Source organism: Lithobates pipiens, unplaced genomic scaffold (assembly GCF_037356315.1).
Source record: "Lithobates pipiens isolate NorthernLeopardFrog02 unplaced genomic scaffold, aLitPip1_a1.2 Scaffold_30, whole genome shotgun sequence".
Lineage (NCBI taxonomy): Eukaryota > Metazoa > Chordata > Amphibia > Anura > Ranidae > Lithobates > Lithobates pipiens.
The window spans coordinates 175,992,399-176,064,487 of NW_027507791.1; the positions used below are offsets into that span (position 1 = coordinate 175,992,399).

A 72,089-nucleotide genomic window follows, 5' to 3' on the forward strand; every position below is an offset into this window, starting at 1 on the left:
TTTTACAGTGCTGGCTGGACAGAGACTCCTGCAGCTCACTAGCTGATTTTATCATTCTCATCCAGCCTCTCTACTTAGTCAGAACTTCTGTGGCTCAGCTTTACATATTGTACTGTACATTGCCGCTCTGATCTAAGAGGTGGCAGGCACGATCGGGAGGAAGCAGCATGTTGGGGTCATGATCTACCTGTCAGATGGTTGCTATCGACAGGTAGATCATTATATACAGGTTGCCGACCCCTGCTCTAAACAAATGATTAAATACAAAATTCTGTCTACTGTACAAAAATATTTTCTAAAGGGTCACTCCACCCTTGTATACCTATTTGGTTAAGTCAATATTTAAATTTTTTACTCTGTGTTATGCTTCTACAATGCACTATAGAATGCTGTACCTTTACATCTATGCAACACTTGATCAAAAGATCTGTAAAGTAAACTTTCCATGATATAAATATGGGTACTCAATTGCTGACTTCCTTTGAAAAATGATAGTTACTACAAAAATGCTAGTGACTTGTCAGCCATCTTGATCCACTAGTTTCAAAACTTTATAAATGCAGTTAGGCCAGTCAGACATGTACGCAGCTGAATTGAAAGGGAAGTGCAGGACATACATGACAAGGTGTAAGTAGCTTACAGAAAGGAATAGGTTAAAGAAAAGGGGGTGTTTAAGGAAATAACTTGTCTTATCGAATTGGAGGGCAGCATAAGACAGGGAGGAGTTGTACGTGTAGTTCAGGATAGGGGTGGAGCAGAGGTCAGCAGTCTGGGAAAGAATCGTGGTGGAACGTTCCCTCCCTCCCACCCTAATGGAGGTGTTTTCTGTTTTTTGGAGTGGACTGTTGAAGAGGGTCATTGCGGTTGGGTCCGTAACGATGGGTATAGAAACATGAGGTATGTGAGAAAACGGTGGGACCCATCTTTTCAGTCTAGACTACGGGGTAATAAGTTGATAGGGTCTGTGGTCAGTTAGTGAGTCCTCAAGATGATTTTGAAAGGTATCACAGACTCAAAAGTTGAAGATGTGGTCGTCAAGGACTGTCAACCAAGTATTTGGATTGGAGTTGGTAATAAATAAATAATGGTTATAGTTTATTTGGTTTTGTTAATAAAAGGCCGAACAGGCCATTTAAATCCAATAAGGTGTCAGTGTCATTATTCAATAGTCATGGTAAGGTTACATGCATGTGTGGTTTGGGGTAGTAAGTTATCTGACTGCCTTAGTCAAGCTGTAGCCTCCATGTTTCTTCCAAAGATGAACAAGAAGACAAACTTTCTGTTACTTTTATTCCATGTCCAAATGCTGACTGACACTGTGTAAGCCAGAGCAGTTAAAGCTGAATTCCAGGCAGGTATAAAAAATTCTATTGCAGGGCTATATTCATTAATTTCCTAAGTATAAAGTATGTGGTAGATCTTAAGGGTTGTGTACTGTGGCAGTTTTTGGGGAAGCAACGCGATGCAGTTAATAAGTGCAATTGCTAAACACCAAGTTGCATGCTTGAATAAGGGTATAGTATAGATTTTTTGGGGGACCCCAGTTTTTTTTGGGGTTTTTGCATGCATGTTGACTTGGCATTTGTTGACGCATGTTTTTGAAAGACTCCTTTTTATTAAACTGAATGGCAAACTGCAGGTTGAGGCACACAAAGACAGCATTCAAAGCTTTCTGTAGTGAATTTGTGGGAAGTAATCGCACACTGGCTACATGGCTATTTCAGAGCTCTTTTGAACTATTTGGCTTCTCTGTCCAAATCTATGTCATATTGGGACACCTTTTTATAAACAGAGGTCATCTGTGACACCACTGATCACCAGTTTAAAGGACAACTTACCCCCACCACCCTAAGTGCAGTGATGTTAGCTTTGACGTTCTGTCTAGCTCGACACAGCCTACAAAAAGAAAACCTTTGGCAAGCAACTCTTCACACTGTTCATGTGGGCCATGGCATCATTTATCCCTATGAGATAGTCATACTAAAGGTAGGTTCTAGCAGTCCCGAGGCATACAGACATGTAAGTTTGACTCAAACATCAGGCGTGCGCCTGATAGCCAACAATATGCCATGTTCGCGGCAAATTCGAAAGCCTCCGCAACACCGTTAAAGTCTATGGGACACTAACATGAAAAATCAAAAGTGCTAATTTTAAAGGCTTATATGCAAGTTATTGTCATAAAAAGTGTTTGGGGACCTAGGTCCTGCCCCAGGGAACATGTATGATTGCAATTTTTTTTCAAATGGCTATTTTTTCAGGAGCAGTGATTTTTTTAATGCTTAAAGTGAAACAATAAAAATTAAATATTCCTTTAAATATCATGCCTGGGGCTTGTCTATAGTATGCCTGCAAAGTGGCACATTTTTCCCGTGTTTAGAACAGTACCACAGCAAAATGACATTTCTAAAGAAAAAATTGTCATTTAAAACTGATTGCGGCTGTAATGAATTGTCGGGTCTCAGCAATATAGATAAAACTCCTTGAAAAAAAAGAGCATGGGTTCCCTCCCCAGTCCATTACCAGGCCCTTTGGGTCTGGTATGAATATTAAGGGGAACCCCAAACCAAAATTGCATGGGGGTCCCCCTAAAATCCATACCAGGCCCCGTACTCTTTTTTCAATGAGTTTTATCCATATTGCCGAGACCCGACAATTTATTACAGCCACAATTTTAAATGGCAATTTTTCCTTGGGAAATTTAATTTTGCTGTGGTACTGTTCTAAACACGGGGAAGATTATCCACTTTGCAGGCATACTATAGACACCCCCCAGGCATGATATTTAAAGGAATGTTTCATTTTTATTGCTTCACTTTAAGCATTAAAAAAATCACTGCTCCTGAAAAAATGGCCATTTTATGAAATGGAATTAACTAGTCAAAGCATAATTCCACCAAACATGATATATCAGGTGTAGGAAAATTCTGGCGGGTTAAAAAATCCAGGAGCTTGAATGTAGTTTCTTGGTAATGGCCATAAAGGATGGGAAAAGCTTGGACTTCAGGTATAAAATATTTTCATAAACTTACTAGTATGAGTGTATATACTGTATATTTTAGAAGCTGACAGATAACCAATCTTACCATATTAGACAAACAATGTAATTTCAGTTTTGGGTGAAGTGATTTAAAACACTTGTTCTTGTTTTTAATAAAATAACAATGTTAATATGTAAGCTATAACTGAAATTACACTTTTTTACAGGGCTTCATATCAGTACCTAAAACATGTACTGGCTTTTATTTATGCTATTGAGGAAATAAACAACAGCACTGACATCCTTCCCAACATTACTTTAGGATTTCAGATCTATGATGTTTGTAGTAGTGATAACTTGGCAATACAGAGTGTTCTAAAAATAATTTCTGAGACTGAGGAACCATCTCCAAACTACATCTGCCGGAAGACTCGTAAGACAATCGCTATAGTTGGACATTTATTATCCTCTGTCACGTATTCTATAGCAGGTTTAGCTCAACTCTTTGGTCACTCTCAGGTAAAAATATGGATTTATTATGATTAGTGATATGTGGGTTGAATTACTAATGACAAATAAGCTGTTGACTTTGCAAGGGAAGTTTATAAATATAGAAAAAACAATCTCTTTGCTTGCGCACGATTACATGATGGAAGTCACCAGAGCTTCACCTCATTCAAGTTCTATGAAAAATTCCCTTGCAATGTGTAACTTCCCTAGCAAAATAAACATCCAGTTTCAGTAAATCAATCCCACTATGGAATGTAAAATCTGGGTGATTTTAGCTACATTTTGACACTAATTGGAGTCAAGGGGGGAAAGACAAAACTAAGGTTGTTGCTAATGGTTTGTTTCCCACCCACAAAATCTTTTTGAATTAAGCCTATAGTCGATAAACCAGCAACCTTCTTATATACTGTAGCGCTACTCCTGTAGGAGCCGCTGATTGCCCTGGATGTTAACCCCTTCCCAGCCACTGTCATTAGTACAGTGACAGTGTAAGTCATTAGCGCTGATCACTGTGTTAGTGTCACTGGTGATGTCAGTGGCAGTTCCCTCCAGCATCCATTAGTGGCAGATTGCCTGCCGTAATCGCAGTCAGATTATATGTCGCTGATCCCCGTCATTACGTGTATAATAAAAATTCCAATATTTATATATACCATGCTATAACTTTTTTATAGTTACATAGTTAGTCAGGTTCAAAAAAGACACAAGTCCACCTAGTTCACTGATTCAGGGGAAGGCAAAAAACCCTAGCAAAGCATGCTCCAATTTGCTACAGCAGGGGAAAAAATTTCTTCCTGATCCCCCCAAGAGGCAATCGGATCTTCCCTGGATCAACTTTACCTATAAATGTTAGTACCCAGTTATATTCTGTACATTTAGGAAAGAATCTAGGCCTTTTTTAAAGCAATCTACTGAGCTTGCCAGAACCACCTCTGGAGCTGTCAATTTTCTGCCCACCTCCTTTAATTTATTAATCAAAGAATCACATTTAGGAGGTGGCCTTCAGGTCCACCCCATGAGTGAAATTCATACAGTGTATGGCTAACTTTACTGAGGAGACACACTGGCAGCCTTATATAGCGTGGGGCATGTACTAAACCCCCTGAGCTATAATTGGCCACAGGCATCTTGCCCGTGGCCAATTATGATTCTCCTCGCTGCCGGCGCTGTGATTAGCCAAGCATGGGGTCACCGTGCATGCTTGGCCAATCATGAGCCAGCAATACACTGCGATGGCATAGTGCATTGTGGGCCGTTTGTGCCACGCAAATTTGGTGAGAACGGTCCATAAAGTTCTGAATTTGCCGAACAGACGAACACCGAGCCCATCCCTAGCATCCATGGACGTCCTCCCAGAATCTTGCTCTCATGCGCCCCCCTGGGTTGTGCTCCCGGAAATATCCGCATAACGGATCACGGTAAATGGCCATCAAATGACAGAGTGATCACTTGTAAACAAACCGGCGTCATTTTATGATACTGGTTCCTCCCTCCCCTCTCTGTACCGATCTGTATAGTGCGAGGGGAGAAGGCAAGAGATCGTTTGCAGCAGTGCTGTGGGCTGGAACTGTAGTGCCCACAGCACTGCTCAGTGCCCATACTCTGCAATACTCTGCAGTATTCTGCCCATACTCTGCAATACTCTGCCAATACTCTGCAATACTCTGGAATACATTTTAACAGAAACAAAGATTTTTTTTTTTTAAGTGGTTAAATACTAATTCCAAATTGGACACAAAGAACCCCAAAGTTCTCCGCCATTTCTTCAATCCAGTGGTGGGCCATCCTTAGGGTTCATGTACACACAGACTAGGTTGACCGCCGACCACGGGAAAACGCAAAAACAGTCAAAACGTTCCTATCCCGAACACGATTCTTCTGCATTATGAAATAATATTTTATATGAGGAACTGGGTAAGCTGAAAGAATTTGGCTTCTGGCGTCTGATGGGGAATCAGCTTGTACATCAGTAACACTCTGAAGGTATTCTGTTATTTAAAGGATAACTATAATATACCTAATCAAAGATTCTTTCAGTACCATCAGGTCTGCCAATGCACTTACATTGTAAGCCAAAATTAATGAAATGTCCCTGACCAAAACTTCACTCATAGATACTTTTTCAGTAACGGTCGTTAAAAGAGGCCATATTTCAAAGATGTGTTAAGCACTTATGAGAAGTCATCAAGCCTTAACCATCTCTAGTAGAAAAGCATGAGGAAAGCAACCTGGGAGCGCTGCCGGAACAGTCTTGGCAGCGTATCCTGGAACAGGTTGAAAATATATCTTTATTATCCACATAGAGACTAACCCAGCTGGTTTTTATTATCTATGGAATATAGTATACACTTGAAACTATTTAAATAGATACACATAAAATAACTGGATACTAATATTTATTGGTAAAGTTGATCAGGAAGGATTTTTTACCCTTGCTAGAGAAAATTGGCTCACACTTTATTGTTGTTTTTTTTTGCCTTCCTCTGGATCAACTGTGGGTTTTTTGAACTAAATGGACTTGTGTCTTTTTTTTTCAACCACACTATGTACCTATGTAAATGGGGTCGGAGGGAAAGCCCTGCTTGCATGAGATGTCTAAGGGACCCGGCAGATTTTAGACACAAACATTTATATTGGATATTGTTAATAGTAGTTATCAAATGTAAGTTTTTCTACACCCTAGGTGTGTATCCTAGGGAATGTAGATGAGGAGTGCCAAATTCCAGGCTTTTATTTCTTGGTGCTTGCTTGCTGCTTCTTTACTGGTGACCCCATGTCAATTTAACTCTTCTTAACTAGATGCTGACCGCCGGCCATCAAATGACGGCCAGGCGGCGCACCTATTGTGGCAGGAGGCCATCATATGACGGCCTCCCGTTTAAACAGGGAATGTGCGCGATCGTGCGCGCGCATCCCTGTTTCTTCGGTGGTGGCGTGTCACGGAGACACCGCTCGCCACCGAAGGGGGTGAACAGCCATTGGTTATGGCTGTTTACCATGTGATCGGCCGTGATGAAGTCACGGCCGATCACAGATGGTCACACCCCGACTGTGCACAGCGCATGCGCGCGATCGTGAGCGCGCTGCGCGTGCACGCCGGTGGCGGCATGTTCCCCGGGAACACTGCTCGTCACCGACGCTGGTAAACAGTCATTGGCCGGCTGTTTACCCACGTGATCGGCTGTGATCCTTTCACAGCCGATCACTAAAATGTAAACAAACCGTGGTAACGAGATGTTACCGGGTTGTTCTCCTCCTCACACACCGATCGTGTGTGAGGAGGAGATTGCGGTAACATCTCGTTACCGCCTAGTGTACACCAATCACACTGATTGCCTGCCTGCCCCCCCAATAAAGAGGACCTGTCACCACCCCTCAGAGTACCTGTCACAGTCCATCAGAGTATTTGAGTACCTGTCACAGTCCATCAGAGTATTTGAGTACCTGTCCCAGCCCATCAGAGTACCCAAGTACCTGTCCCAGCCCATCAGAGTACCCAAGTACCTGTCACAGCCCATCAGAGTACCGGAGTACCTGTCACAGCCCATCAGAGTTCCCGAGTACCTGTCACAGCCCATCAGAGTACCCGAGCACCTGTCCCAGCCCATCTGAGTACCCGAGTACCTGTTACAGTTCATCTGAGTACCCGTGTACCTGTCCCAGCCCATCAGAGTACCCGAGTACCTGTCACGGCACATCAGAGTACCCGAGTACCTTTCACGGCACATCAGAGTATCCGAGTACCTGTCACGGCCCATCAGAGTACCCGAGTACCTGTCACGGCACATCAGAGTACCTGAGTACCTGTCACGGCCCATCAGAGTACCCGAGTACCTGTCACGGCCCATCAGGGTACCCGAGTACCTGTCACGGTCCATCAGGGTACCCGAGTACCTGTCACGGTCCATCAGGGTACCCAAGTACCTGTCACAGTCCATCAGGGTACCCGAGTACCTGTCACAGTCCATTAGAGTACCGAGTACCTGTCACAGTCCATCAGGGTACCCGAGTATCTGTCACAGCCCATCTGAGTACCTTAGTACCTGTCACAGTCCATCAGGGTACCCGAGTACCTGTCACAGTCCATTAGAGTACCGAGTACCTGTCACAGTCCATTAAGAGTACCGAGTACCTGTCACAGTCCATCAGGGTACCCGAGTACCTGTCACAGCCCATCTCCCATCTGAGTACCCGAGTACCTGTTCCAGTCCATCTGAGTACCCGAGTACCTGTCACAGTCCATCTGTGTACCAGAGTACCTGTCACAGTCCATCTGAGTACCCGAGTACCTGTCACAGTTCATCTGAGTACCCGAGTACCTGTCACAGTCCATATGAGTACCTGTCACCGCCCTTCAGAGTACCCAAATACCAGTCACCAAACCATCAGAGTACCTGTCACCAGGTCATCAGAGTACCTGAGTACCTGTCACCAGGCCATCAGAGTACCCGAGTACCTGTCACCCGGCCATCAGAGTACCCGAGTACCTGTCACCAGGCCATCAGAGTACCCGAGTAGCTGTCACTAGGCCATCAGAGTACCCGATTACCTGTCACCAGGCCATCAGAGTACCCGAGTAGCTGTCACCAGGCCATCAGAGTACCAGAGTACCTATCTCCAGCCCATCAGAGTACCCGAGTACCTATTTGCAGCCCATGTCTCATAGAATATACGTTTGGGTGTTTGCTTTCCAAAATGGGGTCATTTTGGGGGTAATTTCACTGTCCTGGTGGTCCAGGACCTTCAAAAGTGTGATGGGTAGGAATGAAATGAGATGTGTCATTTATGCTCCTAGAACGCCTGAACGTACTACTTCAATGTTCGGCCTCTCTATGTGGCCAGGCTGTGTAAAAGTCCTACGCATGTAGTATCGCCATACTCGGGAGGAGTAGCAGAATGTGTTTTGGGGTGTAATTTTTTGCTATATACATGCTATGTGTTAGAAATATCTTATAAATTGACAATTTTGTGTAAAAAAAAAAGCGTTTTAATTTTTTTCCACATATTCTAAAAACTTCTGGAAAAAAATTAACCATTCAAAAGACTTATTATGCCTCACAGATTATACATTGGGGTGTTTGCTTTCCAAAATGGGGTCATTTTATGGGAAATTCCATTGTCCTGGTGCTCCAGGGCCTTCAAAAGTGTAATAGGTGGTTGAGAAATGAGATGCGTCATTTTTGCTCGTAGAACGTCTGAAGGTACTACATCAATGTTAGTGCTCTGTATGTGGCCAGGCTGTGTAAAAGTCTCACACATGTGGTATCGCCGTACTCGGGAAGAATAAACAGAATGTATTTTGGGGTGTAATTTGTTGTATGCATATGCTGTGTGTGTGAGAAATAACCTGATAATATGACAATTTAGTAAAAAAAAAAAAAAAAATCTCCATTTTGCAAAGAATTGTGGGAAAAAATGACAACTTAAAAAAACTCACCATGCTACTTACTTAATACCTTGGAATGTCTACTTTGTAAAAAGGGGTCATTTGGGGGGTATTTGTACTTTCCTGACTTGTTAGTGTCTCAAGAAATGAGGTACACCTGATGTACTGAAGGCCTGATCAGATGTGATCAATTTTCAGTGATTGGCACCATAGTTTGTAGACTCTATAACTTTCACAAAGACCAAATAATATATACTAATGTGGGTTATTTTTACCAAAGATAGGTAACAGTATAAATTTTGGCCAAAATTTATGAAGAAAAATTACTAATTAGCAAAAATGTATGACAGAAACAAAGAAAAAGGCATTTTTTTCACAAAATTTACGTTTTATTTTATTTATAGCACAAACAAATAAAAAACCCACTAGTGATTAAATACCACTAAAAGAAAGCTCTATTTGTGTGGAAAAAAGGACACAAGTTTCATATGGATACAGTGTTGGATGACTGAGTAATTGTCATTCAAACTGTGAGAGCGCTGAAAGCTGAAAATTGGTCTGGTCAGGAACGGGGTGTAACTGCACTGTATTGAGGTGGTTAAGGAGCGTTTGATATATCAAAACAGGGATATTCCAGATACATTTAATGAGCTATGGAAACTTTGGCTCTCTGTACCTAGTCTGGAGCCTACTTCTTTGATAATGCAAAGTATGATGAGGCGTTAAGGTCTCCTTGACTATTGTTAACTATGTTGATGAGTAGTAGCAAGAATTGCTAAGTTGCACTGAATGTCTTATAGACTATCACACTGAGGTACAAGAAGATAAGAAAAAGAGGAGGTTTTATTGTCGTTCTTGTAGTGGGCAATACGTAAATAGAGGTTATACTGAGGAATACGGAAAGTCCATCGATTTCGGATGATGGATTGAAGAGTGCTTTGTGAGATGTTCAAACCTTGGGATTTTTTTTTATAATCTAATACTACTTTAAACTTCTACATAACTTTATCCCTGACCTGTCTGGTGTGTTCCTTGGCCTTGATGATTCTGTTTATTCACTAATGTTCTCTGACAAACCTCTAAGGGCTTCAAAGAACAGATGTATTTATACTGAGATTAAATGACACACAGGTGGTCACTATAATTAGGTGACTTCTGAAAGTAATTGGTTCCACTAGATTTTAGTTAGGGGTATCAGAGTAAGGGGGCTGAATACAAATGCACAACGCATTTTCCTTCCACTTAACAATTATGTGTCACTTGGTGTTGGTCAATCACATAAAATCCCAATAAAATATATTTACATTTTTGGTTGTAACATGAAAAAATATGAAATAATTTATCAAGGCACTGTATAAGAAAAAAGCAAAGTGGTCCATTTGCCATTGATTGCCTTTTCTGCTTTTTTAATTGCGGGTATGCACATGGAAATTGAGTCCGCAGGACCCGTGATCATGGTCACGGAGCTCCCGGCGGGTGTGTGTGCCTGCAAGCCGCCTCTTAAAGGGCCACGTACAGGTATGTTAATCTGCCTATAGTGCCCTTCTGCCGCAGTATGTCTGCGTGAGGCGATCGGGAAACGGTTACGTTTACTGATGGCTGACTCACTACCTCTGCTGGATTTCTGCCTCCATATTTTCTGTAAAATATTATTTTCTGATGTTGAACTAGAAATATTGCAGTTACACCACAAGAGGACTTGTGGGCTTTACTCGAGTAAAGTGGTGTTGTGGGATCATGTTACTTTTCTAGCTCCACCTTTACTCCAGTTTGAGAGGCATTCAGTGATTAAGGTCTTGAGTCCCACATTGAGATAGTTTGACCAGACCAAACTCATTCTCTTTTTTTAAGGGATGGTATGCTTATGTATTGCATTCTTTAGAGATGTGAGCAAAGCAAAAATATTAAAGAAATATCTATTTATTTCAGATTAGTTATGGAGCACTTGACTCTGTATTGAATAATTGGGACAGGTTTAAATTACTTTACCATACAGTTCCCAATGAAATTTCTAAATTTTTTGCCATCATTCAGCTGCTAACCCATTTTGGATGGACTTGGGTAGGAATCATAACATCAGACGACAATATCAATCAACAAGCAAGCTTAGAATTGAAAAAGGAGATGGAGAAACATGGAATATGTGTAGATTTCATAAAATACCTTTTACTAAATCCGCAATCTTTCCAAGAAAATGCTTCAAAAGTTCAAAAAAAAATAGCAAACTCTTCTGTCAAAGTTATTATATCATACTGTTCACTTATTTTACTGCTTGGCTTTTTGGAAAAATTTTCTTCTAATATAACAGAAAAAGTGTGGATATCTGCAGAAGGAATGAATAGTTTTCCAGATTACTTTTATCCTAAATTCCTTGACAAATATAATGGCTCCCTAGAAGTAACAGTCCACAGTAAAGAACTTCCTGGGTTTAAGAACTTCCTGTACAGAGCTTCTTGGATTAACATGCCAGACAATACCTTTCTAAAACATTTTTGGATATTTGGCCTTGGCTGTTATGATCCACAGGAAGAATTTAACTCTTCAAATATGATTTGTGCAAATAATACACGGTGGGAAAAAATTGTTTCTCAAGACACTATGAGCACGTACAGATTCCCCTACACAATTTATAATGCTGTTCATTTAATTTCAAAAGCATTACATCAGCTGCTCTATATACTACCATTTTCAGCAATGACAGATGAAGTGAAATTTAAAGTTAGTTTGTATTTTCCCATATGAATTTAATAAAAAATAGCATACCAGTTAGAAAAGCTAACAAGCAAGACAAAAAAGGTTTACTGCATATAACCAGTTAAGTTGATCATATGTAATATTTTTTTTTCTTTTAACCTGCAGGCTAAAAGAAAAAAAACAAAACTCCTCCTTCATCCTTGCTATATAGTGCTGATGGCCAAATCGACTGCTATGCCTTTTGCCAGCTGTTGAAATATCCAAACGTCAGCTTCATCTCATTGAATGTAGCTGACAATTTTCTGCATACCTCCTTTAACTTATTATATCAAGGAATGACATTTAGGAGGCGGCCTACAGGTCCACCCTGTGAGTGAAATTCATTCAGTGTATGGCCAACTTTACCGAGGAGCCAGCAAAATCCAATTTCCATGTTGAAACCAATGACTCTGAGCCATGGCATTTGTGCACACATTCTTGTTCTTCCAGATCTTGTTAAACTCCTATGCGAACATCCCATGTGCACAAAAATGAGAACTTGCTACAGCAACTCATTCTCTTCTGTGATGGATGGTTCTTAAATGTTATATTAGAATTTCCCTATTCCCCAATGACAGACCACCTTAAAGAATGTAATAACACATCTCCTAAATGAATGTACTCCGTCTGCTCTTGTCTGTAAGCTCTTGTCTGCTCACTGTGTTGTAGATAAGACCCTCTATTTCATTCCACTGCACTCTGCAAACTGTACTGTACATCATACACTGTGGATATAAAAAGTCTACACACCCCTGTTAAAATGTCAGGTTTTTGTGATGTAAAAAAATGAGACAAAGAGATTAATTTGGGACGTTTTCCACCTTTAATGTGACCTATTAACCTATTAATGTGACCTATTAACTGTACTCAGTTGAAAAACAAACTGAAATATTTTAGGTGGAGGGAGGTAAAACTAAAAAAATTAAATAATGTGGTTGCATAAGTGTGCACACCCTCTTATAACTGGGGATATACAGTAACTGTGTTCAGAATTAAGCAATCATATTCAAACTCATGTTAAATAGTAGTCAGAACACAACTGCCATCATTTAAAGTGCCTCTGATTAACCCCAAATAAAGTTCAGCTGTTCTAGAAGCTCTTTGCTGACATAGATACATAGTTGGGTTGAAAGAAAGACACAAGGCCATCTAGTTCAACCAAAAAATAAAATAAATAAATAATAATAAAACCTATACCCATAATTGATCCAGAGGAATGCAAAAAATCCCAGCAAAGCATGATCCAATTTATTACTGCAGGGGAAAAAATCTCTTCCCGATCCCCCGAGAGGCAATCAAATTTTCCCTAGATCAACTTTACCTATAAATGTTAGCACCCAGTTATAATCTGTACATTTAGAAAATAATCCAGTCCTTTTTTATAGCAATCTACTGAGCTTGCCAGAACCACCTCTGGAGGGAGTCTATTCCACATTTTCACAGCTCTTACTGTGAAGAAACCTTTCAGTATTTGGAGATTAAATCTTTTTTCCTCTGGATGTAAAGAGTGCCCCCTTAAAGTGAATAACTCAACACCAAGTTCACTATATGGACCACATATGTATTTGTGCATGTTGATCATATCCCTTCTTGGTCTCCTCTGCTCAAGAGGGAATAGATTCAGTTGCTCTAATCTTTTCTCATAGCTGAGCTTCTCCATGCCTCTTATTAGTTTGGTTGCCCTTCTCTGCACTTTCTCCAGTTTCCTGATATCCTTTTTGAGAACCGGTGCCCAAAACTGAAATGCATATTCCAGATGAGGTCTTACTAATGATTTGTTCAGGGGCAAAATTATATCGCTCTCTCTAGAGTTTATAACTCTCTTAATACAAGAACGGACTTTGCTCGCTTTGGAAACCACAGCTTGGCATTGCATGCTATTATTGAGCTTATGATCTACCAACACCCCCAGATCCTTCTCCACCAATTTTTCCCCCAGTTGTACTCCCCTAAAATGTATGATGCATGCATATTCTTAGTCCTCAAGTGCAAAATTTTACATTTATCAACATTAAACCTCATTTGCCACTTTGTTGCTCAATTAGACAGTGCATTGAGGTTGGCTTGTAAATTGAAGACATCCTGTAAGGACGTTATTCCACTGCATAGCTTAGTGTTATCTGCAAAGACAGAATTGTTACTTTTAATCCCAGACACTATATCATTTATAAAGATGTTAAAACGTAATGGTCCCAGCACTTAACCTTGGGGTACATCACCGATAACCTCAGACCAGGGATATGCAATTAGCGGACCTCCAGCTGTTGCAAAACTACAAGTCCCATCATGTCTCTGCCTCTGCGTGTCATGCTTGTGGCTGTCAGAATCTTGCTATGCCTCATGGGCCTTGAAGTTCTGCAACAGCTGGAGGTCCGCTAATTGCATATCCCTGCCTTAGATCATTCAGAGTAAGACTCATTAAACTCTGCTCTCTCTACTCTCTGAATTCAGTCTTTTAGCCAGTTTTCATGCTCTTAGTCACATCCTACAACAAAGCCTTGGTCCGAAAAGAGCTTCCAAAATATCAGAGGGATCTCATTGTTAAAAGGTAATAGTCAGAAGAAAAGTAGAAAATAATTTGCAAGGCATTAGATATACCATGGAACACAGTGAAGACAGTCATCATCAAGTGGAGAAAATATGGCACAACAGTGACATTACCAAGAACTGGATGTCCCTTCAAAATTGATGAAAAAACAAGAAGAAATCTGGTCAGGGAGGCTGCCAAGAGGCCTACAGAAATATTAAAGGTGCACCAGGAATATCTGGCATGTACTGGCTGTGTGGTACATGTGACAACAATGTCCGGTATTCTTCATATGTCCGGGCTATGGGGTAGAGTGGAGGGTGAAAGCCTATTCTTACCAAGAAAAATATCCAAGCCTGGCTAAATTTTGCAAAAACACATATGAAGTCTCCCAAAAGCATGTGGGAAAATTTGTTGTGGTCTGATGAAAGCAAGATTTTACTTTTTGGCCATAATTCCAAAAGCTATGTTTGGTGCAAAACAACAATGCTCATCACCAAAAGAACACCATACCCACAGTGAAGCATGGTGGTGGCAGCATCATGCTTTGGGGCTGTTTTTCTTCAACTGGAACAGGGGCCTTAGTCAAAGTAGAGGGGAATTATGAACAGTTCCAAATATCAGTCAATGTTGGCACAAAACCTTCAGGCTTCTGCTAGAAAGCTGAACATAAAGAGGAACTTCATCTTTCAGCATGACAACGACCCAAATAATACATCCAAATCAACAGAGGAATGGCTTCACCAGAAGAACAATAAAGTTTTGAAATCGCCCAGCCAGAGCCCAGACCTGAATCCAATTGAAAATATGTTGGGTGATCTGAAGAGGGCTGTGCACAGGAGATGCCCTACCAATCTGACAGATTTGAAGTGTTTTTGAAAAGAAGAGGGGCAAATATTGCCAAGTCAAAATGTGCCATGCTGACAGACTCATACTCATAAAGACTGAGTGCTGTAATAAAATCAAAAGGTGCTTCAACAAAGTATTAGTTCACATTTATGCAACCATATTATTGTTTTTTATTTATTTTTTACTGCACTCCACCTAAAATATTTCAATGTGTTGTTCAACTGAGTTGCCCAGTTTGTAGGTCTCATTAAAGGTGAAAAAAGTTCTGAAATTATTTATCATTTTTTAACGTCACAGAAACCTGACATTTTTAACAAGGGTGTGTAAACTTTTTGTATTCACTGTACATCATATTACTCTACTCAGTAGACCATGCTTTAGAGCACAAACTTTATACTGTCGCAACCTGTGCTGCACTTCACAAATTTCATATTGTTCCCTGCTGTATGCTGTGGCATACATTGAGTACGCCACAACGCTGCACTCCATACAAGGGTACATTTTGGTTAGCTGGTATGTCATGCAGGAACCCTCATTTTAAAAATGAATGACTATATTACTATTATTCACATTAATCATCAATAATATATATATATATATATATATATATATATATATATATATTTTTATATATATATATATATATATATATATATATATATATACAACTATACAGTATATATATATATATATATATATATATATATATATATATATATATATATCTGTGGAGTGCTGCAACATGCACGGTGCAAAGGGATGCCATTAAGGAATCATGGTGCCACAGCACTCCCATGTGAGTACTTTTGCATTACTGTGAGTATCTCTGCACCACAAACGTGTGAACCCAGCCACATACGTTATTGTGTGTATGCAAACATATATTTATGCCTGTATCCAATAATTCTTTTTCCTCTTTTAAAGCTAAACCGCTACTTAAAAAATGTAAATATAATAACATCTTCTGGAGAAAACATTTCATTCAGCGAAGGAAGATTTGTTCAAGGCAATTTTGATATTTTAAATTGGGTTGTTGATTCAAATATGACAATGAAAAGCATTCTTGTTGGGAACTTGTTACCATTTGGACCTCAAAAGTTTTATTTAAATGACAGTATGATTACATGGAATCCATTGTTTAATCAGGTGAAAAATTACACTGCAAATCCGGGCCACCCACCGTAAATTCTAACATCTAACATTACAGTCTGCCAAGCGGTACACATGCCACGGCTGCAATGCTTTTCTTCACAGCTGTGGCAGTTTTAACAAGGCACATGTAATATCGTGCTGCAGAGTTTGACAGGTGCCACTGTCTGTTAAACTCACCCATTGAGATCAATGGGGCCACTACGCAACTGTGAGCCTGATGCTGGTCATACACTATATGAAAAATCGGAAATTCGGTCCTTTAGACCGTTCGTTCATTCTCTGATGGTTTTCCTGTCAGAATTCCAATGGAATTTCGCTCAAACTGTCTTGCCTACAAACGGTCAACCAAATTCCGACGGTCAATAACACTGCGACATACAACACATTTGACGGCACTATAAAAGGGAAGTTTAATGCTTTCGAGCATGCGTTGAATTGTTTCCGAGTATACGTCGGAATTTTGCGTGTCGGAATTGCATACACACGATCGAAAAATCCGATAGAAAGGTTTTCTGTCAGAAAAATTAAGAACAGGCTCTCAATGTAAAGTCCGTTGGAAATGCGACAGAAAAAGACCGATGGGTATACACACGGTCAGAAAGTCCGCTAAAAAGCTCCCATCGGACTGTTTCCATCGGAAATTCCGGTCGTGTGTACGCGGAATAAGAGTTTCAATTTGTATGCAATCAGGCAGGCCCTTGCACTACTATTTTGGTAAATCTGAAGACAAAAATCTGCAGAAAGTCTAATAGTGTGTATGGGGCCTAATGCTTGGCTCACTTTTGTGACGTGGTCCCACAATGTAAAACTACCATTCAGCAATAAAAAAAATAAAAACGTGTCAACGTTGCCATATGCAAACTGCTGGGGAGTGTCATTATATGTTAACGACACCCCTATTTCAGCTTGCATATCGCACTACGAACTGACAGTTCGGACATGAATCGGATCGCATATGTGTGAACACACATGCGATCCGATTATGGCCCGAACAGAAAAAAGGGTCCTGTGCGTGTTTGGACTGAATGCGGTGCAATATCAGCCATACTATCTGTATGGCCGACATCGCATGTAATGTGAACAGCAGTGGCGCTGCGAATTACATGCAATGTCTGGCATCACACTAGTGTGAATCGGGACTTAGCCCTGAAATTACAAAACATCTTATTTTGCTCATTAAAATGCTTTGGAAAAATCTCCAGTGGGGTCCATGGGGTTAATTTACTATAACTGGAGAGTACAAAATCTGGTGCAGCTCTGCATAGAAACCATTCAGCTTTTGGGTTTTATTTATAAAGTTTGAATGAAGAAGGGGGAGATAGATGAAGGGGACTGGAGGGTAACCAACCCCCGGGACTTTCTTAACGGTACCAAATATATATAAACAAGAATAAAATCAATAGAATTTTATTTGATGTACAAAAGACATTTCTCACATAGGACCAACAATTATGTCCATATATAAAAAAAATGACAAATACAAAAGCTAATACAAAAGCTCGTATAACTCCACAGATTACCACATTTCTTTCTTTTTTTGTAAATAATTAAGCCTGCATTGTTTCTTTTCTACATGTTTCGCTCTCTTGAGCTTCCTCAGGACAATTGCAGCATATGACAGTATGTGGAAAACTGAAAATATACAAAACATAAGACATAAAAATTCAATACATATGTAGAAACCCAGGGGGACATCTGAAGTGTCTTCCCATTGGTCTAACACAGTCAGTTGAATAGATCTGGTAGTATATTCATTCCGATCGCTTTTCTACCCAGAAAGGAATGAATTGACTACCTTGGCAGTAATGAAAAAACAGGACATAATTGAAATAAATTTAGAATAGATCATTACTTGATTGATTAAGAACAAACGCTCACTTGTTAACGGTGGCCTCCTACATTCATTACATAGACTAATACTGGTATAATTCACCAATTCGGCGATTATAAATTCAGTTGCAAATAAACAAAAGATGAAAATAAAATAGAGAAAAAAAATTAATAAATAAATATGTATAAGTAAAAATAAAAAACAACAAAACACAAGAAAATCTTACCCCATAAGGTTTGTGAGTTAGTATGATACAAAATCGTTGTTGGTGGATAATAAAATAGCTTAGACGAGAAGATTTTTCCTTTTTGTCCACCCGGACAGGTGGAATATGGTGAAAGCAGTGCTAGTAATCCCCAGTATTCTCCATGAGTCTGCAGAGGCGCGAGAGAATTGTATGCTATAATTAAGCCATTGGGGTATAACACCCTTATGGCAAAAGGTCAATAGTAAAAAGACCAACATACCTGGACTAAGCCCAGAAATGGCTGGAATGGAACCAGTTTGATATTGTCAATGCCCGTAGATTGCTTGTATCGTCAGATGGAAAATAGATATATTTTTTTATATTTTATTTATAAAGCTTAATTGAACAAGTTGAAGTTATAAGCTCATTGGCTACCATGCACAGCTGCACCCAATTATAAGATCTCCAGTTTTTGTAAATCAACCCCACTGTCTCAGTGAGGAACTCTCATTTGTACAAAATTCCTTTCACTTGCTATTGTGTCTCTAGCACGGAAAGTGTAGGGAAATATCTCCAGTTAGACAGAGACAACAAAATAAAAAATAAAATAGGAGCTATGAAGTAACATTGGCCATAGGAGGTTTCTGTAGCACATAAAGTGTTTCTAAAGGCATAAGGTTTTTTTTACTCTGCATTAAGTTTAAAATATTCCAATATCAGCCCACCTAAATCACTTCAGTACAGGAAATTCTCACCCCCTTCATGCCCAGAATATTTTTCAGATTTCAGCACCGTTACACTTTGAATGCCACTGTGTACTCTTGTGACAGATGTGGTCAATCATGGCTATCACATGGTACAGGTCCTCTGTGATTGGCCACTGTACTACGTGATTACTTTGATCAATCCCAGAGATCACATTAGTATACAATGAATGGCTATGAATGTATGCCATTATGTAATATTGATTGGTCACAGTGATCACATGGTACCAGGGCTGGCCCATTACAATGATGGGCCTTCCACTGTTTCCAGTGGACACAGCAGGTGACAGATTGCGCGCTGTGCATTGCCCAGGGCACACACACGTCGTATGAGTGTAGAACATCATGTGATGTCTTCCTGGGTTATAGTGATAGAGGTGATTAAACATTTACCTAGCTCCTCTCTCAATCCAGCTTTGTGCTTGTCTTGCACACATTCCCGGATGGCCCACACAAAGGCCCCTATAGAGCACAACTTGATATGGGAGCACTCGGAGAAGAGGAGGAGCAGACAGCACTGGTGGAAAACCCTAGAAGAGAAAGGGCAGGAAAATAAAATATGTTTATTATTTTGGGGAAGAAATGTATGCCTTCATAATCTCTTTAATAAATCAATATATTGCTTCTTTTTTTTTACCCAGACTCCTCGCTCTATGTGTAGTAATCCATGCTTACCTGGTTACAGGAAGTGCCTACGGGCTGGTACAATACCCTGCTGCTTTGACTGTGTACCATGCAATGATGGGGAAATAACAAATAGTACAGGTATTATATATTCAATATTTAAGTGACTGTACAAATAAATGGTCACTGCCCTCACCTATAACTGGCCTTTGCAGCAAGGAGCACATGGAAGGGCAACGCATGCAAAACAAAACCAAAGAAATTCTTGGTTCAACTTACCAACCAACCTGCTAATCAAACAAATTGTCCTGTCCAACAGTATGCCTTAAAAACAGGAGTTTAGTCTGCACATATTTGCATATTAAACCCCTGTTTTTAATGCATACTGTTAGACAGGACAATTTGGTTGGTTAGAATGTGGTCGGTAAATTGAGCCAGGAATTTATTTAGTTTTGTTTTGCATTTAAGTGACTGTATTGCTGTTTTTTTTTTTTTTATATATATATATATATATATATATATATATATATATCTTCTCATTAAATCTTTTTTATTGACCTACAAGGGTCACCTTTTATTCCTATTTTTAAATTTTCTTATAAAAGAAAAAACTTACAGTGCCAGCTGAAGCACCACTAGCAGTGTAGAAGGATATCACAATCCATATCACTGTTCAGTATGTAAATATGATTAAAAATCTGTAAGATAAAAAAAAGACATATATGCTCATATAGTATAATCAGTAATAACTATGGTATATATACCGTATTTATTGTATTTTGTATAACACGCACCCCAAGTTTAGGAGGGAAGTTTAAGGGAAAAAAAAATACTTTTTAAATGCCCATCAATGCAGACTTATCAGTGTCCATCTGCAGCCTTGTCCATCATTGCAGCTGGATCAGTGTCCATCTGCAGCCTTGTCCATCATCGCAGCATGATCAGCGTCCATCTGCAGCCTTGTCCATCATTGCACCATGATCAGCGTCCATCTGCAGCCTTGCCCATCATTGCAGCATAGCATGATCAGTAACCATCTGCAGCCTTGCCCATCATTGCAGCATAGCATGATCAGTGTCTATCTGCAGCCTTGCCAATCATTGGAGCATGATTTGTGCCCATCTGCTTTAATTTGCCACTGTTTGCAGCATGATTAGTGGCCAATTGCACATCAGTCTTTCCCCTGCAGAGGAAGGAACGAGTGCCGCCGAGATAGACAGAACCGGATGTCCTGTGTACTTGGCTCCACTCGGCTCATCTTGCAGTCCCGGCTCCTATGATGGACATAACACCGGTCCAATGGCAGGAGGTGGGACTGGGCGTGACTGCAAGTGGAACTGAGAGAAGCCGAGTACACAGGTGATTCGGCTCTGTCTATTTCGGCTGCGCTCGTTCCCTGCTTCCCCTCTGAAGCAGCTGTTCGGCATATAACAGACACCCACGATTTTCCCCTGATTTTAAGGTGGAAAAATATGCAGATTAATATGGTAGTTATCAGAATAAAGCATTTTCGTAGACAGTTCAATATTGGACACTTTTACACACTTCCTACCCAGCCCAATTTTCAGACAAAACCGGCGGACTTCTGGCGCTGTTCGCGGTGGCCATATTTGTTTACATTGTGAAGAACTTTGGCCCATGACACATCCATCATGGGGTACAGGACAGCCAATTGAGACATTTCAGCACATGGACAATTGGACATACCCCATACCTTATAAATAGACCTGATCAGGCGGCCATTTTACATTCTGTCTTTTGTCAGTGTAGGGAAAGGATGCTGTGTGGAGCAGGGACAGTCAGTCTATCACTAGCTATTACTATTAGGTCCTAGACATGTGCATTCGTTTTTGTCTGAATGCATTTTCGTCCGAATTTCAGCTATTTTCGTTTTGACAGAATCCGAAGAACGAAAGTTCCGACATAAATAAATGCTTTATTTTCGTTTTCATTGTTACAATAGTTCGATATAGAATAGGAGATTCGACGTGACTCTGACAATAACAATCTGTGTCTATAGAACCTGTGGTCGAATGTGCCTAACCTTACCTTCTCGACAGAGAAAAAAGATTTGACAGAGAGAAAAGATTCTGCAAGTTACTGTCCTAAAAAGTGTTTGGGGACCTGGGTCCTGCCCCAGGGGACATGTATCAATGCAAAAAAAAGTTTTGAAAGCTGACGTTTTTTCGGGAGCAGTGATTTTAATAATGATTAAAGTGAAACAATAAAAGTGTAATATTCCTTTTAATTTCGTAGGGGGGGGGGGGGGTGTCTATAGTATGCCTGTGAAGGGACGCATGTTTCTGGTGCTTAGTACTGTCCCTGCACAAAGTGTCATTTATGCAGGAAAAAAAGTCCTTTAACCACTTCCCGACCAGCGCACGACGATGTACGTCGACAGAATGGCACGGGCAGGCATATTGGCGTACATGTACGTCCAATATTCTATGCCGCCCTGCCATCGGGAGCGCGCCGCCGGCGGCGCGCTCCCGCGCTGGTCGGGACCCCCGTGAGTCCGGTCGCGGGACCCGCGGACTCGATCGCCGCGGGCATCCCCACGATCGTCTCACGGAGCGGCCGAATGGAGGAAATGCTGTATAAACAACATTTTTCCATTCTGCCTAGCAACTAGTGACGCTGATCTCTGCTCCATGTGATTGGAGCAGAGATCAGTGTACACTAAATGAAAGCCCAACCCCCCCACAGTTAGTAACACACCCCTAGGAACACTTAACCCCTACACTACCACCCACTGGTTAACCCTTTCACTGCCAGTGTCATTTACACAGGAATCACTGCATTTATATAGCAGTGATTACTGTATAAATGACAATGGTCCCAAAAATGTGTCAAAAATGTCCGATGGGTCCCCGACAATGTCGCAGTCACAATAAAAATCGCAGATCGCCGCCATTACTAGTAAAAAAAAAAATAATAAAAAATTATTAATAAAAATGCTATAAAACTATCCCTATTTTGTAAACGCTATAACTTTTGCGCAAACCAATCAATAATCGCTTATTGCGATTTTTTTAACCAAAAATATGTAGAAGAATACGTATCGGCCTAAATTGAGGGAAAAAAATGTTTTTTTATATATTTTTGGGGGATATTAATTATAACAAAAAGTAAAAAATAATGCGTTTTTTTTCAAAATTGTCGCTCTATTTTTGTTTACAGCGCAAAAAATAAAAACCGCAGGGGTGATCAAATACCACCAAAAGAAAGCTCTATTTGTGGGAAAAAAAGGACGTCAATTTTGTTTGGGAGCCACGTCGCACGACCGCGCAATTGTCAGTTAAAGCGACGCAGTGCCGAATCGCAAAAAGTGCTCTGGTCTTTGACCAGCAAATTGGTCCGGTCTGAAAGTGGTTAAAATCACTCTCAGCTATTATGAATTGTCGGCTCCGTAATACAGAGAACACTCATTGAAAGTCATTGATAAAAATAAATAAATAAAAAAAAAGTGTGGGGGTCCCCCAAATTCAATTACCAGGCCCTTCAGGTCTGGTATGGATATTAAGGGGAACCCTGCGTCAAATTTAAAAAAAAAAATTGACGTGGGGTTCCCCCTAAATATCCATACTAGACCCTTCAGGTCTGGTATGGATATTAAGGGGAACCCCGCGTCAAATAAAAAAAAAATTGACGTGGGGTCCCCCTAAAAATCCATACTAGACCCTTTATCCAAGCACGCAATCTGGCAGGCCGCAGGAAAAAAGGGGGGGACGAGAGAGCGCCCCCCTCCCTCCTGAACCGTACCAGGCCACATGCCCTCAACATTGGGAGGATGCTTTGGGGGTCTGTGACCCCTCAAAGCACCTTGTCCCCATGTTGATGAAGACAAGGGCCTCATCCCCACAACCGTGGCCGGTGGTTGTGGGGGTTTGTGGGCGGGGGGCTTATCAGAATCTGGAAGCCCTCTTTAACAAGGGGACCCCCAGATCCTGCCCCCCTGTTTGAAAGGATAAGGGGGTACAAAAGTACCCCTACCATTTCACAAAGAAAGTGTAAAAAATAGTTAAATAAGACAAACACACTTTTGAAAAATTCCTTTATTAAAAATAAAAAAAAATTAAAAAAAGATTCCAGCGGTGGTAATTCACTCTTGCTATCCAGCAACGGATGATCATCTCTCCGGGGTCCAGCGATGGGTGATCTGAATCAGCGCAGGGAATCCATCCATCTTCTGTCTCCACGGAGGAGACACTGCGGGGATTCCGCCGGCCTGACGTTTGTTATATGCGGAGGGCGAGGCCACCTGTCACCTGACCCCGCCCCCTGTGACGCAAGGGGAAACCCGGGGTTCCCCATGACGTATGGGTGACCCTGCCCCCCTCTGATGTAACGGAAACCTGCCTGTAACTAAATTAATTAATTTTTCGGACGAAAACTAAATTCCGAAACAAAATATTCTACTCTGCACATGTCTATTAGGTCCACAAAAGTTATTTTAAGGACTGGTATAGGTGTACAGTATATAGGGTTGTAATAGACCTATAATATACTTTTTTTCAAGTATATTATGGTGCACTGCTGACTGCTGTGCTGCTGAGGGCTTGCTGACCGATTCTGCAGCTGTCTTTTATCAGTGTAGGGAGGGACAGTTTGGTGTTTGGAGCAGGGACAGTTTGCAAATCACTAGCTACTAGGTCCACAAAGGTCCTTTTAAGGACTGGTATAGGTGTACAGTATATAGGGTTGTACACGTATAATATACTTTCTTTCAAATATAGAAAGCATTTTATACTTGACTGCTGTGCTGCTGAGCTGATCGCTAACCGATTCTGCAGCTGTCTTTTATCAGTGTAGGGACTGAGGGACAGTCTGCAAATCACTAGCTACTAGGTCCACAAAGGTCCTTTTAAGGACTGGTATAGGTGTACAGTATATAGGGTTGTACAAGTATAATATACTTTCTTTCAAATATAGAAAGCATTTTATACTTGACTGCTGTGCTGCTGAGCTGATTGCTGACCGATTCTGCAGCTGTCTTTTATCAGTGTAGGGACTGAGGGACAGTCTGCAAATGACTAGCTTCTAGGTCCACAAAGGTCCTTTTAAAGACTGGTATAGGTGTACAGTATATAGGGTTGTACACATATACTTTCTTTCAAATATAGAAAGCATTTTACACTTGACTGCTGTGCTGCTGAGCTGAGTACTGACCGGTTCTGCAGCTGTCTTTTATCAGTGTAGGGGCTGAGGGACAGTTTGGTGTTTGGAGCAGGGACAGTCTGCAAATCACTAGCTACTAGGTCCACAAAGGTCCTTTTAAGGACTGGTATAGGTGTACAGTATATTGGATTGTACATGTATAATATACTTTCTTTAAAGAAAGTATATTATACGTGTACAACCCTATATACTGTACACCTATACCAGTCTTTAAAAGGACCTTTGTGGACCTAGTAGCTAGTGATTTGCAGACTGTCCCTCAGTCCCTACACTGATAAAAGACAGCTACAGAATCGGTCAGCACTCAGCTCAGCAGCACAGCAGTCAAGTATAACATGCTTTCTATATTTGAAAGAAAGTATACTTAACCATCTATAAACGTATCCAGGTGTTAGACTTCTGGACTGGCTGATTACCCGATCTGGTTTACCAGCACCATGGCTGAGGATCAGCACTGGACTGGCACCTCCGGACCACTGCAGTGGAGCCCTGCATAGGAGGGGGTAAGGGCCGGGCAGAGGGAGGGGCTCAAGCACAGGTTGGCACACTGGGACACTGGCACAGGACTGCACTGCCCTGACTGTGGCACTGATCATCTCCTGCACCCCCTTCATAGCCTGGCCTGACCTTGCCTCTCCTCCATGGCCTTCATGCGCTCCTGAATTGTCAAAATTTCACAGATAAAAAAAGAATGCTTGTCGTTGTCGATTTGTTATGTCAGTGTCCATGTTGTGGGACTATGTGTGCACAGCTAATAAGTATTTTGTGGCTGAAAATATGACCTGGAGGTTTTTAAGGTTCGCTTGCCATTAAAGTCAATGGGGCCCACCGCAAACTTTGCGGTTCACAAACTTTTGCCCGCATTTGCGGTTCGCGAAACATCCCGTTGGAAGTTCGTCCATCACTACTTGTGACGTATCCTGCCTGTTTTGGTGCATATTGGAGACGGAGTTGCTGTACATCCCCCTAAGTGTGGTACACCACTAAGCCTTTGAGACTCATTAGGCATATGCCTAGTTGGGTCCACTGTATCCGGTAAGCCTTTTTCCATATGGTGGTGGATATCTACAGTCAACTCACACAAGTCACTTTAATCTTCAGGATAATTCACATTATCACCTATTATTCTTTCAGCACTTTTATGGACTGTATTATGCATTTATAGTTGGATTTATATTTACTATATAATTATTTTATACATAGCAGCTACTTCCATTTATGAACTGTTTGAGATATATATATATGGTTTTGCTCATATTTAGCACTGCATATTCACACTAATTTGTTACAACCAATTTTGATGTAGGTAATTTGTTTGTTTCATCCTATTCATATATCACGATTGGGATATTAAGCACTTTTATTTTGTAGTTTTCATTTGATTGTGAAATTACATTGACTATCATCAGCGCTGCACTATATTTATTTATTTTGTGAAAGTTCTGCTATCAAGCAGAATGTAGGCTTAAGTGTCATCATCCCAGAATAGGCAAGGGAGAAGGGAATGGGTGGGAAAGTCAGGTGCTGGGATCTTATGGGTAAAAAGGTACAATGGAAATACCATGAACTATCCTTCATGGTAAGCGCAGGATCATATGAGCTGACGTGGGATATTCGATCTTCCATCTTACGATCTTTAAAAAAGTGTCATACATTAAAGAGGAGCTGTATGTAGCAATTATGTGGTGTCCTGAGATCTGGAACCATTATAGGAGTAAGGTGATTTGCCAAAGCCTGTGCCTGGGTATTTAGAGAGCTTTGATTTCTTGGTGGAGAGAGGTTTGGAGGGTGATGATAATGGGGTGAGAGGGGGAGATACCCCCTGCGGTGCGATTCCGAATTCCCAGAATGTCAATCAGGGGGATTTGCAGTTGTTCACAAAAAGCTGGGATATCTTCTGGCATCCTAAGGTAGTGCTGTTTGCCCAAGAATGTGGCATTTAAGGTGAAAGGAAAACGCCAGCGGTACGGGATGCCTTTTTCTCTCAGTGCGGCTGGTATAGGCCGCATGGCTTACCTGTTCTGCAAGGTAATGTGAGAGAGATCCTGAAACAGGGAAATAGTATGTTCATTAAAGAAGATTTGGTTGTTCTTCCTTGCTTTGTTCAGGATCTCTTCTTCCAATGGAAAGCTGTGTAGGCAGCATATAATATCCCTGGGGGGAGCCGTGTCATTGGGGTGAGCATTAAGTGCCCTATGAGCCCTCACAAAATCAATATCAGTGTACTTGGGGCATTCAAGCAATTCATTAAATACTGCCTGGGGTGCCTGTTTGATTTTATTGGGCTCTACCTTCTCTGGTATACCTTCCACCCTGATATTCTGTCTCCTTCCCTTATCGTCCAGATCCTCCAGGTGTCTGTTAATGAGGATTAGGTGAGTTGCATGTGAGGAAACTGTGCTTGCCAGTCTTCCCACAGCCCTGTTACATTTGGCTTCTGCCCTCTCTGTATGTGAGAAGTGATCAGATAGAGCTAGAAGGTCTGCTTTCAGGTCAGTGATGGCAAATGAGAAAGTGTTTTTAATGTCAGCTGCGATTTTAGTCATCTCTGACAGCTGCAATGGGTGGTCTGTGCACACCAGGTCCCTTACCGTTTCTTCAGTGGCTGACAGGGAGTCCTCACTCTATTCTGCCTAGTGTCCCTGCAGTGCCATCTTAGCTGTGGAGCGGCCTTGTGTCCTGTGCGACTGGAATTCAAACAATTCCGGTATGCTGCGGGATCCTGGAGTGGAGTGTGAGCGGTGCTGCTGTTGAAGGCCAGGCTGATCTTTGTCTCGCCTGCTGCCCCTTGCCAATTTTTGAGGCTGGAAGGGGTTGATTATGCCACGGGTAATGTGGAGTTCAGCTATGCTGCTTCCATTCCTGTTGAGCTCAAGGTCATGCCCCCTGGGAATGCCATTTAAGTTCATGTATGTTTGAAAATGGATCAGATACCCACCAAATGCCCCATTTTAGAAATATACTGTATTTAGTAAGAGTCCGGGTGAATTTTTTGAAGTTTTAATTTTTGGCACAATTGGTGTGGCAGTGACCAGTAACAGTATGTAAAAATATATATATATATATTTTCCTTTTTTACAATCTTTTACCATAGTGACATTGTAGTTCTTTAGGGAGCTGATGTGGATTTTATTTTTTACACTATGACTCTATGACACTATGCTTATTACAGTGATAACTCATTATGCACTTTTGTAATAGCTGTGATGGCCAAAGCTGGTAAAGGTCTGCTGTGATTGACCCCTGTACCATGTGATCACCATGACCAATCACAGAGATCAAAATAATACACAATGAATGGCTATAAATGAAAGCCATTGTATGCAACTAACATATGATCTCCGTGATTGGTCACAGCGGTCGCATGGTAATGGGTACCCAGGACAATGGCCTTATGCTGTGTATGGTGGACATCACAGATCATGCTGTTGCACACCCCTGGGGTGTGCTAAATTGGTAAGTGTGGCATGACATCATGTAATGGCCACATGAGATAAGGAAGCTCCCACCCGGCCATATTATTAGAATGGGCCCGACAGGAGAAGGTTAAAATTGTTGATATAACTGTTGAGCTTATTAAAAATCATTCAGAGTCAAGTTAAAAGAGATTCAATAAGTATTTTTTGTTTTAGGAAGATTATTTAGAAGAACTGTCTGCAATCCTACATAGTACATATCTAATTAAAAATAAATATAATAATAAAAAAAAAATAACACTTGTAATATACTTTTTTTAAAATAAAATATAGATTATATACCATGTAGCAAGGTCCCAGCCCTCCTTCGGTCTAAAGGGAGCCTCCAGGGCAGGAGATAGCTGACATCCTCCTGTATATGGTGGGTTGCATGACATAGTGGGTGTAATGCAAGGTAGATTGATTGGGCGTCAGACACTTATTGAATGCAAAAGAGATTTTATTTCTCTTAACAGAACTTTGGGAGAGAAGGTTAGCACCAGGACACCCTTAGGTAGTTGCAAGATTAATTGACTTCAACAGGAGGACAGCCATGTAGGGAAAGGCATCCAGCAAGACGCCACATCTTCATGTATAGGAATGCTGTCTCCTTCACTTCCACTACAATCACTTCTTGTAGTTCTTCAGCCCACTGAGCTCCCAGTCTCTCACTAAACTAGATGATTCACTGCCATTGAATCCCTTGAGCTCCTCCAATCTTCACGGTAGTATCTTCCTCAAGCGTCACCCCACCTCTCTGCTGGGTCTCTAGCTTGGCACTCAAGATACTTCTCAAACTTCACTCCACTGGCCTGCTCATTCTCTGGCTTGAAACACAAGGCTGCTCTGCAAGTGTCACCACCGCTGGATGGGTCCCTGGCTTGATACCCACTGAAGTTTCCCGATTCTTCACCGTCCCTGGTTGGGGAGAATACTGCTCCAGTACTTGCTTCAGTTACTCACTGTAGTCCCTGGTAAAAAGACAGATGGTCCCTAACTGGTGACAGCTTCCCCTCTATCTCCGACCATGACAAGTTCTCAAGTGGCAGAACTGTCACTTCTGGTTGAACTGCAAGTTGCAATCCAAACCCTGTGCTGCTCTATTGCTTCTGGATAGGCCCTCAGAAAGCCTAGTAGCCAGATGTGCCTGGGATAGGCCCAAAGTCCGGCCTAGCAGCTGGGGCAATACAACACATGTACACCCAGATAGCCGTCCGGGTGGCACAGAACACCAATCACCTGACTCCACCCAAATGTATAGGTTCTGCCAGCAGGCCAAGGGATTAAAGAAAACCCCTGCTCATATCTAATGCCCCCAAGTACCCAGCCACCTAGCGGTAAAAGAGAGAAATGCAGCAATTACAAACTAAGAGTGAAATCAATTGATGCTCAACAATTAACCATGGCAGCTATACCTGGCAGGTAAATTTAGGAACAACCCTGCCTAAACACCAAGGTTCTACATCCTCCCCCTGGCCACAAAACGATGTCTCTTAGTTTGTAGAAAAATAATTTGAGCTCTCAAGCCTGAGAGCGAATGTCCTAGCAAAAACTGGGATGGGTGTGGAAACAGGGAAAGAGTAACAATGGTGACAATATATAAAAGAAAAAAGATATTACTGAGCTGTCTGAAATAAGTAAATATGTGCATAAAAAGCAGTAACTTCCTGTGAAATACACACAGCAACAATACACTTGCAAAAAATAAGTTGCGCTAATGATTGAAAAAGCGAGTACAAAATATAGCTGAATAATAACAATGAATAAAGTCCATCCAGTGAAGTGACATCAACGTGATAATAAATGACAATACACCCAAGAAACGAAACACACCTCATTCTGAGCTTCAGGTAGCTGCTTCCGAGATGACTTCATTTTAAGGGCAAATGCTCAAACCTATGCTAACCTAATGGGAATAAAAAGTTTGTGGTTTCCCAATGATAAAAACATTTAAAACCCCATCTAAACTTATAAGTACCAAAAATTATGAATTTCAATGATCCTAAATATGCCAATGAACTCCCTATCTCAATGTACAAATTCAATCAGATCTGATTTGGTGAACGTGTATTTCCATCAAAATCAGATCTGAGTAGGGGTAATTGCACCCATTTTTGGTTGCAAAATTGAGCGCCACCTACTCCTCAAAAAAAGGGGGGGTACAGGAAGAAAAGTTCTCCGCCAGTTCATTTGACCAGAAGAAAATCGAAAGCTGTTACAGGTGACACCCACTTCAGGAGACATAGCGGCCTCTAGTAGTAATTCTAACACTGTCAAATTTATTCGGTAAATATATAAATAAAAATATTTATCTCTGAAGCAGCAATACATGAATCACCATTTCAAAGATTTTGGATATTGGTACACTCTAATGCCCTATACACACAGTCGGATTTTCAATGTTCAATGGGAGCTTGTTGTCGGAAATTCTGACCATGTGTGGGCTCCATCGGACATTTTGGCTATGATTAATGGATAAAGACACAAAATCAACAAAAAATTGTGCTCTTGAAAATAGCTTTCACCTTCCTCCCTTGGGCCACAAGGAGATAGAGCGACCTAACCAAGGTCACCCCATCTGGGGGCTTACCAATCCCCTCCAAAACCTAATGAGGTAGGCCAGCTAAGCCAAGAGGGACATTGCACTAAAACATATACAATTAAGTTGGTAGCAATGCTGAAGCTCAAAATTAATTTACAACATAAAATCCATCAAAAAATGTCTAAAAAATGTCTTCTAGGAATTGTAGGCATTAAATCTATCTATGCCCTTTAAATAGACTGTTGACAGGATCTCTATTGTGGTGTGTGCCATAATGCTTAGAAACCGAACCATTTTTAATATTATTGATGTGTTCTCCAAGACATATATGTAAGGCATGCTTGGTCCTGCCCACATATTGCAACCCCCAAGGGCTTTGCAACAGGTAGAATACACCCTTCGTAGAACATGTGATGAATGGTTCTATGCGTTGGTCAACAGATGTACTCGAAGAAACAAAGACATCCATCTTCTTGCTTTTACATCTTTTCAAAGAGCAGACTTGACACTTCCTCATTGAAAAAAAACAAAGTTTCTTGAGGGTCAAAAACCTTGGGGGCAATTTTATCCCTAAAAGAAGGAACATCCTTAAATTTTACTTGTGGGTTCACTGGCAAAAATGTTTTAATCACTCGATCACTGCCCAATAGGTGCCAATGTTTGCGGATGAGTCGTTTAAACTTATAATGCTAACTGGAAAAAGTGGTGATAAATGGTACTGAAGGTATTCCATCACCATCACCATTTTGAACTTTCTCAATCAGCAAACTTGATCTATCTCACCCACCTGTTCAATGGAGTTTTACAAGAACTATGAGCTGTAACCTTTCTTAACAAGTCTGTTCTTCAGAATGCTGGCCTGAGCTCTAAAATCCCCTACCTCAGTGCAGTTGTGCCTTATTCTCAAAATTGGCTCTTGGGCACCGACTTGAGCCAGGAGTCATGATGCCAACTGTCCAGAGGTATGAACGAGTTCCTATCTTTGGTTTTGAAGTAGGTAATAGTATTAACACTAGGGAGTTCTTAGAAATAGTTAGATCCAACAAATTTACTTCTTTTAGACTAGCCTCATGGCTAAACCTTATCATCCTATCATTGTTGTTAAGGGAAACAAAAAATTCATCCAGTTCAGGACCAGTAGCAATAGATGACTTTCTCCTCCCACTTGGCCAGACTCAGGGAATATCTAGCCCCCATAGCAACTGCTCGTTCCTGATGGAAGAATTGATTATTGAACCAGAAATAGTTATGGCCAGCTGAAAATTCTAGTAGCTCTATGATAAACTCCCGATGGTTTAGTGGCAAATCTGATAAATAGTATCTCAATGCTGCTATATCCAAGTTATAGGGTATGACGGTATATAAGGATATAACATCAGCTGCTAACAGCCACATATAATCCGTTGGATTGAATTGCAATAATAAATGAATGACATCCCGTGTGTCCTTAACCACTTCCCACCAGGCCTATGCACATATATGGCTGGGTGGGAGCCGTCTACTTCTGATAGGATGTTCAGGAACGTCCTTCAGAAGGAGCGGGATCGCGCGCGCGTGCCCGCGCAGCGGCGCGATCCCGATGTGCTTGTGTCACCCGGATCTCAGATCGGCAGGAGGGCTCTGTGATTGGCCCTCCTGATCACATGATGGCCGTGTCCAATCACGGCTGTCATGTGATGTAAACAAACAGCCGGTTGCTAGGCAATCGGCTCCTCCTCTCCTCACACAGAAGTCATCGCTGAGGAGAGGAGAGCAGATCGCTGCAGCCGGCTGATGATCAGTGAGTATGAGCTGTTTTTTACAGCTTTTTACTCACTGATCATCAGTCTAGTGTAAACACACAACACACCACACAGTATAAACACAATGTCCCCACACATGTCCCCAAAACACACATGTCCCCAAAACATACATGTCCCCAAATAATAAAAACACATGTCCCTAATAATAAAAATATGTCCCCCACATATGTCCCACTAAAATCACATGTCCCAATGATTATCTGCACACATATGTACATGATCACCTGCACACATATGTGCATGATCATTTGCGTACATATGTCCGTGATCACACAAACCAATTATTATACACATGGAATTTTTTTTACCAAAAACATGTAGCAGAATACATTTTGGCTTAAATTTATGACAAAATTAGATTTTATTGGATTTCTTTTAAAATAGAAAAAAGAAAATATTGTTTTTTTTCCAAATTTCCGTTTTTTTGCGCTTATATTGCAAAAAATAAAAAACAGAGTCGTGAATAAATAACACCAAAATAAAGCTCTATTTGTGCGAACAAAATGATAAAAATTTCATTTGGGTACAGTGTAGCATGACCGCGCAATTGTCACTGAAAGCGCTAGAGCGATGAAAGCTGAAAATTGAGCTTGGAAGGAAGGGGGCGAAAGTGCCCTGTATTGTAGTGGTTAAGATATGATGGCATCTGTTGAATCAAAGGCTGCAAAAAGAAGTCTATATACTTGCCCACCCGGGACGTAACCGAGTCAATGCCACTGCCTATGGGACGTCCTGGGGTGCAAGTAAGACTCTTGCGTATTTTGAGCAAATAATACAGAATTGGTGTGCGTGGGGCCTTAGGCACCAGGAACAACTTCTAGTTTTAATTAAAACATTAGTGTCAAAGGCTTTCTTCACCAGTGACTCCAGTGCTTTCTTGTATTTGATAGCTGGATTTCCACTTAACAAAATGTGTTACGATTGCCCACTATTCTATGCATCTCTTTAAGGTCAGTTCTTGTTGTTACAAAGAGAGTCTAACCACTCTTCTAGAGGGGCAGAGCACCATGAGGTAGGCGCGCTCTGGACGTCCTCTCGCCTCCCCGCCCCCCGGAACCCCCACGAAGCAGAGCTCCTTCCCCTGCCATGCCATGCACGACGAGCGGAGAACGGAGCGGCCACCCACGTTAAGCCCCGCCGAAGGACCCTGCAGAGGAGAGCCGACCATCGCCCGTGCTGTCCTCCTCGCCCCCCCCGCATGCCGTACGCTGCTCAGTACGGGGGGACAAGCGGCGTCGGAGCTGAGGGTGGGAGCTCTCCTGACACCTTGGCTGTTCGCCGTCCTGAGGACGTAGGCAAGGGGGAGCTGCGCATCCAGAATGCAAAGAACGGTGGAAATCAGGCGCTGTTAAGCCGAAGGGCTGCTTAACCCAGCCATTGAGAGAAGAGTAACAAGCCTGACCTCCATACACAGCTAGGAGAGAGACACTCATCCCAGGTGAGAGAGGGATGGGACCCGCCACTCGAACCTGCAAATCCCTGGTTTTGGAGGTTTCAATCAACAAAATGTGAGTTAATGTGGGGATGAAGGAGATGTGGTTGGTGAGAGGAGTTACAGCAGTGTGGGAGACACATGATCAGTAAACTGTGTGGCATGAGAGATACTTGAACGCACTATAATAACACTGCTGTCTATGCTTTGGCTTGCCGCATACTATGAGGGCTACCTGTACGGAGAAAGTAGCTGGGTAAACTTAATAAGAAGCCCTAGCCCCAGTACACCCCAGATGGTTCCCCCGACCCTCCTATTTAAGTGTCAAATTTGCTACTGTGTCGGTGTAACTCAGAGCGGGGGGGGGTCTGTCCTGAGGAGCCACGGAAGGAACCCTGCGAGGCAGGGGGGGGAGGTCCGCTACAGCCAGCTAAAACCCGGTTGCTCCACACAAACTCTGGTCTGGAGGGTCTCAGGCAAGGGGTATTAATAGAGACATCAATATATTCAGGACTACCGTGCCTCTGGGTGTGGGAGAGTGGAGCTTCGGAAGCAGTCCATGCCAACACCTACTTCGCAAAAACAAACGGGTTCCCCAAAGTTTGACCTCACTGTAGGCGAACGTTAAAGGACCAAAGTTTGAAGAGTATTAATCAGCATAAACAGGGGCCTGCAAATAGCCTCCTACCAACACTACATCTCCAGCTTTATTTTGCAGTATTTGAGGCCAGACTTTTACCTCCCTGACTGTGCCCTGAAGGAGGGCAGTAGATCTGAAACAGAGGGGCCATAGTAGCTACTGGGGTAACAGATGGAGAAGCGTCGCTCTTAAGGAAGGAGGAAGATAAAGGTCACCCCCGTGACAGGAGACAGACAAACGGACAAAGACATTGCTGACAATTGTCATCACTTATAGTCTGAGGCCGCGTACACACGGGCGGACTGTTCGCCCAACCTTGTCCGCTGAACAGTGTTTGGGCGGACAGTCCGCTCGTGTGTGGGCTTTCAGCGGACAGTTTCAGCGGACAGTTGGACGGACAAAGTCTTTCGGAAATTCCGAAAAACTGTCCGCTGAAACTGTGTTTGAGCGAACAGTCCGCCCGTGTGTGGGCTTGTCCGCTGTACTTTCGAAATGAGCGGACTGTTCCCGCTCGGAAAGTCCGCCCATTTCGAGCGCGTGTACAGGTAGGCGGGGCCCGCGAAGGAGACGTCGCGGGCTCCGCCGCCTGGAATGGGCTTAAAGGGGAACCCCAACGCCGAAAAAAATCGGCGTGGGGGTTCCCCCCAAGTCCACACCAGACCCTTGTCCGAGCACGCTACCCGGCCGGCCAGGAAAGGGGGGCGAGCGAGCGCGCCCCCCCTCCTGAGCCGTACCAGGCCGCGTGCCCTCAACATGGGGGGGTGCCTTGGGGAAGGGGGGGCCGCGCGGCCCCCCCACCCCAAAGCACCTTGTCCCCATGTTGATGAGGACAAGGGCCTCTTCCCGACAACCCTGGCCGTTGGTTGTCGGGGTCTGCGGGCGGGGGGCTTATCGGAATCCGGGAGCCCCCTTTAAGAAGGGGGCCCCCGGATACCGGCCCCCCACCCTATGTGAATGAGTATGGGGTACAATGTACCCCTACCCATTCACCTGTGAAATAAAGTACAAATAAAAACACAACACAGGGGGAAAAAATATTTTATTGCACAGCCGGGGGTCTTCCGTCTTCGGGGGTCTTCTCGCCGGACTCCTCCGCTATGTGTGTGTAGCTCTTTTGCCAGCGGAGGAGTCCGGCTTTCTTCCTCCCCGCCGCCGGCCTCTTCTCCCGACTTCGGGGGTCTTGTCCCCCTCTTCGGTTCTTCTGCCGGGCCACCGCGCCTGGTCCGGTGGCCCGGTCTTCTGTCGCCGTCTTCCGTTCTTCTGTCGCCGCCTTCGGTTCTTCTGCCGGGCCACCGCGCCTTCTTGTAGCTCTTTTACAGGCGGTGGCCCGGTCTTCTGTCGCCGTCGCCGCCTTCCGTTCGTGTTCTTCTTCTTGTTCTTCTTGTTCTTCTCCTGGAGATGTTGACTCGACGAGCTCTCCGGCCGGAATGCCGGGGACGCGCTGTGCGGTCACTTATATAGTGACAATGGGGCGGGGTCACATGGTATATGTCACATGGGTTGGTCACATGGGTTGGTGTCACATGGGGACTATGACATCGTAAGGGGGCGGGGTCACCATGTGACATCAACCCATGTGACATATACCATGTGACCCCGCCCCATTGTCACTATATAAGTCACAGCGCAGGGCGGCTCTGGCATTCCGGCCGGAGGGAGCGACGTGTCAACATCGCCTGGAGAAGAACAAGAAGAACAAGAAGAAGAACACGAACGGAAGGCGGCGACGGCGACGGCGACAGAAGACCGGGCCACCGCCTGTAAAAGAGCTACAAGAAGGCGCGGTGGCCCGGCAGAAGAACCGAAGGCGGCGACAGAAGAACGGAAGACGGCGACAGAAGACCGGGCCACCGGACCAGGCGCGGTGGCCCGGCAGAAGAACCGAAGAGGGGGACAAGACCCCCGAAGTCGGGAGAAGAGGCCGGCGGCGGGGAGGAAGAAAGCCGGACTCCTCCGCTGGCAAAAGAGCTACACACACATAGCGGAGGAGTCCGGCGAGAAGACCCCCGAAGACGGAAGACCCCCGGCTGTGCAATAAAATATTTTTTCCCCCTGTGTTGTGTTTTTATTTGTACTTTATTTCACAGGTGAATGGGTAGGGGTACATTGTACCCCATACTCATTCACATAGGGTGGGGGGCCGGTATCCGGGGACCCCCTTCTTAAAGGGGGCTCCCGGATTCCGATAAGCCCCCCGCCCGCAGACCCCGACAACCAACGGCCAGGGTTGTCGGGAAGAGGCCCTTGTCCTCATCAACATGGGGACAAGGTGCTTTGGGGTGGGGGAGCCGCGCGGCCCCCCCTTCCCCAAGGCACCCCCCCATGTTGAGGGCACGCGGCCTGGTACGGCTCAGGAGGGGGGGCGCGCTCGCTCGCCCCCCTTTCCTGGCCGGCCGGGTAGCGTGCTCGGACAAGGGTCTGGTGTGGACTTGGGGGGAACCCCCACGCCGATTTTTTTCGGCGTTGGGGTTCCCCTTTAAGCCCATTCCAGGCGGCGGAGCCCGCGACGTCTCCTTCGCGGGCCCCGCCTACCTGTACACGCGCTCGAAATGGGCGGACTTGCCTCCGCCTTACGTGGGCGAGTCCGTTCATTTCAAAAGTTGAGCGGACTGTTTGCCCAACCTTGTTCGTCAAACAGTCCGCTCGTGTGTGGGCAAGTCCGCTCATGCAAATTTTGAGCGGACTGTTTGACAAACTGTTTGCCGAACAAGGTTGGGCAAACAGTCCGCGCGTGTGTACGCGGCCTTAAAGTTTCCATATATAACTTGTATATACAGCTTGCCTTCGTACACCTAAGTAGATAGACAAACGGACAAAGATATTGTAGACAATTGTCATCACTTATAGTCGTTTCTTTTCTGCATATATATCTTGCCTTCTTCCGTTTAGGTATTGCTTGAAGGACTTGTGTGGTGTACTGAAGTCGGGGGGCTTGGGGCCTTGGAGAGGGAGGTAGAGACGTGGGTGGCTTGACCTTGGCAGATACTGACCAGACCACCGGTTTCCCCCAAGTTCCTCGCATCCCCGGCTGTTACTCTATCTGCTGCCGGTACGAGAGAGGATAACACTAGGAAGGAGGGAGGTCCGGTTAACGGAGAAGGACCCTTTGGGTTAGCAGGTCGACTGAGGGGTGCACCGTTACCTCCGTCTCCTTTACTGTCGACCTGATACCCCCCGAGCCCCTCAGACAGACTAAAGGGGAGAGAGAGGTTGGAGTGAGGAAGTGAGAAGTGGTGGGCCCCGACGGGAAAGATAGGATAGTTAGGAGGAGACAGAGGGTGAGACGGGGGGGGGGGGTAAGAAGTAGAAAAGAATACGGTAGACCAAAAGGGAAGAATGAGAGGGAAAGCTAAATCAGGTAAAAATATGCCGCCGGTACCCAGCCCAGGGGGTATCCAGCGGTATATGGCAAGCAACTCCAGTATAACAGAGGATGGTCCAAGCAGCCCCAAGTCAGGAACAACGCGGAGATCAGGACTTAATAGGCAGAAGATACTAGAAGAAAGTAAAGGGGGAAAGGTAAATGGAGCCAATATGGGGGGTTTGAAGGAAGTAAGTGCCCCCACCCACAGCAGCCTTATACCCCATCAGGAATGGGAAGAGATAAGAGCGGCAGAAGAGGACAATAGAGGGGAAGGGACGGTGAAACTTACACCTCAGGGGGAGGAAGCCCCCTTAATAAAGGAGATGCTAGCGGAGATGTTTGCCAAAATGGAGGAAATAGCAGGAGTAAGGGCAGATATAGACTTGGTCCTTGGGAGGGTGGAGGAGATAGAGGAAAGATTAGACAATCAGGAGCTAAGGCTGGATGAAATAACAGAACAAATTTCATTTCTGCAGACAGCGAATAGAAACCTCCAGTACAAAGAGGTTTTTGACCAATTCCGACAATGCTCGGGCTTGCGCATAAATTATTCTAAAAGTGAAATACTCCCCTTAGGCTCCCACCCACATCCACTATGGGCACAACGCTCCATTTTTACAATAGCGAAAACGCATATTACATACCTGGGAATTAAGATAGGGAGACTACCCTCTTCTCTATGCCACCTGAACTACCCTCCCCTTTTTGACAAAATTAAACGTGAATGTGAAAACTGGATGGATCTGCCACTATCGCTTCTGGGAAGGTGCCATCTATTCAAAATGGTCAGTTTCGCACGCTTATTGTATCCCCTTTAGACGATACCACTACTTCTCCGGCACAAGGACGTCAAACTCCTAAACGCCGCAATCTCCAATTTCATATGGCGGGGCAAGAGATCACGCATAGCATTTACCAAACTCCACCTTCCCAGAACCGAGGGGGGCATCAGTCTCCCCAACCTTAGAACGTACAACCTAGCCTGTCTGTTAAGGGTAGGCATTGACAGGATAACCCAGAAATCCCGTTGCTCGAATTACCAACTGGAGTCCGAAATGACACGTCCCTATTCCCTGTCTGCCCTTCTCCACTGTCAGTGGAAAACTCTCAACCCATCCTATCAACACAATCTTCTCCTGAGAGATACCGCTATCGCCTGGAGAGAAGTCAGAAAAGGTCTCAAGTTATCTCCGTCCATGTCAAGACACCTCCCGATTCAGGGCCATCCAAACTTTACCCCGGGTCTGGAACACCATCCTTACGCAACATGGCGACAGAAAGGCCTTATTAACTTCTCATCCATGTGTGACTTGGACTCTGGTCGTGCATTATCTTTCCGGACCTTAGCCCAAAAATACTCCTTGCCGGATTCCTCTGCTTTTCACTACGGCCAGTGCCTCAGCTTTCTTCAGAAATCATGCAGGGCAGAGCACTCGAGGTTCAAATCTTCTCTCATCGACACGCTTCTACGCCAAGACTCCTACAAAATCTCTGAAATCTACAAACCTCTACTTCTCAAAACAACACCCTCTCTGCATTCATCCTCGTTATCTAATTGGGCGAAAGACTTTTCGGATGATGACATAGTCGAAAAGATTCTGTATGGCCTTAACTCAGTATACCGTCTCATCCCGAACGAATCTTGGAGGGAAACTCAACTTAAAATCTCACACAGAGCGCATATACCGTTCCTCCCATCGGGGTTACCCCATACTTCTCAAGCTTCACAGTGCCCTCTTTGCCAACAATCAAGACCTACTCTTGCCCACCGCTACTGGTCTTGTTTGGCCATCTCCTCGTTCTGGGATCGCATATTGGCCTTCATCTTCGAAGTCACACTACTGAAACTTCCCAAGGATCCGCTACTCCTCATCTTCGGATACTGGGATCCTAAGCTACTCCCATGGTCGGCCACCTCCTCACCCCCAGGCAAGGAATGGGCCCTGATTTGCCTGTTGCTTGCCAGGAGAGCCATTCTGGCACACTGGACTGCCACTACCACCCCTTCAGTTTCTCAAGTCAACAGAGACCTCAGGCACCTTCTTCTCCGGGACAAACTTAACACAAACCTACACCAACCTAAAGCCACTCAACGTTTCCATAGTAGATGGGACCTGTACATCGCCTCCAAACTCACTCCACAGGAACGGACCCTCCTCAAAGACCATTCTTTCACTCGCCAGGACCCCCTGCTACCAGCGAACTTTACCGCAGTGTAAAACTTTACTACCCAGTATACAACACAGTGTATCTTCTATTTTTCAACGCCGCACCCCCACCACCGGTTGGGCTCCCACCCTCCTCAGGTGCGGACTGCTATACTATACCAGGCTTGGCAAGCTCCCCCCCCCCCCTCTTTCCCTCTAGTAATCTGTTATTTCTTTATGCATATTCCATGTAGGACCTTGGCTCCCTTGAAGGATTCCATGGTGCCATGCCATGGCATCCGCAGATCCATCCAGTTGAGGTCATCCCCTTCTTGTGAGGGAAAATGGTTTGGCCTCCATTTCCTGCAAGGAGTAATATGTTTATGTTTTCAACGCATTTAAATGTTGATGTGACTACCTTCCCAAGAGTCAGACAGCTCTTTCAAAAATGCCTTTATTCATCTTACGGTATTTCCTTTGTCATGTACCTTCTTCTCAATAAAATGTATTTGAAACCTCCAGTATAAATTAGAGGACCAAGAAAACCGAAGCAGAAGGAACGTCCGCATTAAAGGACTCCCAGAGAAATATAGTAGTGGGGAACTCGGGAGTATAGTACAGCAGATATTTAATCCGTTACTGGAAAGAGAGCTTACTAATACCCTAAAGATAGATAGAGTCCACAGGATCACAAGGCGGATGGCAGCAAGGGAGGAGTCCCCTAGAGACGTGATAGTGAGGTTTCACTATATAGAAGAGAGAGGGTTAATAATGGAAAAATTGAGGACAATGGCAGGGGTGACCTTTGAGGGCGCAGAGCTGCAGGTGTTCCCGGACCTTGCAACAGAAACGTTGATGAGAAGGAGACTATTAAAACCCCTCACACAACGGATGTTGGCAGCAGGAGTATCCTATCAATGGGATTTCCCAGCCTGTTTGAAAGGGAAAAAAGACGGGCGCTCTGCAGTTCTGCGATTCCCCAAGGATTTGAAAGGGTTCTGTGAAAGGTTGGACATATCTCCCCCCCAGTTACCAGGGTGGGGGGAAGAAGAGAAGGAAACTAGACCCCTACAAAGGAAGTTAAGATGGAGGAGAGGGAGAGGAGCGGAACTTAACCCAGAGAGGGAAGCCCCAAGATAATGTAAAAATAGGCCCAGAAAGGGAGAAAGGAAAAGAAAAAAAAAAAAAAGTAAAAAAAGGCAGGGGGGTAGAGGAGTGCTAAAGTGAATAAAAATGCAGGGGGGAAGGTGAGGGTGAGGGGGGAGGGGGGGAGGGAGGAGGTCCTTGGAGAGTCACCGGTGTGAGCCCCCCGGTAAATATGGGGAGGAGAGGACACCAACGAGATATGTGTCCAACCCATATGTGCAACAAAGATAAGGGGGGACTCCGACCAACCTTTTTAGGGGTATTGTTGCGGAGTGGGGGTGGGAAGGGGTTGGAGGGTTTGGGTTATGGGGGTTTTGTGTTTTTTATTTTCTCTCTCTCTCTCCCTCCCTCTCAATCCCCAAAGGTACTTACCTCCGGGTCAGCCTACGTGAAGCTCCGATTCCGGGTAATAGTAATTGATGGTGGTAATTAATGTAATATCGTATAATGTAAGGGGATTAAACATGAAAGAAAAAAGGTATAAAATAAACAAAGATCTCCAATTTCTGGGAGGGAGTGTAGTATGTCTCCAAGAGACACACATTACTAATGTATCAATGTCAAAACTGACATCATTTCAATTCCCACTTTGGTTCTATGGGGACACGCCATCAGCCCACTCAAGAGGTGTGGCCACGGGGTTTGACAGATCAACCAGATTTGAAATAGAGGAGCGTTTGGCTGACCCGGAAGGTAGGTATTTATTTTTAAAGGGTAAATTGTTTGATATGAAATGTACAATAGTGAACGTATATGCCCCCAATAGAAACCCGGATACATTTTTAAAGAAGGTTCTAGGAAAGTTGGAGGGATTTAGAGTAGGAAAACTGATCATAGAAGGAGATTTGAATTGGACCCTAAACCCCAAACTGGATAACTCGGGGGGCTGCACCCGGGCGTCAGACCGCAGATACAGAGCTTTAAGGAAAACCTTAGATAATACGCAGTTACTAGATGCATGGAGAATCTGCCATTTAAAAGAGAGGGATTATACTCACTTCTCAGCACCCCATAACTCCTTTGCAAGATTGGACTATATATTGGTAGAGCACCAACTAGTGACAAATCTTAAAAAAGCAGAAATAAAACCAATCACCCTATCAGATCATGCCCCAGTAGTAATACAGCTCGAGGTGCAGGGAGAAAGGGGAACAGAGAGAACATGGAAACTAAATGATTCACTAATACAGGATCAGGAAGTCCTTGGCAAGATTGAACAGGAACTGTCGTGCTTTTTTGAGTTAAACGACACACCAGATATTTCTAGAGCCACCCTGTGGGAAACACACAAGGCAGTAATAAGAGGGCTCCTGATCAGGATCGGATCCGGGAAAAAGAAGGAGAGGGAGAAACAAAAAGTCCATCTATATAGGGAGAGTAATGAATTAGGGCAGAAAACTAGACCAATGGGGGTACGTGAAAGACAGGAGTTAATAGAGAAAAAGAGAGAACTGGAAGAAACCCTAGAACAAGAAAGGGAGTCAGCATTCCACAAAATAAATTAAGAAAGATACCAATGGGGAAATAGGTTCGGCAAATGGATGTCAAATAGAGTGAAAGAATATAAAAATAGGACTTACATTCCAATGATCAGGGACAGAGGGGGGGAGAAACAGTTCGCCACCCCAGAAATTGCAGAGAACTTTCACGCCTACTTTAGTGAGCTGTATAATATAGGGGAGAAAGGGGGTGACAAGGGAAAAAGGAAAAGTGTAATAGAGGATTATCTGCGGAGCTTGGAATTCCCAAGAGGGAGAAGGAGGAGATGGAGGCTTTAGAGGCCCCCATAACAATAGAGGAAGTAGAGAGAATAATTAAGAATACAGCCCTCGGGGGTAGTTCGGGCCCCGACGGATACTCTATCTTGTATTACAAAGAATTCCAGGGATATTTAGCGCCGAAACTCTGCGAATATTTTAATGCGGTAGGAGTAGAGGAGAAGTTTCGGGATGAGGCCCTCTGTGCCCATATAGCATTAATTCTGAAAGAGGGAAAGGACCCAACAGCTCTAGGGAGTTACTGTCCGATCTCTCTATTAAATACGGATATAAAGATTTTCGCGAAAATAATAGCGGACAGATTAAAAACCCTTCTCCCGAGATGGATCCACCCAGATCAGGTAGGGTTTGTCCAGGGGCGAGAGGGGAGGGATAATTCTCTGAAGTCCATAGTTTTGATCCAAGAAGCTGTTAGGAGAGAGACCCCCACAGTACTGTTATCGATAGATGCCGAAAAGGCCTTCGATAGAGTTGATTGGGAGTTTATATACGAGACGTTAAAATATATGGGACTAGGAGAGAAGATGATGAGATGGCTTAAAGCGTTATATTCACATCCGACAGCTAGAATCCGAGTGAACGGTTCCCTGTCTCGCCCCCTGGAGCTGTTTAATGGGACGAGGCAGGGATGCCCCCTCTCGCCGATTCTGTTTGTGATTGCCTTGGAACCACTTCTGGTGGCAATTCGGAGGAACCGGGATGTCAGGGGCATTCGGGTGGGCGAGAGGGAATATAAAGTTTCTGCATTTGCAGACGATGTTCTGCTATATATAGTCAACCCAAGAACAACAATTCCATCCCTCCTAAAAGAGTTTGAGCAGTACGGCGACTGTCCAACTTCAAAATAAATATGTCCAAGTCGGAGATCTTAAACTTGAATTTAACAGAGGGAGAACAGACAGCTTTGGCCACCCACCTCCCATTTAAGTGGTGCAAAGGAGAACTGCCCTACTTGGGCATAAAACTGACAGCACAAATATCCAATTTATATGGGGCTAATTACCTACCCTTGCTGAATAAAATTAAAGACAATATAAACAAAATGAGATATAAAGCACTCTCGTGGATGGGGAGGATAAATGCAATTAAAATATTTATATTGCCATTGGCAATCTATATGTTTCAAATGATCCCAGTTCCCTTACCCCCAAGCTATCTCAGAAAGTTAAAATCTATGATAACAGCGTTCATATGGGCACGTAAAAATCCGCGTATAGCCTATAACGTCCTAGTGAAGGAGAAAGACAGAGGAGGTGTAGCATTGCCAGACTTTAAAAAATACTACGAAGCAATAGTGATTTCAAGGATAGCTGATTGGAGTCACAATAAGCAAGAGAAGAGTTGGGTAGAGTTGGAAGGTACACTAAGTTGCACGGAATTGGTAAAGATGATATGGATACCTCCCTATTATAGGGATTTAGGGACTAGCATGAGCACTTTAACAAGGCACACCTTAAAAATTTGGGATAAAATTAATAAGAGGTACAACTGGCACTATAATTCCCCTTTATTTTAAATGTATATTTATTGAGAAAAAGGTTTTTGTACAACAGATGAATTTGTACATTCCGATACAAATAATCAAAATTGACAATGTAACAGCAACAAAGAAAACCGCCGCAGGCGGGATATAAAATGTTAACAGTTTAATACAGCATGTCAAAAGGTAAGGGGAAAAGGACACACCACGAATCTGCCAATAAGGATATGTAAATAGACCAAGAGATGTATTTGTATTTGCGGGAGGGGTCGTGGAGTATGAATCCCAAGTTCAAACCTGAGAAAAACATTCCCGAGAGTAAAGAGCCATAAATTAAGGTGTCGTCTCCGGGTTAAACGTGGAATTGTCCCACCTGTCCCATATTTTAGAAAACTTAGGTAGAGAGTCTTGTACCAGCGCAGTCATACGTTCCATCCTGCGTATGTATGCAATTGCAGAAATTAGCTGCGGCTGGGACGGAGGGGAGGGGGACAACCAAAGAGCAGGGATCACTCTCTTGGCAGCTAGGAGAATATAGGCTGTCAGTTTCTTGGCGTGCTTAGATAACGCCGCGATAGGTAGGCCTAACAAGTAGTGTTTAGGGTCTAACGGGATATCTACCTCTAAAACAGATTGTAGTAGAGATTGGACCATAGACCAAAAAGGTATAATCAAAGGGCAGCTCCAGAAAATATGGTAATGGGTGCCCTCATCTCTTAGGCATCTCCAACACAGCTTAGATATGGAATGATCATATTTATGTAACATTTCAGGGGTCTTGTACCAAAACATTAGTATCTTATAGGCCGTCTCTCTCTGCTCCACACATCTAGAGACTTTAGAAGTAGAAGTCCAAATGTCCTGCCATTGAGAAATGGTTAAGGGGGACGGTAAAATTGTAGCCCATCTTCTCATGTAAAGATGTGTTTCTGTGGTGGGTGAGGTTGAATTGTGGAGGACACTATATATAGAGGATATAAGTCCTTTCTGGCATGGACCTTGGGAGCACACAGTTTCAAAGGTGTTAGGGTTGGCCAAAGTCAGGTCAGGGGATCTGGAGTGGAAATAATGTTTACATTGAATGTATGAAAAAAAGAGTCGATCTGGAATGTCATATTTATCCTGAAGCTCAGGAAAGGATAGGAGTTTGCGAGATACCGGATGCACCAGATGGCGAAGTTGGAAGATGCCAGACCTATACCAAGGAAACATATTCTTCACCGAGAGGCTGTCAGGTATATCTGGATTAAAAATGACATTCAACAGGGGTGAGCATGGAGAAGAGAGAGAGAACCGTTTGTGACACTGTTTCCATATGGAGAGAGTAAAAAGCATCGGTCCAAGGCATATGCGCCTAAGCTGAGCCATAGAGGAGGTCAGATCAGACCACAGCATGGAGCAGGGATGGACAGGAGTGACCACATAATTCCCCTTTAATGTCACTTTTAGATACAAATTATTTTCTTCCAGGGAAAGAGGAGCGTTTATGCTTTAGTAGGTGGGCAAAGAGAGAGGAAATAACATTAGCGTGATGAAAGGAAATAGGATAAGCACCTTTAGGGAAATTACACAAGAATGGGGACAGAAGACATTAGATAGATGGAGATATACGCAAATTGCACATTTTACTGAAGGGTTACCACAGCTGTTGAGAGGAAAGACACTACTTAGACCACTAGAGAAATTACTTAAAGAAGCACAATGTTTAGAGAAAAGGGTTTCTAAAATTTACAAAATACTAAGGCAAGAGGCAGACTCCAAGTTTCCAGCTTATTTGGGGAAATGGGAGGAGGAGATTGGTTCACTAAGAAATGAAGATCATAGGGGAAAAATAATTAAAATGACCCACTCACTCCCAAGGGACGTTCAAACGGTTGAAATGTCTTTTAAGTTGTTAGAGAGGTGGTACTTGACCCCCCAAAGAGTACAGAGGTTTGGAGAAGAAAACCGGGTTTATTGTTGGAGGGAATGTAATGCACTAGGGACTTTTAAGCACATATGGTGGGATTGTCCCAAAATAGTTCCATTCTGGGAGAAAATAATAGAAATGATATTTTTAGCGACAGGGGAAAGGATTGGAAAATCCCCATGGGAATGTCTGTTCCACGATACAGAGAAAGGGATCACACAATATAGAAGCACATTGACTCCAGATCTGTTGAACGCAGCTAAATCTTTGATTCCACATCACTGGAAAACTGGGCAGGTCCCGACAATACCAGAATGGGTGCGGAAAGTAGAATACATAAGGGTAATAGAGGAGTCTATACAGAAATTGGAGGAAACAGGGCAAAAATCTCAAAGGAAATGGCAACAATGGAGAACTTTTTTGAATAAGGTATATCTCGAAAGGCTTGAAGGTAATGGGGATGGAGAGGGAGAGGAATAGAAGGGAGAGGCGAGGGGTGGTTCCTGGCTCTGTTTTAATTTATTTATTTTTTTTGTGTTGGGGGGGGGGGGGGGGGGTAAGACTAATGGGTGTGAAATACAATTGTAAGTTGTGATAGTGATTTATTGGTATAATTTGTATGTGTACTAGGCACTTGTTTTTTCAAAAAAATTAAAAATAAAGAATATATTTAAAAAAAAACACTCTTCTAAATTGTTGGCCATTTTGGAGCTTTGTACTTTCATTGATTCTAAAACTCTCAAAACAACATCTCGAAAGACCCTCAGGGATGGGGCAAGCATACCCGGTGGGTTAAAGAGGGATGCATTCAAGAGTCCAGGATGTTGATATTCTGGCAATACAAGTCAATCTTGTCTCTTTAATAGAGTTTAACACAAAATGGCGTTTGATGTTAAGTCTGTGTACGTACTTATGTATGTCCGTAAAGGTTTGAAATTTGTTAAGCTTCTTAGGCAGAGCGAATTTCAAACCCTTGTCTAACAAAGAACAGGGAGTCAGACAAAACCCTGGAACTTAGATTACAGATTCCAATGCCCTTTAAGTCCTTTTCCTTTTTTGTCTGAACTCTCCTCCCCCTCTAATTCCTTTTTTCCTTCAACTGATCTTTTGATTCCCTGATTGAGCCTGGGAAAACCCCTGTTCCCTTGTTCTCCTGTACTGGTACCTCACTGGGCCTTCTTGTGGACTATATGCTTCATAATAGGTATCCCTCTGCTGTTATATGCCATGAGTGTTTCCAGTCGGGTGCCTTCTTGACGGGTTTGATATGAATTACTGGATTCTGCATTAATACAAGTTCTGTTTTCTGCAACTGGACTCTATGTGTTTCGTGCCGCTGCACCTTTCCACATAAGGGAAACTGCATCATGCCTGTATGGACTCCCTAAGTTTAGCAAGGAAAGTTCCCCGCTAAGCCCAAATGTCAGAAGCAATTGTCACCTGTATGACTAGGGTGGGGCGGGGTATGGGTATGTTCATGACACTAATTAGAACATTAATTGGAACGGAAGAAGTTGCTTGGATAAGCAGCAAAACATCTGCTTTTACATGTGGGCCCTGGAGCACAAAACTGCAGTACATTCTGAAAGAGAGATACAATTTTAGTGACACCCATGGACACTAGTTTCTCCTTATTTTTTTAATTGTAAATAATATGGGTTGATGCATACCTGCAAATATTTGAATATGAAACAATTATAAAAGTACTTTAATAAAACATTTTTGTGTTTCACTCTAGATATGGACAGCTGTTACAAATGCCCAGAAGACCAATGGCCTAATACAAAAAAAGATGCTTGTGATTTTAAAATAGTTTCTTATCTATCTTATCATGAACCTTTGGGAAAAGTCTTATCAACTGTCTCATTTTTGTTTTTTGATGCCACTTGTATAATCATGACATTTTGTATAAAATACAGAAATACTAAAGTCATGAAAGCAAATAATCAAACACTTAGCTATATTCTCCTAATCTCTCTGAAAATGTGTTTCCTGTGCACTTTTCTATTCATAGGTCATCCCCACAAAGTGACTTGCCTTCTAAGACAAGCAGTATTTGGCATAACATTTACTCTTTCAGTCTCCTCTGTTCTGGCCAAGACCATAACTGTTCTCATAGCCTTCAATGCCACTCGGCCAGGAAGTAAACTTGGAGCTTTTTTGGGACCTAGACTATCTATTAACATCACTATTGGTTGTTCTTTTTTTCAAATACTAATATGTTCCTTATGGTTGGGGATGTCTCCCCCATTCCCATTTTATAATGTGAAAGATGAAACTGGAACGATCTTAGCTATATGCAGTGAAGGATCTTTAGTTGGCTTTTATTGTGTTCTAGGCTATATGGGATTTCTATCACTTGTCTGTTTTATTCTTGCTTTTTTAGCCAGAAACTTACCTGATATCTTCAATGAGGCCAAATTTATCACATTCAGCATGCTAGTGTTCTCCAGTGCCTGGATCTCCTTTGTCCCAGCCTATTTAAGTACCAAAGGAAAACATGTTGTGGCAGTGGAGATATTTGCTATCCTCACATCAGGTTGTGGGCTTCTTACCTGTATATTCATTCCTAAGTGCTACTTTGTCTTTTTTAGACCCGAAATAAGCATTAAATGATTATTAAAAAATAATATAAAACTTTTATTATAAAACTTAAAGCTAATAAAGAATGTTTTTGAGTTTACAAATATGTCAAACTATCGTTTCACTATGTTCCTCTTTCTAGTCTTACAAAAATGCATAACAAACAAGGCTATGGACATTCATCTATTTACATATTCTTAGCATCATACCTCCCCACTGCTCTAGATTGTGTTCTCCGCTTCCACTGAGAATATTGCTGTAGTCACTCCTGCCCCTGTTACATTGTGCCCACAGCTCATTCATAAGTAGGGATGAGCCGAACACCCCCCCGGTTCGGTTCGCACCAGAACCTTCGAACGGACCTAAAATTCGTACGAACTTTAGAACCCTATTAAATTCTATGGGACTTGAACGTTCAAAATCAAAACTGCTAATTTTAAAAGCTAATATGCAAGATATGCAACAGACAACACCAGCAATAAGGGATATCTTCAGGTGTATACTGTGTTGGAGGCACACAACACCCACTTTAACTCCTGTAGATGCCTTTATTATAGAACACCAGCAATAAAGGGTAGATACAGGTGTATAATGTGCTGGAGACACACAACACCATTTTAACTTTAAGATGCCTGAGAAAAGAACACACTGTCCCTGCCTATCTAGCTCTTTCCCTGCACGCCAGAACACACTACACAAGGCCACCTCACTGGCACCCTTATATAGTGTGGGGCTTGTACTAAACCCCCTGAGCTATAATTGGCCACAGGCATAATGCCTTTGGCCAATTATGGCTCTCCTCGCTGCGGGCGCTGTGATTGGCCAAGCATGCACTGTGACCCCGCATGCTTGGCCAATCACAGCACCCACAGCGAGGAGAGCCATAATTGGCCACAGGCAGGATACCTGTAGCCAATTATAGTTCAGGGGGTTTAGTACACGCCCCACACTATATAAGTGAGCCAGCAATGCACTGCAATGGCGTAGTGCATTGTGGGCCATTCTTGCCACACGAATTTGGTGTGAAGTTCTGAATTCGCCAAACAGACAGAACGGCCGATGTCCGAGTCGAACATGTGTTCGAGTCGAACACCAAGCTCATCCCTATTCATAAGCAACTGGATTTGCATATGAATGAGCCATGGCTGTTCATTCAATAGAGGGAAGGGGAGGAGGGGGCTCTAAAAAGAGCAAACAGGGTCCAGCTCTGACAGCAGAGAAAAGAAAGCAGTGAAGGAACCGATGAGATGTTATTCACACATGCTGTGTACCTTCAGTAGCCACACTGTGCACCCAGATTATGCATACTGTATACAGATACTATCCACACTGTCCACTTTCTATCCATTCTGTACTTTCACTACATTTAGTATGTTGCAAATTATACTCCTGACCCCTGATTTGTTGTACATTATACCCCCTGGGATATTGGACTGTACAGTTGTATCTAGCTATATACAAATGATTTTTCTAATGAATAAAACCTTACTGGACAGAAGAGGCAGAAAATAAGGCAGATGGAGTGGACAGGAAGGGCTATAATGGTATAGAACCTGAATATATAAAAAAAGGGAAGGAAAATACTGCGCCACCACACTCAATAAATGAGCTGCTGACACTAAAAGTAGACAAACTGTGTAAAGAAAGTAGTAAGAATTTATATTTTCAAACAAATTTCCTTTATTTAAAGGTAAAAAGCATTTACAGAAATCTTGAACACCAGTTATACAATGAACGTATGTAAAGCCACAGTATACCATTATAGAGAAGATTCTATCATTCCACATTTGTGTGTGGAGGGGGATCTGAACCCACCCTGTGTTTCCATGTATGCTAAACTTCGTCATCCAGCATTATCTTAGGGGGATGTCCAAAATAGGATTGGCTGTTGCCAAGGTTTACTGATGTTAGATTAGAAAGCATAGATTCATTGGATACAGTATGTGGTTATAATACAATTCCTTTTGGGTGGAAGTATGGGCAATAATTGAAGGGGGTTTACTATGTGTTAGTTTCATGTATGACTGCTGCGACGGGTGATCGTGGTGTATGCGAAGTGGATATGAATAAAGATTTATGTGGGTATTTTAGGGGTAGAGGAGCGTATGAAAAAGGAAAAAGGAGTAGGGGTGGGGTGGGGTGGGAGGGGAAGGGAAGAGGGAGGGAGGAGGAATAAAAGGTGGATGGGTCGAAGGGCCATCTCTGACTTCCCTCCTCAGTTTTTAGATGAGTTGGGGGGTTCCAGTTGGAGTTTGAGTGCATTTTGGAGGGTGGTGACCTTTAAAAGGAAAGGGATGTCTGAAAGAAGATTGGGTTGTGGAGGATGTGGATTACAGTAAGTGGTGGGTAGAGCTCCATATAATCATGGTTAGTTCTTTAGGTGGGTGGATTGTAGATGTTTAAGTATTCAGATGTTGTCTGAAAATGCAACCAACACTTTTTGCTAAATTTTGTTGGGGTGTTGCGTGCGATGTGGATCAATTCTTCCATTTCAGTGACTTTACGGATTCTATTAAACCATTCTTTGAGTGTGGGGGTTTGTGTCGAGCTCCAGTGCAGGGGAATGCATTGTTTCACTACGTTAATCATGTGCATTTCTAGGGATTTGTGAAAGGATTTGTGTGGTAAGGGTGAGTGGTGGAGTAGGAATTGGGCTTGGGCGAGTTCTGGATCATAGGAGGTGACCTGGGAGGTGATGTGGCGTTCTTCTTTCCAAAAAGTTTGTAAGGGGGTACAGGACCACCAAATATTTAGTAGAGTGCCTTTATCTTGATGACATCTCCAACAGATTGCTGGTATAATGGGATTTAATTTATTTAGAAGGGCTGGTGTGCGGTACCATCTATATTGGATTTTATATCCATTTTCCTATGTAGTGACATTTGTTGACCCTCTATGGATGTTCAGGAATGTTTGTTCCCAGTTCTCTGCCAAGAGTAAGATGGAGAGGTCTTTTTCCCATTTTTTGCAGGCTAAGCTCTCATTGGCATGCAGGTCTACAATAAGAAGGTTGTGTGTGGAGGATATTAGATGATGTTGGGCTGTTTTCTGGGTGCATAATATTTCGAAGGGTGTAAGTTGTCTTAAACATTGAAAGTGTTTGTCCAGGGACTTTAAGTAGTGAGCGAGCAGTATGAGAGAGATGGCTTTTCCAGTCGAGTGGAGAGTTGGGAGACAGGAGTTTTCTCTGATGAAAGAATTGGTGGGTTCTGATGAGGTCTTGTGGCCAATTGTTGGTAAGATAGGGGCTGCGCATTCCTGAAGGTTCCTGGGTTTAGTTTTACTGGGGTCAGTGGACCTGGGATGGAAGATAAGTTGGTGTGGGTACACATCTTGTAGAAGCAGTGTACGGTAGGTCCTATTAATGGGTGAAGATGGATCTCTAATGGGATGTGGTGCAAGATTCATCCACAGTAGAGAGACCAGAGGTAGGGTTGTGAAGGAAGCTTCCAGTGGGACCCAATCTTTGTGGTGTGCGCTAACATTCCAGTCTACTAGCCTGGTAAGGTGGATAGCTGTGTAATAGTTAAGAATGTCTTAGAAGCCAATGTCTCCAAGTCGCTTTGGTCGGGTAAGTTGCTTAAGGCTAATTCTGGGTTTGCGATCCCCCCTAGAGAAATTTTGAGCAAATATTTTTGTACATTTAAAAAAAGGATAGTGCAACTAGTATAGGAATCATCTGGAGAATGTATAAGAGTCTTGGCAGGGCGTTCATCTTTAGGATTACTGCTCTGCCAAACCAAGAAACCAATAATTTGTTCCAGTTTTTGAGGTTAGTTTGTTTAGGAGAGGTATATGGTTTTTACTATATAAATCTGGGAGTTTTTCAGGGGAGTTGTATGCCTTTGTATGCCTCAGTATGTAATTGATTCATGTTTCCACTGAAAAGGGAAATTCTCTTTACATTGGTCTAATAAGTGTTGTGGTAAGGATATGTTGAGAGAAAACGATTTATAGAGATTAATTTTGAGTTTGGAGAGTAGTTGGGAGTGTTTGAATTCTGTTAGTAATACTGGTAAAGTGGTCAGTGGTTGTACAAGAAATAATAGTATGTCGTCAGTGAAGGCAGCATATGTATATTCTTTATTGGGTGTTTGAATGCCTTGGATGTCAGGGTTAAATCTCAATTTTCGAAAGGAATGGATCCAGCTTGAGTATAAAAAGGATATAGGACAGAGGGCAGCCCTGTCTCATCCCGTTATGGCTGGGGAAGGCATTTGACAGAGTGTTGTTGACTCATATAAGGAGAGGATCAGGCCGGACATGTGTGGTTCTATGACTATAGCTTGTAAGACCGCTTCAATGTAGTCCCATGCCACTCTGTCGAATGCCACTCTGTCGAACTAGGAACAGGAAAAAATCTTGTTGGCTTGTTTGTGTTATCAGGTGGTGTAAGTTAATTGCCTTAACAGTATTATCCCTAGCCTCGTGACCAGGGTTGAAGCCTACTTGGTCCTGGGAGATGATGGAGGGGAGGAGTGGGTTGAGTCTGTTCGCTAGTATCTTAGAGAATAGTTTGATGTCTACATTCAGTAGAGAAATTGATCTGTATTTTCCCGTTTGTGTGGGGTCTTTTCCATCTTTGGGTATGACCATTATGTGGGCTTCCAGCATCCCACGTGTAAGAGGGTTTGAGGGTGAGAGGGAGTCAAGTGCATTTAAGAAGGGGGTTTGAAGGGTTTCTGCAAATGTTTTGTAATAAATTGCGGCTAGACCGTCTGGGACTGGGCTCTTACCAGGTTTTAGTTGTTTTATTGCTTGTTCCCATTCTTTTATGGTGATCGGGGTTTCAAGAGTTGTGGTGGCTTCTTCTGAGATTTTAGTAGTAAGGATTTAAGTGCAGTGCTAGGTAACTAGTGATATATGTAATAATGCAAACATATAAGTGACAGTGCACAATTAAACATACAGTACATTAATTACATTTCATGCAAAGCAAGACTAGTATGCAAAATAGAGAGTCAACACATGCATAAACATATTGAGAACCTAAATGTCCATTAAACTGTGTCAAGAGTCACTTAGATTAGTCCAAAGTGAAAAAAAGAAATTTTTCAAACGGTGCAAGGAAACAATATTCACCATCAAATGTGCTACCACCACCAGTGAAGGTAATAGAGTACTCTTACCAAATGGTGTGGGGCTATCTGCCAGCAGCAGAGAACCAAACAAGCAAAACTGATGGGGTCTATAAACATCACAGGAACCAGCATGTGGATTGTACAGCAGTGCAGATTCAAAAATCAAGCATTCAGGGACCAACATCAATAAAGCATAACAAACCATATAGAGACTCATTGGCTCTACCAGTCAACAGGAAGGAGTCATAGAGGAAAAATCACCACATAGCATAAAATCCTTGGCTAAAAATATATTAAATAAAGTATTGCACTTACATCAATGTAGTTAAACAGGTCTTTGTATAATGTGATCACAAGGAGAAAAATGCAGTGTTGGGGAGCCAGTGCAGTACCTCCCAACATTTCGTCAGCCAAGAAATCATCTGGGGTATCATCATACCATTGGTCCACACCAGGCTGAAGTAATTTTTTTTTTTTAAAAGGTATGGTGCCCCCCTCAAAATCCATACCAGACCCTTTTTTTGAGCAAGCAGCCTGGCAGGCCAGGAAAGGGGAGGGCAACGATCACCCCCACCCCCTCCTGAACCCCACCAGGCCGCTTACCCTCCCAAAGCACCTTGTCCCCATGTTGATGGGGACAAGGGCCTCTTCCTGACAACCCTGGCCATTGGTTGTCGGGGTCTGTGGGTGTGGGGCTTATCAGAATCTGGAAGATCCCTCTAACAAGGAGAGCCAGATCTCGCCCCCCTATGTTAATGGTTTGTACCCCTACCCATTCACCAAAAAAATTTCAAAAAGTAAAAACCATAATGGTTTTTGACAGCTTTGTACAATTCCTTTATTTAAAAAAGAAAGAAAAAAGTTTCCCGCAAAGTACATCACGGACCCCGAAAACTAGAATAAAAAAAAACTGCCTCGATGGGAGGCCTCCCAGCGACTGCTGTATTTTGGCTTCTGTAGCTGTTATATAGGCAAGGGCGGGGCCACCCACTTATGTAACCGGGTGACCCCACCCCGTCTGACATCACATGGTGTCAGAAGGGGGTGGAGTCACTTCACATCACCGGGTGGCCCTGCCCTTGCCTATATAACAGCTGTCACAGCCAAGAGACAGCAGTCGCCAGGAGGTGGAGCTTTTTTGTTTTCTATTTTTTGGGTCCATCGGGCGGTGTGATTGAAGATGGATGGGCATCGTGGGACACTTGTTTTTCTTTTTTAATAAAGAAATTGTCAAAAACTGTCTGGTGTCGTTTTTACTTTTTGACCTTATTTTTGGTGAATGGGTAGGGCTACAATGTACCCTCTACTCATTCACATACCAGGGCTGGATCTGGGGACCCCCTTCAAGATTCCAATAAGCCCCTTGCCCGCAGACTCCAACAACCAATGGGCAGGGTTGCCGGGAAGAGGCTCTTATACCCATCAACATGGGGACAAGGTGCTTTGGGGGACCCCAAACCCCCTTCCCTATGTTGAGGGCAAGCAGCCTGGTATGGTTCAGGAGGGGGCGCTCGTTCATCCGTCCCCCCTTTCCTGGCCTGCCAGGCTGCTTGCTTAGATTAGGGTTTCATTTGGAATTTGGGGGAACACAAACCAATTTTTTTTAATTTTGCTGTGGAGCTCCACCTAAAATCTGCCAGACCCAAAGGGCCTGGTACGGATTTTGGGGGGACCCCACGCTGTTTTTTTTTACATTTTGACGTGGAGTTCCCCTTAACATCTATACCAGACCCTTTGCATTACCCATTTGATTGGGTTTGTTTTTAGTTTCTCTTACTTACTCTTTTATGATATTTTACAAGTAATCTGACATACCTTGCCAATGTTACTCATTTGCTATTGTACCCTGTACATGTTACTGGACATATCAATCATTATCTTTGTACCATGAAAAATTATTTAATAAAAAGATTAATTCAGAAAATGCATACCAGACCCAAAGGGCCTGATATGTATTTTTGGGGGGCACCCCGTGCCATTTTTTTTCTAATTTTGTTATAGGGTTCCCCTTAACCACTTCAATGCACTGTATTATATACTCTGCACTGCACTTTATACCCTGCACTGTATTATATATATACTACACTGACTGCACTATATACTCTGAACTGCATTATACATACTATACGGACTGCAGAAAAAGTGGGCCTTAGGTGTTGGTGTTGCCAGAACACTGTAACCCCTCAGGCCGCGTACACACGCGGGGACTGTTCGCTCAACTTTGTTTGTCAAACAGTTTCAGCGGACAGTCCGCTCAAACTTAGCATGGACGGACTTGCCCACACACGATGAATGAACAGTCCGCTGAAACCGTGCGCGATGACGTGAACGGCACGTACGACGGGACTAGAAAACGACGTCCTATACACTGCAATGCAACCTTCGGCGTGTAAATCCTTTCTGAGCATGCGCGGAACTTAGTTTGACGAACAAGCCTACACACGAGGGGACTGTTCGCTGAAACAAAGTTTCAGCGGACAGTTTTTCGGAAATTCCGAAAAACTTTGTTCAGCAGACTGTTCGCTGAAACTGTCCGCTGAAAGCCCACACACGAGCGGACTGTCCGCTGAAACACTGTTCAGCGGACAAAGTTGAGCGAACAGTCCCCGCGTGTGTACGCGGCCTCACAGTTACTCTTGTTGGGTGCAGAAACAGACCCTGCTGTTAAATATTATTTTTCAAAATTGAAATTACATGCCCCTGTTAAATAAAAATATTGTTGGAAGCTAGCATCATCAAGATTCAGGAGGAATAGGATAGGCAGTCTTCAAGAGATACCAGATCCCTAGCAAATTCAATCAGTTACATCAGCATCAGGGGCTTGATAGCTGCTGATCCAGGACTGATTCATTTTAATAAATGTGAGCCTATCAACGGAGTCTGTGGACAGGCACACTCTTTGATCTGTTACAAACCCTCCAGCAGCACTGAATGTCAATTCAGAAAGCACGCTGGATGCAGGGCAGGCCAGTAGCTTGATTACATATTTAGTTCTGGTCAGTGGTCCATTCTTAGGACCCAGTAACCCAATGGATGCTCAGTAGGAAAGGTCTCCAGGTCTGCTCTTGCCCCTAGATATTCCTGCACCATATAATGCAGATGCTGCGGATGGTTGCTTGAACCAGTCCAGGGCGCTGAGGACTAAAACATTGTTTAAAAGCATCGGTCAGCCAGCCACCTTCTCCACCGCTCTTCCTCTGACTGAACAAAGCCTCAGAAATATGTTGTCCAGAACCAGGAAATGGTAACCTCCCACGGTCTGGAATGGTATCACATAAACTTTTCTTCAAGGCATCCTGAAGATGTTTCATCCTTGGCTCCCGCTGCGAAGGCTGGATGAGCTCTGCAACTGTAATCTTTTTTTTTTCAAAGATTTTATTAGGTTTTCACAATAACAAAGGTATAAGAAACATGGATACTGCAGTACAAGTTATAAAAGTCAAAAATCAAAATTGTACAGCGAGGCAATAATACTGAAAACATGTATATTGTAAGCAGATAATCACTTGACTATTGTATTTATCACATTCTAGGTAGGTCTATGAGCGTCCTGCAGGCTAATTATAAGTATATATGGGGAGGACAAAGAAAAGACAAAAATAGATCAATATCTCAAAGGTTATCATGGTACCAAGGGTATCAAGAAATCCTACGAACCGATGGGGTAATATATGTAGTGTAATATAAAGACACACCATGACGGGCCCTTCCCACAGCTGCACACCCCTAAAGGGAAGTAACTGTGCACAGGCGTGGGGCAGGAAGAAACGTCTGGTATATACTTCACTTGTGGTTTATCTGTAATCAGGTAGTGCGTTACCTCTGTGAGTTGGACCATTTTCCAGATTTGGTAAGTTACAGATGGGACCTAAGTTGGTCGTGTTGGCGAGAAACACCTAACAGGGTAGGTGGTGTGGTCCTTAGCCCGGTTGACACAGTATGATGTTACCGGGTAGCACCATGTAAGAGGTAGGTGGAACTTGAAAGGGGGGAAGTAGGGGATGGAAGGGTGAAGGAGAGGTGATGTGACCCAGAAGTGTACTGATTATCCACCTGTATGTGAGGGTTTAAGTAGTGGTGTGGGAGTTTCTGGTGCTTGTGGAATGTCTATAATGTGTCCAGCATGCCCATGTAGTTGGAAATTTGTTGGGGTTTTCTTTGGTTTGGTGAACTGGTATACACTGCGTGGCGGCATTGATGAGATGAAGGGTAAGGGATTTTTTATAAGATGACAGTGGAAGGGAGGTATGGTGGAGTAAGTATTGCGCAGGAGCGATCAAAGCGTGTGTAGCTTTCCAAAATGGTTGTATCAGTGAACATTCCCACCAAATGTGGAGGAATGAGTCGTGTGAGGTGTTGCATCTCCAGCAGAGGGAGGGGAAGCTTGGGAAACACTTGTGTATCTTATCTGGTGTCCTATACCATCTGGAGTAGAGTTGGTACCTGTTTTCTTGTGCAGAGATGTTTATGGATTCTTTGTGTATGTGTTCAAATATGCGTTCCCATTCTTCTGTGGATATATCGGTGTATAATTCAGTCTCCCATTGTTGTTTCAACTTCATATTTGGGTTTTTCGTCAGGAAAGAGTAACCCATATATCTCTGAGATTAGGAGTTTCTGGGGTTCTGAGCCGTTGCAGATATGTTCGAAGGAGGTAAGATCCCTACACCATTGGGTGATTGGTTGTGTGTTATAAAAAAAGTACCTGATCTGAAGATATTTAAAAAAGGGACATGGGGCTCTGATAGCGCTAATGGAATGTCTGAGGATGAGAGGAATGCTTCATCTTGGAAGAATCATTGGGCCCTGACTGGTGTGGCTAGGTGGGGGTCCTATAGACCATGAGCAGTAAAATCCGTTTGGAAATCGGGGTTTGGGGTTAATGGGGTCATGGGTCCTGGGACCTATTAGCAGGTGGGCAGAGTATTCTTTCGGTATGGATGTCGGGGTAATCCAAGGAAGGTTTGAGACTGGTGTCTTGGCGAAGGCATTCTCAATTTGTATCCAGTCTTTAGTGTCTGAATGGACATGTCAGTCCACTACTCTCGTGAGCTGGCATGCCCAGTAGTATTTGTGCACGTCTGGAAGGCCTATCCCACCTTTCCGTTTAGGGAGTATCAATCTGTCTCAACTCAATCTAGGGGTGTTGGAGGACCGTATGAAGGTTCTGCATATTGTTTTGTATGAGGTGAAAAAAAAGGAGGGGAGTATTATGGGAATGGCTTGGATGAGGTAGAGTAATCTGGGAAGGATGTTCATCTTCAAGACAGCAGCTCTGCCAAACCATGAAAAATGGCCATTATGCCAGCTGTACAGATCCCCCTATATTTTTTGTAAGGTTGGCAAGAAGTTAATGGCATAAAGTTCAGATAGCTTTGTAGCAAGCTTTATGCCTAGGTATGTTAGTGCATGTGGTTCCCATTTAAAGGGGAAGTTATGTTGGCATTGAGATACTAATGTATTCGGGAGTGTGACATTGAGGGCTTTCGATTTATCGAAATTGATCTGCAGGTTGGAAAGTTGTCTAAACATGGTAAAATCTTTAAGAAGGTTAGGAATAGTGGTGATGGGGTCTGAGAGAAACAGCAGGATGTTGTCCGCGTATGCAGCCAGTTTGTATTGTTTATGTTTGATATCAATTCCTTTTATGTTGGGGTTCTCCCTGATTCTGCGAAGGAGCGGTTCCATTGTTAAAACAAAGATTAGGGGAGAAAGCGGACAACCCTGGCGTGTACCATTGGTTATGGAGAAGGCGCTCGACAGTCGTCCGTTAACTCTAATTTTGGCAGTGGGAGATGAGTATAAGGCAAGTATCATCTGAAGCAGATGTGGAGGAAATCTTAGAGCTGTTAGTACAGCAGACATGTAGTCCCATGCCACCCTGTCAAACGCCTTCTCCCCGTCCAAGGATAAAAATAATCCTTGAGAGGAAGTGGTAGTTAGCCAGTGGTGCATATTTATGGCTTTTGTGGTGTTATCCCTGGCTTCCCTTCCAGGGATAAAGCAGACTTGATCAACTGAAATCAGTTTGAGTAGGGGATGTAACCAATTTGACAGTATTTTGGCATAAAGTTTTACATCTACTTTAAGTAGGTATTTGGGGCGGTAGTTAGATACCATTGTTGTGTCTTTGCCTGGTTTAGGGATTAGGGTGATATGGACCTCTAGGATATCTTTGTAAGCTAGGGGGGAGGAAGTTAGGTTGTTAAAAGCTTTAACAAAGTCGGGAATAAGAGTGTCAGAGAAGGATTTGTAGTAGTTGACCGTTAATCCATCCGAACCCAGGCTCTTTCCCGTTTTTAGCTGTTTAAGTGCTGTCAGGGTTTCCGCTGTGGAGATTGGGAGATCTAAGTCTGCTGCCACTTCCTCTGTGAGAGGTGGAGGGGGGTATATTTCGATAGGAAGTCAGTTATGGTCTCATTTTGGTTAGGGAGTCGCTTGGTGGGTTTTTATTCAGGTAAGTTGTACAGTTTGGAAAAATAGTGGACGGATTTTTCTGATATTTATTCTTAATAATATTCTTCCGGGGTGACTAAGGCATCGCCTGTTGGGATTTTGATGGTGTGGATGGTATGGGTTGCTTTATTAGTATTTTAGGGCTCTAGCCAGTAATTTACCTGCCTTATTGCCGAATTCATAGAAAACTTTATGGCTGGGTACATATCTCTGTTTTAGCATTTTTTGTAATTCTTCCAATAGTTCTTCCCTCGCTTTAAAAAGATCAGCATAGCAATCATTGGCTAAAGAAAGTTTAGGTGTGCGTTCAAGGGCGTGTATCCGTGAGGATAGTTCCTCTATATGGGCTTTCCTGATTTTGTTTCTTCTAGCCACTATAGATATGAGTTCACCTCTGATTACGCATTAGAAAGGAGTCATCTAGACACTAAATTGCCGGCGTGTTGCGGGTCGATGGAAGTGTTAGGGTCATAGTTATTGGGTGGTGGTCGGACAGTATCATAGGCTCGATCGTCGCCCCAGTAAGGAAGGTTAAATCATTTTGGGAGAGGAAGAAATTGTCAATTCTGGAATAATTATTGTGTGGTGAGGAGAAGAATGTGAAGTCTTTGATATCGGGTGTAGTGTGCGCCAGGTGTCCTGTAGGGTTAAGTTCCTGAATTGGGTTTTAATTGCTCTGAGAGCTCTGTATGTTATACAGGAGTATCCGTTAGAAGTGTCTTGGGAGGGGGTCAGGGGGACATTAAAATCCCCTCCTACAATCAGAGTGCCTGATTGGAAATCTGTCAGTTGTTGCACGGTTTTACGAAAGAAAGCTACTTGTTGAGTGTTTGGGGCTTAGAGGTTCGCATCAGCGTCGAGGATGACGGCTCTACCATCAGTGTGTATTGACTCTAGTCAACCGGCAGAAAAAATTAAAAGTAACAAATAAAGACTTAGAAGGATTCATACAGAAACCAAGTGCTGTAGCACTGAGAAATTGTGTGACTAGGCAGGGTAAAGAACAATGGAGTATAAAGAATACTGCAGAGGTAGAGTTAGTTAACTTTTGCCAAACACAACTGTGTTAGAAGAGGTGACCAGCCAGGGATTAGCGGTTTCTCCAAGCTCTTCTGGAACAAGGAGGTTTGGTGGGGCTCAGAACCCTCGGTGAGAGACCGGATATTGTGTGGCATCCAGAACTCCATCTCCTGTGATACCGTATGTCTTGAGCTTCCATTGGTTCCTCTCGTTGCTTATCCATCCTGCCAACAGTATGACAGAAGTTGGCATACCAATTAGGGACGTCCACAAGATGGATGCCTAGGGTGTTGCAGAAGTGAGGTAGGTCTTCTGGCACTTTCAGAAGTGCAATACAACCTTGAGCGGTGGCAGATAAGCAGAAAGGGAATTTCCATTTGTAGGGTATACCCTTACTGCACAGGGTATCCAGCAGGGGTTTCACATCTCTACAGTGCTGGAAAGTGATACCTGAGAGATCCTGGTATATCTGAATAGGTGTAATTTCATATTTGAGGTGGGTTTTGCTCCGTGCCTGACGTAAGATGTCCTCTTTGGTCTTGTAATCAACCAGGCAACATACAATGTCCCTTGGGGGATCTGTGTCTCTACCCCTAGGTCTCAGAGAATGGTGGATTCGCTCCATGTTAATGTCTGATTGGGGAGGTCTGTTTAGCAGGTCATTAAACAATTTGGTAACTGCCGGGGGATCTGATCTCCCTCCAGGGATTCCGGCATACCTCTGATCCGAAGGTTGTGGCATCTCCCCCTATTGTTCAAATCCTCCATGTAGCGCTGCATATCCCTTAGCTGGAGGGTGTGTGAGTACATTTTTCTTGTGGCCGTCGGATCACTGTGTCCTATCTTTCAGTCACTTTCTCTACCACCTGTATTCTGTCAGTCAGTGCATGTACGGAGCTCTGCAATGGCCGCCGAGAGAGTGCCCTTGATGTCCACGGCAATGGAGCGCAGGTCCTGGATACTCAGGTGGGGTTGCGGGGGGGCATCCATTCTGCATTGTTGGTTGTGACTAGAGGGGCATTGGCGGAAGGTGCGCTCGATATTAGGGAGTCAGTCAGAGGAGGAGAGGGTGCCCGTCAATGGCCTTGTGAGTGGCCGTGGTGGGAAGACACAGTATTGCTTCTGTGGGACCGGAACATCTCCGGTATATTCTGGCTCAGGCTCCCGTTTTGTGCTCGGGGAGAGTGGGAACGGGATGCTGATGATTGTCTGGATGCGGTCCCCATGTCGTGTGTGAGGTTTAGGGTGACAATACTTGCTTCAAGATCCTGTGGCGACGGGAGCTCAGGAATCAAGCGTCCATCTTCGAGTAAGGCCAAGCCACGCCCCCTGCAACTTTAATCTTATAACGTGAATCAAGAAGGGTTGCCAGCCAGTAATGATCCTTATCCTTGATACCAGGAATCCTAGGGTCCTTTTGCAGACTTTGCAGAATTAAGGAGCCCATGCAGTGTAAGTTTTCAGAGGCATTCGATTCTGAGTCTTCTGGATCACTAAGGATGACATTGTCAGGAACTATCTTCTCCCAGCTGCATACAATTACCTTGGGTTTCTAGGGACTGAAACCCATCCCTTGAAGACTGCTACATGTTATCCTCTACATCCTAGCTGATAAATTTCTCCTCCTTCTCCTCCTCCTTTTCTTTCTGTGTGTTTAAAGGATAGAGGATGCATAAAGGGAGCCTTGAGAGGAAAGAAAGTCCTCTGTCTCCCGCTGTTCTGCCTCAATTGCCCTGTCCATGATTCCACAAAGCATGTGCTCCAGCAGGAAGACTAGAGGGATAGTATCACTGATGCATGGCTACTGATTAAGGATGCATGCACTGTCCTGTCACCATTTAAGGCCACAAGGATGGTGACATAGCATAGCGAAAAGAAGCCAAGCACTCCTGAGCCTGCCCTGGTGCTATACTCACATAGGTACTCATTGATGGCCCTCTGCTGTATGTGCAGCCGCTGCAGCATTGCCAATGCTGAGTTCCACCTGGTGGCCATGTCACAAATGAGGCGGTTGGTGGGCGGGTTGAATTCCTGCTGATTGTCATCCCATCATATGCCAACTTGTACCTGGGGTGATGGGAGTAAGAACTCTTCTCATGTGATGATATATTAGAATATCTGTCACATGTCATCTCATGGTACATGTATATCGACGATGTTTTACTATTTTGGTCCGGTACTAGGGATGAATTAATAACAATTCATGAATATCTTATCTGTAAAAAACTTCAATCCAAAATTCACTATGGATTGTAATCAACGTAAAAACAATTTTCTAGATCTGGAAATTTCTATTGATAATGACGGCTTTCTTTATTCTTTTTTATTTCAGAATTCTTCCACAGGGAACACTATTTTGCATGCTACTAGTGCATACCCTCAACCTTTACTAAAAAATATTCAATTTAGTCAATATGTAAGACACGGAAGAAACTGTACGCGAGATGAGGACTATCGGATAACTGCTAAAGGACTTTACACTAGATTAAGAAATAGATGAAACAGCCAGACAAAATATTTTAACAAAATTCTACTGTTGGCAGATACTTATGCCAAAAAGTACTTCAAATCTCATCCTGAGATTACCTACCGGCAGCCACCCTCTCTAAGAGACCAATTGGTCAGAAGCCACTTTGACCCTGAAACTATTGATTGCCCATTCCATGTTGGCACTTTTGCATGCTAAAAATTTGAAGTTTGTCGATTCATTCTAAATGGCAGTGTAAAGTCTCTTCGCAATGGCCATACTCATACTATCTCACATAGAGTCAACTGCCAAACAATTGGAGTGGTGTAGTTGGCCAAATGCCTATGTGGATGCTTCTATGTAGGCAAAACCAAACGCCCATTTTTCAAACATATAAAAGATCATACCACTCCTATTTCCAAATGTCTGATGACTACTGCTATTGGTCGCCATGTTGGGCTTAAACATAATTGAACATTAGCGTGATCAAATTCACAGACCTGAAACCTACACATGTGAGAGGTGGTGGTATTGATCGTACCTTGTTACAATTAGAAATTTAGATAGATCCATAGCCTCAATGCCACCAGATATCCAGGACTTAATGAATTTATCAGCTTCAAGTCTTTTTTATAGTTATTAAAATTTGATACTGCTGCACACTGATGGCCAATTTATTTATCACTAGCTGTGAATTATGAAGCATTGTTTTATTAGTAATGATTATCAACTTTATTATTGAACCAACCTTAGGATTATTATTGGTATCTATGTTTTATTGCTACACTGTCTACTTCTGTAGGCTTTATCCCTCTCTCTCTCTCTGTCCACATCTCCACTGATTCTGCCTAGGGGATCAATGATACATTTGAACAGTAATGATATACAGTATACAGTATATGAGTTTATGTATATTTATTTTTTGTTCATATGATTATTTTATTTATTCAATGTGTATTTAAATATTGTATGTTTGAATGTCTAATATTATTTTTGTAATTATTGGATTTATTTTGTACCACAAATTTATTACATGATTGTCATATCTCCATATGAGTTATAGACTTAATGATTCTGCTATGTAACTCATTTGTCATGGCTTCTGGGTAATTTTTGCACGTCCACTGGTAGGTTCACCAGTCTGGGATGTGCAGCCCACCCTTTTTTCCTCTTTACCCTTTCCTGATCGGCGGGGGCACCTGGGATCCCCCAGCTCTGTCCAGTCTGGTGGGGGTGGCCATGTGCATGATTGCATGGACGCCCAGGGCATCTATTCTCTTTGATGCCCGTTTCTGCCCCCACCCATTCCCAGTGGTGTCCATAGCTAGATCTACCATGCTCCCAGCTCCACTTCACTCTAGTTCAGGACCCCGCTGGCATGGGCTCTATTGGTGGACATTCCTGTCCATCTCCCCCTTATGTGATGCCATCTGCACCACTCCCTGCACCACTCTTCTCTTGGATGATGTGGACTGCGTCATGTGATCATCCTATCCCACTTTGTTATTACAGGTATTTATAATTGATTAGAGACTACCTTATGTTGAAATCCTTATTCTTTATCTCTCTATATGCAATCCTTTGGAAATTTGGAAAAGCATTCTTTGGGATCATCGATCTTTCATATTTAAACTTGATTTGGACCTTTCTCCCATCTCCCCTTATTAAGAGTTGTTTGTCTTGTTCATCATCAGTAGTATATGTTCATTCATAGAGATGGCCTTGTGGTGTGCCCGGTGGTCGGTTCGTGGTGAACTTTGCGATTCGCAAAACCGGCGGACTTCTAGCGCTGTTCGCGGCGGCCATATTCATTTACATTGTGAAGAACTTTGACCCATAACACATCCATCATGGGGTACAGGACAGCCAATTGAAACATTTCAGCACATGGACATACCCCCTACCTTATAAATAGACCTGATCTGGCGGCCATTTTACATTCTGTCTTTTGTCAGTGTAGGGAAAGGACGCTGTGTGGAGAAGGGTGTCAGGAACCATGAAACAGACTGAGACAGAAGTACAATCAAATCACACTTGTTTATTAATAATAAAAATAAAAGGGTAAATAGAAAAAAGTGTAGTCAAGCATAGCCAGAGTCCAGTAGCCAGATCGGGTAGTCAGCCAGTCCAAAGTTCATAAACCAGATTGGGTAATCAGCCAGTCCAGAAGTCAGGGATCCAAGGAGAGCAACTGCAAGCAGGATAAGAAGTTAAGAGGGATGTCAGCAAGCCAGTCTTGAAACAAACAGCAGGAGATGGTTCCTTGTGATGTGACCAACGTGAAAGCAATGGAGAAATTAGCTGGAAGGCTTTAAATAGGCAGGTCAGACGAGCATCATCAGAAACAGCTGGTAACTGTGGAGAGAGAAGAGAGCTGGCAATTAGCAGACAGCTGAGCGGCCAGCCCAGAGGTGGAAGGGCTAAGCCAGCCCTAACACAGGGACAGTCAGTCTAATCACTAGCTAGCTAATTAGCTATTACTATTAGGTCCACAAAAGTCCTTTTAAGGACTGGTATAGGTGTACAGTATATAGGGTTGTAATACACTTTTAATATACTTTCTTTCAAATATAGAAAGTATATTATGGTGCACTGCTGTGCTGCTGAGTGCTGACCAATTCTGCAGCTGTCTTTTATCAGTGTAGGGAGGGACAGTTTGGTGTTTGGAGCAGGGACAGTCTGCAAATCACTAGCTACTAGGTCCACAAAGGTCCTTTTAAAGACTGGTATAGGTGTACAGTATATAGGGTTGTACACGTATAATATACTTTCTTTCAAATATGGAAAGCATATTATACTTCACTGCTGTGCTGCTGAGCTGAGTGCTGACCGATTCTGCAGCTATGTTTTATCAGTGTAGGGACTGCGGGACAGTTTGGTGTTTGGAGCAGGGACAGTCTGCAATTCACTAGCTACTAGGTCCACAAAGGTCTTTTTAAGGACTGGTATAGGTGTACGGTATATAGGGTTGTACATGTATAATATACTTTCTTTCAAATATAGAAAGCATATTATACTTCACTGCTGTGCTGCTGGGTGCTGACCGATTCTGCAGCTGTCTTTTATCATTGTAGGGACTGAGGGGCAGTTTGGTGTTTGGAGCAGGGACAGTCTGCAAATCACTAGCTACTAGGTCCACAAAGGTCCTTTTAAGGACTGGTATAGGTGTACAGTATATAGGATTGTACACGCATAATATACTTTGTGCTGAGTGCTGACCGATTCTGCAGCTGTCGTTTCTCAGTGTAGGGATAGACAGTTTGGTTTTTGGAGCAGGGACAGTCTGCAATTCACTAGCTACTAGCTAGCTACTACTAGGTCCACAAAGGTCCTTTTAAGGACTGGTATAAGTGTGCAGTATATAGGGTTGTAATACACGTATAATATACTTTCTTTCAAATATAGAAAGCATATTATAGTGCACTGCATGCAGTGCTGCTGACTGATTCTGCAGCTTTTGTTTCTCAGTGTAGGGAGTGACAGTTTGGTGTTTGGAGCAGGGACAGTCTGCAATTCGCTAGCTACTAGCTAGCTACTACTAGGTCCACAAAGGTCCTTTTAAGGACTGGTACTATTTGGTGTGCAGTATATAGGGGTGTAATACAGGTATAAAATACTTGCAAATATAGAAAGCATAGTATAGTGCATTTCCACTGTGCAGCATTGTGACTGCTGAGCGGTTCTGCAGCGATACTACAAAGAGTGACAAACGTAATTAGAAAAAAGTATTATAACTGGTGTGATAGACCAGTGGCCCCCCAAAACGTCAGATTGAAGCGGGGTGTTATATACCTTCTTCCACATGTACTGCACTTCTCTAGAGACTTTTTTCACAGGGTCATTTAAAAAATCCGCAGGGGTGGTAGGGGTAGGGCAGGAGCAACAGGCTTGAGCCAAAGTGGAAAATTGCAGAAGGTGCGTTCGATTACGTCAAAGGACGCACCAGACTTGGTTGAATGGCTCACTCAGCCTTACTCTTCTGCACCCTCCTCATCCTCTCGAACACACGAGATAAAATACTTTATTGCACAGCTCCGGGGGTCTTCCGTCTTCGACTCCTCCACTATCTTCTTGTAGCTCTTTTGCTAGCGGAGGAGTCCGGCTTTCTTCCTCGCTGCCGGCCTCTTCTCCCGACTTCGGGGGTCTTGTCCCCCTCTTCGGTTCTTCTGCCGGGCCACCGCGCCTTCTTATAGCTTTTTTACAGGCGGTGGCCCGGTCTTCTGTCGCCGCCGCCTTCCTTTCTTCTTCTTCTCCTTCTTCTCCTTCTTCTCCTGGAGATGTTGACTCGACGCTCTCTCCGGCCACAATGCCAGGGACGCGCTGCGTGGCCACTTATATAGGGACAAGGGGCGGTGTCACATGGCTTTATGTCACATGGGTTGGTGTCACATGGTGACCCCGCCCTCTTACGATGTCACAGTCCCCATGTGACATCAACCCATGTGACCAACCCATGTGACATAAAGCCATGTGACACCGCCCCTTGTCCCTATATAAGTGGCCGCGCAGCGCGTCCCTGGCATTGTGGCCGGAGAGAGCGTCGAGTCAACATCTCCAGGAGAAGAAGGAGAAGAAGAAGAAGAACGGAAGGCGGCGGTGACAAAAGACCGGGCCACCGCCTGTAAAAGAGCTATAAGAAGGCGCGGTGGCCCGGCAGAAGAACCGAAGAGGGGGACAAGACCCCCGAAGTCGGGAGAAGAGGCCGGCGGCGAGGAAGAAAGCCGGACTCCTCCGCTAGCAAAAGAGCTACAAGAAGATAGCGGAGGAGTCCGGCGAAAAGACCCCCGAAGACGGAAGACCCCCGGAGCTGTGCAATAAAGTATTTTATCTTGTGTGTTGTGTTTTTTTTTGCACTTTTATTTTACAGGTGAATGGGTAGGGGTACATTGTACCCCATACTCATTCACATAGGGTGGGGGGCTGGTATCCGGGGGCCCCCTTATTAAAGGGGGCTCCCGGATTCCGATAAGCCCCCCGCCCGCAGACCCCGACAACCAACGGCCAGGGTTGTCGGGAAGAGGCCCTTGTCCTCATCAACATGGGGACAAGGTGCTTTGGGGTGGGGGGCCGCGCGGCCCCCCCTTCCCCAAGGCACCCCCCATGTTGAGGGCACGCGGCCTGGTACGGCTCAGGAGGGGGGGGCGCTCGCTCGCCCCCCTTTCCTGGCTGGCCGGGTAGCGTGCTCGGACAAGGGTCTGTTGTGGACTTGGGGGGACCCCCACGCCGTTTTTTTTCGGCGTTGGGGGTTCCCCTTTAAGTCCATACCAGGCGGCGGGGCCAGCGACGTCTCCTTCGCGGGCCCCGCCTACCTGGAGACGCGCTCGAAATGAGCAGACTTTCCTCCGCGTGTGTGGGCGAGTCCGTTCATTTCGAAAGTACGGCGGACTTAGTACGGCGGACTTAGTACGCCGTATTAGTCCGCCGTGTGTGGGCAAGTAGCCCCGTTCGGAAATTCCGACGGACAGTCTGGCGGACGTCCACCAGACTAAGTATGTCGGACAGACGGCTACGTGTGTACGCGGCTTTAGATTGCACAGGAGGGACAAACCAGACTGCTAATGTATCAGGAGCGAGGAATAAACCATGTACGGTCACATCTGGCGCTCCAAGGATGCCGGCACATGGCACCGGAGTGTGGGCTTTTTTTAACGTGTCCGCTGCTGACTATAGTGTTGCCATCTGCAGCCTTTGCATTCAATGCATAAGTCGCGGTAAGCCCAGCATTCACCTAGGGACGACCGCCTTAAGATGGCACATGAGCTGCCATCACTGAGCCCAGTGGGAGCAACGGAACCCACAAAGCCACACTCCAGGCTCTTACCATCCAGCCTTGTCTTCTACTTCTCCTCTCTCCTCACAATTTTCAACCACTCCACCTTCCATCATGCCGTCCTCAGGTTTTTCTGGAAAAAGGGCGGCTTCCATGGGCCAAATGTTCGAGCGTAAAAAAAAATGATGACGCCAGATAACCCTCTTGCCCAACGGTTGATGGCTGGCTTGTCAGAACTGATAGCCCGCCAACTACTGCCATATAAACTGGTGGACACGAAGGCCTTTCGAAAATTTGTGGCCATTGGAACACCACAATGGAAGGTCCCAGCAAGGAAGTATTTCTCACAGATAGGCATTCCAGAGCTATTTGACCATGTTCAGCGGCAAGTAAATGTATCTCTGGCACACAGTGTCGGTGCCAAGATACATCTGACCACAGACACGTGGTCTAGCAAAAACGGGCAGGGAAGGTATATAACTTTTAATGTCCACTGGGTGAACCTTCTGACGGCCGTCAAGCATGTAACCCATGGCACCCGTGTAGATTTGGTTTTACCGCCACGGATTACATGCAGGCCTGCCTTTTCTTCTCCTCCTCCTACTCCATCCTCCCTCTCCTCCTTGGCTGACTCCGCCTTTTCCGCTGCTAGCGTCTCTTCCGCTGCGCCGCCCAAGATCTCCAGAACCTATTCGACATGCCAGGTGAGACATTGCCATGCTGTGCTGCGTCTGTTGTGCCTGAAAGCCAAGAGCCACACTGGCCCTGCACTCCTTTCAGCTTTGCGTTCAGAGGCAGATCAGTGGCTAACACCGCTCAATTTGACAGTTGGTAAAGTGGTGTGTGACAATGGTGCCAATCTGCTTAGCACATTGAAATAGGGCAAAATTACACATGTGCCATGTATGGCACACGTCTTAAACTTGGTCGTGCAGTGATTCGTTGTCAAATATCCTGGGGTCCAGGACATCTTACGGCAGGCAAGGAAAATCTCGGCCCATTTCAGAAGATCATCTTACATGGCCATGGCTCGCCTTGCTGACATTCAGCGGCGACACAATATGCCGGTCAGACGTCTTATTTGTGATTGCCCGATGCAATGGAACTCAACCTACTATATCCTTGTTAGGCTGCTCCAGCAGAAACGTGCAGTTAACGACTACCTGTATGAACTCTACGGGAGAACAGGCTCTGGGGAGCTTGTTTTTTTTCACCGCGCCAGTGGCTGCTCATGTGCGACACATGCAGACTTCTGCGGCCTTCACTCCTCCCACCCCCTTCCCTTCCTCCCCCCCTCTCTCCTCCCCCTTCCCCCCCCCCCTGTTTCCCTCCCTTCCCCTTTCCCTTTCCCCTTCCCTCTTCCTTCTTTCCCCCCCCCCCCTCCCCACTTTTCTAGTCACTCAAATTCCACCGTCACGAGGTCTTTCTTCCTCTTCTTTCTTTCCTCCCCCCCTTCCCCTTTCTTCCTTAATTCGAGATATACCCCTCCTAATTGATAAATTATTATAATATTATTTATCCAGAGCCGGCGCTAACCAATCCCCCATGTTCACCGTGGGGGGACTTTGCGGATCTCCTTACCTGCAGCCTGTTCCTTGAAGTAGGGTGAGCTGACCTCCTCTTTTAAACATATAGGGAATTTGTGTATGTAAAATCAATAACATTATGATAACTGTATTGCTTATATCTTCACATGTGTGTATTATCTAATGACTGTGATACTTTTATATAGATATCCTCCTGAAGAAGCGGGCCTTTTCCCGCGAAACTAGTCGAGGAAATTTATTGTGCACTCTCTACGGTTGAATGTTCCCTATGGAGAACCCGTCAGGAATACCTCAACTGTGATGTGCATATTATTATACTCCTTCAAGTGATAATTCAGTGTTGTTTTGTTTTATATCTTTATTAAACATTATATTGATTTTAAATTTTATTAGTGTTTTTCCATTACCAAGTACCGGTATAGTCCAATTATTATATGGCCGAATGGAACTACATATGGGGTTGGTGTGAGCGACTACCCGGTATTCCCATTTAAGCCCTCCTTCCTTTAACTACAAATTCTGGATGATGGTACATTATACAATACTTATAAAGATTTAGACCAGAGGCGATACTCATAATATGTGATTTAAGATAGGGTGGATAACACACCCATTTGATTCATTCACCTAATTGGGAACTTAATTGGTGATTGATTGTTGGAGTGCCTCTATTATTTACTATATTGTTATGATAATTATTGTACTTTTTCTTCTCTATGTAGTTATGTCACCATAGAAAAATTTAGGGACTG

General features: G+C 43.7%; 1 protein-coding gene across 1 annotated transcript; it reads left to right on the plus strand.

Annotated features, from left to right (window-relative positions):
• The first annotated feature begins 15,757 nt into the window (after window positions 1-15,757).
• Window positions 15,758-49,029, plus strand: LOC143942250 (vomeronasal type-2 receptor 26-like). The gene is made up of 4 exons (XM_077463496.1): window positions 15,758-15,778; window positions 15,907-16,128; window positions 19,558-19,681; window positions 48,152-49,029. The coding sequence occupies exons 1-4, from the start codon at window positions 15,758-15,760 to the stop codon at window positions 49,027-49,029; spliced, it is 1,245 nt and encodes a 414-aa protein (XP_077319622.1).
• Window positions 49,030-72,089: the final 23,060 nt, after the last annotated feature.

What these genes read in the sequence shown, in the direction of transcription:
- LOC143942250 (XM_077463496.1), top strand. Translation starts at nt 15,758, where the DNA reads ATGGTGCCACAGCACTCCCAT. An exon ending in GGAATCCATTGTTTAATCAG is followed by an intron (nt 16,129 to 19,557) that starts GTGAAAAATTAC and finishes TTTTTTACCCAG; the next exon opens with ACTCCTCGCTCTATGTGTAG. An exon ending in GGAAATAACAAATAGTACAG is followed by an intron (nt 19,682 to 48,151) that starts GTATTATATATT and finishes GTTTCACTCTAG; the next exon opens with ATATGGACAGCTGTTACAAA.